Here is a 60,948-nt window from a genome sequence, read left to right as displayed (position 1 = left end):
TGGGTGATATATTTCCAAGGCTACAGGCCCATCCTGGAAAAGCTTACTCGATATGTTCTCTGCCAAAGACATCAGCTAATGACTGCAGTAAAGGAAACAGGCAGTGTCCACATTTGCAGAAGGATATTGTCTTCCTTTTACATCACGGACTGGTATCCTTCTAAAATTAGGGTGCCAAGCTTCCTCCTCCCTTCCCTTTGGCATGTTGGAGGCAGCTCATGGAGAGAGTCTTTGGACATGATTTCCAAACAGGGAGGGAGCAGGAGAGCCCACGAACACCGAAGTGGAGGAAGAAGCACGCTGGCTGCCAAGTTTTGTCGGCGAGGCAGGTAGCAGACAGTCACAGGGAGCAGGGAGGTGGGCATGGGCTGCCCATCAGTTTTGGTCGGGCATAGATCCTGTTGGTTGCCAATCCATGTTCTGATCTAAAACATACATATTTTTGATGATGGGGGTAGTAGTAGTGCTGGGTTAGCGGGGAGGAGTGGGACTGGGTAGGGAGGGTTAATGTCTGACCAAATGAGTCTTGTGTGGCTCTTCCCTTGCCTGTTAGGAGGGACTTTGCAAGGAGCAATTGGTTAAAAATGGACTTCTGAGGAACTTCATAAATGAGGATCTGGTTCTTTATTTATTGATGCTGATGATAGTATCCTACTTTACAACTTAATCCAAGCTTTAGCTTTAGTCTAGTAGTTTGCTGATAACTCTCGAGACATAAAATATTTTTATTCACACATTCATTTGTACACTGGTCATGTAAACTGGAAGGTCAGGGGTTCAAAAGATATTTGTTGCATTCTAACGGTTCTAGTTGCAATGTGGGAGATTAAAACAGAAGTACGATGCGTTCTACAGGATTTATTTGTGAGTGTGAAATTTTGAGTCTAATAACAGAAACTATAACTCACAAAGAGCAGTTTACAGTATAAATAAACATACATATTTAAATGAAAATGTGAATCTAAAAACTAAAAATTCAATTAAAAACTGATCTTATTGTGCTTAGATTATTTGCAGAAGACTGGACGTTGACTTGCACTCAAGGGTGGAGCGGGCTTTGGATAGGAGGAGAAAAGATATGTTCCAAGTGATCAGGGCTTAGGGATACCTGGGTGGCTCAGTTGGCTGAGTGTCTGACTTCTGCTTAGGTCATGATCTCAGGATTCTTGAGTTCGAGCTCTGCACTGGGCTCTCTGCTGTCAGCATAGACCCCACTTTGGATCCTCTGTCTCCCTCTCCCTCAGCCCCTCCCTTGCTCTCACATGTACTCTCTCACTCTCCCTCAAAGATAAACAAATGCTAAAAAAAAAAATGGTCAGGGCTTAATTTTAACCTTTAGAAGAAAATTTATGATGCACATATACCAGATATAATTCAAAGTAAACAATTCTAAAACTGCAAAACACAAAACCTGCATATATGATGAAATTAAAATGGTTTATTCCAGATTTTCTGGTTGTAGAATTCTGGGTAAGTCCATTATAGTTGAATCTCTCTTCTTTGTCTTGCCTGTGTTTTAAATATCTACTTACTTTGTCTATTGGGTCATCCAGCAATTCGGAATTACTTAGCTATAAAAAAGAATAAGAATAAAATAAGGAGAGTTTGTTCTTATTTGTTTATTTGAGTAGGAAGACTTAGATTAGGAGATAGTGGGAGGTAAATTCAATGAATTGGTGTGATTGGAGTTTAGAATCTTTGAATGCTAACTAGAAGAAAATTATCTGACAAATTATGAGAAGCCATTAAAGGTTTTACAGTGTGGTGGTAGATGTACAAAAACAGAGGCTTAGTTTATGATCCTTCAATATTAGTGGAAAGATCAGATAAAGACAGAGCAGAGGATGGGGCCTGTGGGTGGCTCAGCTGGTTTAAGTGTCCAACTTTAGCTCGGGTCATGATTTCATGGTTTGTGGGTTCAAGCCCCATATTGGGCTCTGTGCTGACAGCTCGAAGCCTGGAGCCTGCTTCAGATTCTGGCTCTCTCTCCCTCTCTCTTTCTCTCTGCCTCTCCCCATCTTTCTCTCTCTCTCTCTTTCTCAAAAATAAATAAACATTAAAATAAAAATTTAAAAAAAGAGCACAGGAAGTTGAGACTAGGTGATGAGTGAGTGAGATATTCATACACACACACACACACACACACACACACACACACATCCTTCTTGTAGTTTACTCCACTTTCAGGATTATGTCATCCACAAGTTTCTCCTTTTCCTCTCTCCCTTCTCCCTTCCCTTTTCTTATCCAGAATGTACTATGTAAAGAAAAAATGCATTTGTCCTCACAAACACATCCATAAATAAAATGATTGAATCAGTTAGGATTTCATTTGGCAGTTAATAAAGGGAAACCTAACTAACAACAGCCTAAGCCCTAAGAACATTTATTGTTCACTTAACAAGAACTTTGGACGTAGGCAGTTCCAGGTTTAGTCACTGGCTCAATGATGTCATCAAGGACCTACAGTCTTTCTATTTTTCCGTTTTACTATCTTCACTGAGTGACTTTTAGCCTTCCTGCATGTCACCTCATGGCTGCAAGAGAACTGTCACAACTCTGAATATTATTTCTTCACACCTGTATTCCAAGAAGGAAGGAAGAGACAAGGCACAAAAGACTGGCTACTTCTAAGACCGTCTTTATTTGAGAAGGGAAATCTTTTTTTTTTTTCTTAAATAGTTTATTGTCAAGTTGGTTTCCATATGACGCCCAGTGATCATCCCAACAAGTGCCCTCCTCCATGCCCATCACCCCCCTTCCCCTCTCCCCCACTCCCATTAGCCCTCAGTTTGTTCTCAGCATTCAAGAGTCTCTCACGGTTTGCCTCTCTCCCTCTCCCCCACTATTCCCCCTTTCTTCTCCCCCATGGTCTTCTGCTAAATTCCTCCTAATCCACCTATTTGTGCAAATATACAGTATCTATCGAGAAGGGAAATCTTTTAGTTGACTTTCCTTTGACAAAATCAGATCACACGTCTACTGCATAACAATCGGTGGCAAAGTGGAATAGGATGGCCATGACCAGTTCAGGAAAACCATGATTCATCAGTTGAGATTGGGGTAAATCGATGGCTCTATGGTTACCCAAACAGATCAGAGTTTCATTGTCATGGAGGTTGGGTATGAGGCTTAAGTGATGGGTGGACAATGAACAACAATGTCTGCCATAACTATTAACTTAGAAAAGTAAAAGAAATGATAAAACGTGGTCATATAGTATAACTCAAGGCTGGGCAGAGGTCTATGGAAAGTTTACTAACTCAACAAATATGATTATTGAGCTCCTACTACATGTTAGGCACTTTTTTAGATGCTGGGGATATAGTGGTAAAAAAAATAACCATGTGTGCATATGTGTGTATATGTGTGTGTATGTGTCAGATAATAAATAAACCCAAACATATTACATATAAAGCCAAGTAGCAATGTGTGCATGAAGTTAGGGGAAGTAAAAGGTAGAGAATGATGGGCAGCACGCTCATTTAGATACAGTGTTTGGGGAAGGTGCCTCTGATAGAATGATGACTGAGTAGAGGCCTGAATAAACGTGTCTGGAGGAAGAGTGTTCCAGGTGGAGGGAGCAGCAAACAGAAAGGCTCTGATAAGCCATGTGCTTGGTATGTTTGAGTAACAGCAAGGAGGCTGGTAGTGCTGAACAGAGTGAGCAAGCAGGAGGGCGGTGGCCACAGATGTTGATGAAGTAGCTGGAAGTCAGATCATGCAAGGCCTTGATTTGGTAAGATTATGGTAAGGAGTTTATATTTTATTGTATTTAAGGACATTGGAAGGTTTTGAGCAAAGGAGTAATATGCTGAGGTTTGTGTTTTAAAAAGATATCTTTAGCTATTCTTTGGAAAATAGGTTGTAGGGGGCAGGACAGAAGCAGAGACTATTGCCATAGCCCAGGCAATGGATAATGGTGACTTACAGCAAGATAGTAGTGGGGGAGGTGTGAGGAATATTTGGACTTGGAATTTGATACCCAAGTGGAGCAAACAGTTTGCAAATGGATCAGCTGTGGGGTGTAGGAGAAAGAGAGGCGTCAGGGATGACTCCAAGTTTTTGATTTAAGTGAATGAGAGAATGGAGATGTCTTATTTAGCCAAAACTTTTAATCTAGCCATTCGTAGTTTTGAGAAAGGTTGGGAAAGTGATGATTTGGTTTTCCTACCTTCAATAGCAGAGGTAGCCAAGGCACCAAAGGTAGAGATGGATGCCAAGTGAGCACATCTATGGTGCCTGCAACATATGTTCTTATAAAAAATAGTGCATGCCGTATCACTGACAGTTGACTTTGCATCAGTGCATGTCAGTCATTTTTTCCCTCTCTGTTCTCAGGGCACATCTTTACTTGGACAGTGCCTATTAAGGCTTCCCTAACTTTCATCCTATGTCAACTTTGGGGTTGCTGAGTGTGCATTACCCAATCAATTGATTTCTGGATACTTTCAAGGCTGTTCTTCCCCAAAAGCCAATCAACTATGTAGAAAATTAAGCTCTCTCCTCTTATGTAACCATTCCTTTTTTTTTTTTTTTTCTGCCTGAAATTTTGTTAACACAGATAGCACTGACATTGTCCTTGAGGCCAGTTTAGAAAAATTGGTTTATTTATTTCCACTCCATTGGTGGCAGATGGAGTTAAGTCTGTGATATATTCAGCAGCAAAGTGTGATTCTGGGGACAGTAGTGGATCACTTTAGAATTTCCTATTTCTACTGTGGTTTTCACATTGAAAAGTCTTGGTGTAAAAAGGTAGAAGCAGGTCTACTCTCACCTTCCTAGGGAGGGAACTGTTCAAGCGGGTTCACAACTTATTCTTTAACATTAGCTGATCTTGACCATGTGAGGTGGATTATTTGGCTAAATGAGGAAAGCAGTGCTGCAGGTAGGAAAGAGCATATGTGAAGAGCATATGTGAAGACTCAGAAACAGCATGCAGTACTGGCTTATCTAAGAACCCAAAATAAGTTCAGTGAGGCTATTTGTCAAGTGTGAGTTCTATGTATAGTACCCAGTGGGAATAAGGAAATGAGTGCTGAAATCTACCAGTGGAGGAGCAGGGGGGTGATTGAGAAAGAAATTATAGAAGAAGTGGGGCTTGAACTGAATCTTCATGTATTCATTAATCCAACTGTTGAAAAAAACCCAAACAACCAAGAACACGTGCCAGATGCTGGCAGACTGCTGGTTATAAAAGTGATGACTGGGTGACTCAGTCAGTTACATATCTGCTCTTGACTTTGGCTCTGGTTATGATCTCATGGTTGTGAGACTGAGCCCTGCATCTGGCTCTGTACTGGACATGGAGCCTGTTTAAGATTCTCTCTCTCTCTCCCTCTACCTCTCTCCCCGCTTGTGCTCTCTCTGTTAAAAAAAAAAAGTGATGAGCCAAACAGATATTTGCTGGCGCCTGTTCTCTTGTAGTATATGATCTAGCTCTAGTGGGAAAACACACTAGAAATAATCACATAAGTATATAATACAAGCCAAAGTAAACTCTATGAAGGCGAAGTGTAAGATGGTACAATAGAGAGACCTAATTTAGACTGGGGTGTGTGTGGGTGGTGGTGGTTGAGGAAAGCCTCTTGGAGGGAATGATATTTAAGCTGAGACTAGAAGGATAAATAAGGGTTAGACAGGCAAAGAGGCATGGGAAGTGGTTTGGCAGAGAGAAAAGCACATGTGAACTCCCTGAAGGGGGAGAGTATGATAAGTTTGAGGACTTGAAAGAAGAGCAGTGTGGCTGGAGGAGAATGGGAAACCAGAAAGGATGTGAGACAAAGCAAGAAATGTATAGGGGGCCAGATGTTGTAGAGTCATGGTAAGGATTCTGGATTTTGTCCTAATTTTGATAGGAAGCCACTAAAGAGTTTTGATCAGATTTAACTTCAAGGTATTTTCTGGCCATTATGTGATGAATGGATTGGGGCAGGGGAAGAATAGGAGCGAGATGTTTAAAAGGCTCTGAGAGTAGTCTAGAAGGTTAACGAAGGGGGCTTGGATTGGGCAAATCCTCAGTAGGTGAGGGATTTTAATTTATATTTTCTTCTTTTAAGGTTTTTGATTTTTCACAGGCAATTTTAAAATAGTCTGTGTATAGTTTCCTAAAAAGATTTTATTTTATTTAGGTAATCTCTACACTCAACGTGGGACTCAAACTCACAACTTCAGGATCAAGAGTCTCATGCTCCAACACCTGAGCCCTAACCAGGCACCCCTAAATAGTCTGTGTATAGCTAAAGTGTAAATGGACTTTAAAAAAAAAGTTTATTTATTTATTTTAAAGGAGAGGGAGGAGAGGAGAGGCAGAATGAGAAGGAGAGGGGGAATCACAAGTAGGGTCCGCACTGTCAGCACAGAGCCCAATGTGGGGCTGGAACTCACAAACTGTGAGATCATGACCTGAGCTGAAATCAAGAAACCGACACTTAAGTGACTCAGCCACCTAGGTGTCCCTAAATGGACATTTTGTACAAAAAGCAAAGCAATGGAATTTTTTGGACTAATTCCTTCCTACATTATCATTTATTGAATTTGCGTGTGTGTGTTTGTGTGTGTGTGTGTGTGTATAACATATATTTCTAAGTTACCTGTCCTAACATTTTAGTGTTTATACATTCCCTCCCCCAACAATAAACTAAACAATAAATTCATACAAAAAAGGTTAAAAATCAGTCAGGAGTCTACCAGGAAGCCACACTCAAGGAGGTTGTTAAAGGGAATTTAATAAAGGGAGAATTTACAGAGGGGTGGAGACAGGGTTAGGGGAACCAGCAGGCTGGAACATCTAGAGATTAGGTATTGCAGGAAACCTTTTCTACTGAGGCTTGTGGGTCTCAAGAGCTATTAGGAGAAAGATGTTATTAGAACCTGGTGAGATCTGGTCAGAGTGGCTAAAATTAAAACTCAGGAAACAATAGATGCTGGTGAGGATGTGGAGAAACGGGAACCCTCTTGCAATGTTGGAGGGAATGCAAACTGGTACAACTGCTCTGGAAAGCAGCGTGGAGGTTCCTTAAAAAATTAAAAATGGAACTACCCTACGACCCAGCAATAGTGCTACAAAGAATTTATCCAAAGGATACAGTAGTGCTGATGCATAGGGGCACATATACCCCCATGTTTATAGCAGCACTTTCAACAATAGCCAAGTTATGGAAAGAGCCTAAATGTCCATCAACTGATGAATGGATAAAGAAGATGTGGTTTATCTACACAATGGAATACTACATGGCAATGAGAAAGAATGAAATCCTGCCATTTGCAGCAATGTGGATGGAACTGGAAGGTATTATGCTAAGTGAAATAAGTCAGAGAAAGACAGATACCATGTTTTCATTCATATGTGGATCTTGAGAAACTTAACAGAAGACTATGGTGGAGAGGAAAGAGAAAAAATAGTTACAAACAGAGAGGGATGGAAGCAAACCATAAGAAATTCTTAAATACAGAGAACATAATGAGGATTGATGAAAGGGTAGGGGAGGGAGAAAATGGGTGATGGGCATTGAGGAGGGGACTTGTTGGGATGAGCACTGGGTGTTGTATGTAAGAAATGAACCATGGATATGTACCCCCAAAACCAAGAGCACACTTTACACACTGTACGTTAGCCAACTTGACAATAAATTATATTAAAAAAAGAAGAACCTGATGGGAGTTGTAGCTTCCTGAGAGGCCATCTAATGGGTATTGTGGAGAGAGGTAGAGGAACAGCATGGCAAACAACATCCCTAATTGGGGAGATAAAAATTCCAACCCTTCTCCCCTGTTTCTTATCTCTTTTGGGTGGCTCCCATTGGCCAAATGCAACAAAAAGTCACTTTTGTAAATATTTAGTATTATTATGCTTTTGTACCTTCGCCCATTTGACAGGTGAAAATCATTATCTCATCATTTTAATATGCATTTCTCAGATTAATAGTAATGATTATGTTCATTCTTTGTCCGTTAATCAACATTTCTTAAAAATTCACTGTTCAGCAATTTGCACGTTTTTCTAGTGAGGCATATTATTTTGTTAGAGATCCTTTTGTACGTGAATAACTAACCTTGTTTTCTGTCATACATGTTGTATTTTTCTCCTCTCCTCACAATTTTCTCTTTTTCGCTTGTGGTATTTTCTGTTAGAGAGAAGTTTAAAGTTTTTATTGTCAGTTTCTACATTTTATATTTTGACTTCTTTTAGTTTGTGCTTAAAACACCTGCTGAGTTGATTTGAGATGCCACTGTCATCATATCCTGGTCTTTTTCTGGATGTTAAACTCTGTTCCACTGAGGTGTCTACAATTGCCCAGATTCCAGTTTCAAGTTTACGTTATTGTGCTTTCTTAGTACATTTTATTAGCTTGCTGGACAGGTTTCCCTGCATTGATATTCCTTCTCCATATTGTTTTGTCTTTTGCTTTTGTATGTTCATTCTTGCAGATAAAATTTGAATCATGTCAAACTGAAGAGAAATTCTGTTGGCATTTTGATGGCCATGGTGTTGTCTTGGATTAATTTCTACAGAACTGGCATCTTAACCACTGAATCTTCCTATTCTAGAATCATAAAATGTCTCTCTGGTTTTCTTTTTTTGATTGAACAAATTTTTAAAAATGTTTAAAATTTATTTTGCAAGAGCAAGTAAGCAGGGTAGGTCAGGGAGAGAGAGGAGAGAGAGAATCCCAAGCAAGCTCTGCATTGTCAGCATGAAGCCCAATGCTGGGCTTGAAACTCACGAACCATGAGATCATGACCTGAGCCAAAATTAAGTCAGATGCTTAACCGACTGAGCCACCCAGGCGTCCCTGTGTCTCTAGTATTCTAAGTTCCATCCATGCCCCTCAATAAAGACTTGCATATTTTTTTCATATTGGGTCTGCATATTTAATTTAAAGGTATTCTGGGATATTTTCTTTTTTTATTATTAATAAGTATGAAAATGATTATTTTTCCATGTTTTGTAACAAACTACCTCCTTACTGGAATTTCTTCCACTAGTCTTTCATTTATCTTTATAACTTTTTCTAGAAAACCAGTTCATGTACAAATAATGACATTTCTATCACTTCTTTTCCAGTATTTATATCTCTTATTCAATTTACTTATTTAACTTTATTAGCTAGAAATGTCAGATTAGTTAAAAATGAATAAAAGTAGCAAAAGATGGGCATTCTTGGCTTTATGGGCAACTATTTTACTATTAATACCATTTTGGATATCAGCTTGAGAGACTTTAAAAAACCATTTTATGAAATATGTATAAAATTCTCTTAGAATTAAAAATGCAGAATATTAAAATACATTAAATATTTAAGTTTCAGTTAATTAATATTAGCATTTGTTTTCCAACATTATATAATCTTTGCATTTATTGCATAAATCTCATGCTATTAAAATATTCTAAAACATACTGCTGGAATCAAATTTTTAATATTTTCTTTAGGATTTAGAAAAACAAAGAAGCCCCAAACCCCTAGCTTTATTGAGGTACAACTGATATACCCCAAATTGTACCTACTTAAAGTGTAAAATCTGATGAGTTTTGACATATGTACATAAGTGTGAAGCCATTGCCACAACCAGGCCCAAACACTTCCTCCTGCCCATTTGTAATCTTTCCCTCTCCCTCCCTGACCTTCTCCACACTCCACCCCACACCCTGTCCCCAGGCAATTACTGTTCTGCTTTCTGTCATCAGAGATTAGTTTTCATTTTCTAGAATTTTATGTAAGTAAAATCATATATGAACTCTTTTGGAGGGAGATTGACTTGGAACATTCGTGTACAAGTCTTTGTGTGGACACAGGCTTTAATTTCTCTTGGGTAGGTACCTAATAGTGGAATGAAGAATTGGCTCCTGTGATAGGTATATGTCTTTTTTCAGTTTCAGTATTTTTTTGAACCATTTTAAACACATAATGAAGATTAAAAGATTTTTACAGTGACTGCCTTTATAGCCAGTATAATTTTTATCATTAACATTTTATGTACTTGCTTTATGAGACATTTATCAATGCAATCATCCCTGTCTCCACGTCCCTCTGTCCAATCCATTTTTTAAAAAGTTTAGTTATTTGAGATTGACAGAGACAGTGCAAGTGGGGAAGAGGCAGAGGGAGAGAGAGAGAAAGAGAGAGGCAGAGAGAGAGAGAGAGAGAGAGAGAGAGAATACTAAGCAGGCTTTACACCACCAGCACAGAGCCTGACAGGAGACTTGAACCTACAAACCATGAAATCATGAACTGAGCTGAAACCGAGAGTTGGATGCTTAACGGACTAAGCCACTCAGGCGCCACTCCATTTTTTTTTTTTTTTGGTATGCATTACAAAGTAAATTGCAAACACTAGTACAATTCACCCTAAATATTTCAGTAAGCAAATCATTAGCTAATATTCAATATGTTTGCAGTTTTTCTTGTGATACAGTTTACAAAAAAAGAAATGTACACAAAAATGCATCTTTGCTGAGTTTTGACAAATATATGCATGTGTGCTACTCCAAACATATACCTTTCTATAAAGATATAAAGCATTTCCAACACCCCAGAAAACTGCTAATGATTGTGCTCAGTCAGTACCCACCTCTGCTCCACTCAAAACCAAAACTTTTATACATTGTTGTTAAAAATCTTAAATAGTACAACCACTTTGGAAAAAGTTCTGGCAAAACCTTATGAAAGGAAACATGCATTTACTTTATGATCCAGATATTTAATTTCTAGGCATTACCCAAGAGAAATGAAAATGTGGTCCACAGAAGGGTGCCTGGGTGGCTCAGATGGTTAAGTTCAGACTTTGGCTCAGGTCATGATCTCACGGTTTGTGGGTTTGAGCCCCGCATCGGGCTATGTGCTGACAGCATGGAGTCTGGAGCCTGTTTCAGATTGTGTGTCTTCCTCTCTCTCTGCCCCTCTCTTGCTCATGCTCTTGTCTCTGTCTCTCTCCCCCACCCCCCCCAAAAAAAGAAAAGAAAAGAATATGTGGTTCACAGAAAGACTTGTATAAGAACGTTCATAGCTTTATTCATAATAACCCCAAATTGGAAATAGCCCAGTCCATCCATAAGAGACTAGATAAACAAACTATGGTTTATTCACACAATTGAATACTGCTCAGCAATAAAAAGAAAAACTATTGATACATGCAACAATACAGATAAATTTCAAAGGTATTGTGATAAATGAAAGAAGCTTTAAGCGAAATGATATACATATACTGTGTGATACATATACATAGTTGAAATTCTAGAACAGGCGAAGGAATCTGTGGTGGGAAAACTGAGAAGAGTGTTTAATTCTTAAAAATAAAGAACTAACCTAGTTTTCAAAATGGTGGTACCATTGAACACTTCCTTCGGTGTTGTCAGAGAATTCCAGTTCCTTCACATCCTTGTCAACACTTGGTATGATCAGTCTTTTAAATTTAAGCTATTCTGATAGGTAGTTAGTGGTATTTCCTTGTGGTTTTAATTTGCATTTCCATAATGACTAGTGATGTGGAGCATCTTTTTATGTGCTTATTTGCCATCCATAGATCTTTATTGTGAAGTATCTAAATATGTTGAGTATTTTAGAAAAGTGGGTTCTTTGTTTTCTAATTGTTGAGTTTTGAGAGTTCTTTATATATTCATCATATAAATATATTCTCAGGTACATGCTTTGTAAATATTTTCTTCCTGTCCGTTGCTTATCATTTTTATTTCTTAACAGTGCATTTTACAGAGTAACAGTTTTTAATTTTGATGAAGTCAAATTTATTATTTTTTTTCCTTTTATGGATTGTGGTTTTATTGTCATATTTAAGATATCATTGCCCAATCCAAGGTCACAAATATATCCTATATTTTCTTTTAAAAGTTTTATACTTTTTAGGTTTTACATTTAGGTCTATGATTCACTTTGAGTTAATCTTTGTATATGATGCAAGGTATGGATCAGATGTTGCTGGGTTTTTCTGTATAAGTTATTCAAGTTTCCTAGCCCTCTTTGTTGGAAAGACTACTCTGAAGAATTCTTTTTTACCCCTTTGCACTTATCGAAAATTGGTTGTTAATGTATATATTTTTTTCTAAATTCCCTATTCTGTTCCATGGTCAGTTTATCTATCTGTAAGCCACTACCACACAATCTTGATTATTGTAGCTCTTTAACAAGTCTTGCAATCAGTTAGGGTTAGTTCTCTAACTCTGTTCTTTCTCAGAGTTGTTTGACTTCCAAGTTCTTTGCATTTCTATGTGAATTTTAGAATGAGCTCATTCACTTATTTAAAAAACTGCTGAGATTTTGATTGGGATTGTGTTGAATCTACAGACCACCAATTGGGAAAAATCACCATCTTAAACAATATTGAATTTTAAACTTAGGAACATGATATGTCTCTTCATGTATTTAGTTCTTCCTTAATTTTTCCTCAGTGTTTTGTAGTTCTCAGAGTACAGGCACTCTACATTTTTTGTCAGATTTATCCCTAAAGTATTTACTTTTTTTTGTTGCTATTGTGAATGGTATTATTTTTCAATTTTCAATTTTCATTGTTCATCGCAATATAGAAATGAAGAAATACAATTGATTTTTGGTATTGATCTTGTATCCTGCAATGTTGCTAGACTCACTTACTACTTTTTGGTACCTTTTTTGTAGATTCCATCAGACTTTACATAGACAAACATGCCATCTGTGAGTAATGACGGTTTTACTTCTTCTGTAATAATCCAGATGCTTTTTTTTTTTTTTTTTTAATTTCTAGGAGAGAGAGAGACAGCGTGAGCAGGGGAGGGTCAGAGAGAGAGGGAGTCACAGACTGAAACAGGCTCCAGGCTCTGAGCTGGCAGTCAGCACAGAGCCCGACGTGGGGCTCGAACCCACGAACCGCGAGATCATGACCTGAGCGAAAGTCGGACGCTTAACCGACTAAGCCATCCAGGCGCCCCAATCCAGATGCTTTTTATTTCCTTTTTTTATCTATTGCACTGACTAGAATTTCTAGTACAATGGTGATTAGAAGTGCTAACTGTGTCTTGTCTTGTTCCTGATCTTGGGTGGCAAACATTCAGACTTTCACCACCGAGTTTGATATTAGCTGTACATTTTTCATAGATATTTTTTATTGTGTTGAAAAAGTTCCCTTGTTTTCCAAGTTTGCTGAGAATTAGATGTCAAATGCTTTTCCTTTTCTTTTTTTTTGTTTATAAGTCAAATGCTTTTTCTATGTCTACTGTGATGGTTACATGGCTTTTAGATTTTTAGTTTCTTAACATGGTGAATTACATTAATTGAATTATAAATTAAGATATTTTAAAAATATACTGCTAGATTATAATTCAACGTTTTATTCAGAATTTTAAATCTATGTGCTAGACAACTGTATTTTTTGGATGATTTTTCAGGTTTAGATATTGAAGTTATATCATATATATTGGTAAAATAAATTGGGCAACATTCTTTTTCTATGTTCATCAGGATGTAAATTATGTATTCCTCTTTAAGATTTTCAAGAACCAATATATAAAACCACATGGGACTCTAACTTGGTATCTTTGGGGGGATATTTTTTGACACATTAAAATGTTTTTCCCTATGGTTACAATCCCACTAGATTTATCATCTTTTCATCAAAGACTTTATAATATATCTCTATATATATTTCCAGAAAATTATGTTTAATAGAAATATAAAAATTTTGTGTCTGTGTCCCATTTCTCATTCCTTATGTTGCATGCATTTCTTCTTCTTACCTTGATTAAGCTTTCCTGAGTTAGGGTTTATTGATCTTCAAAAATGAACCATTTCTTAAAATAATTAATACTTTGAATTGATTGATTTATGCTGTGAGCTGCTGCATTGTGTCTTTCCTCATACTTTCCTTTAAATTATTTCTTGGTGCTTTTTACAGTTCCTTGAATAAAGTATATTCGAGTTATTTTGATTTGTTTGTTTAATATAAATACTTGCTTCTTCACATTGTCCTCTGAGTATTTTTCTCCACATGTCTAGCTGGATATGTAGCATTCTATTTATTTCTTAGAGTTTGTAACTGTAATTTTGTATTCTTTTGTGGCTCGAACTATTTAAGACAGTGTTTAATAGTCCCAAATGATTTAGCTTGTGTTTTTTTTCCTTTTACTAATTGTATTGTGCTTAGGAAATGTAGCCTCTATCATCTTTTAGTTTTTGGAATGTGTGGAGATTTTCTTGTCCACTGGGATGTGATACAATTTAAAGTTTATGGGATACAAAGTGTGATATATATTATTACTAAAGATTTCAATTATACTTTTACACATTAGCAATGTTTGCTTTTGTTAACTAGATCTACTAAGAAGAGAGAGGTGTGTTGAAGCCTCCTATTATGGTTGCAATTTTGTACTTTTCTCTGTATTTCCAGCAGTTTTGGCTTTATCTATTTTGATGCTCTGTTACATGCACATGATCACTCATGACTGTATTCTTGGTTGAATTTTCTCTTTTATCTATCTAATACTACCCCTTTAAAAAAGTCTTTTTTCCCCACTGAATTCTATTTTGTATTATATAATGTAGTATGTGTGGGGGGGAGTTTCTCAGTGAACTTAAAATATATTTCAGATAGTTTTAGATGAGTGTGACCAATCAGTGCGGTCTCTTCTGCCACAGTGTCTTCTGGTATGTGCATGGCACCCTTCCCTGCTTTCCAACAGTAATATCAAGTGCTTCCTTTTGCATTTGTTTGATTATCCAGTGGGAACTGGTAAGTGGGTGGTGCTCTAATTCCCATCTCGGACTAGAAGTCCCTGCTTCCAGGACTGACTTCTTTCTGTGAAGCCCATCCTTCTCATGGGTACCTTCCTAAAATGCAGATATGATCCTGTCTGTCCCCAAAGCATTTAGTCATTTGTTGTCCTTCTCTGTGGACAGTGTACTCCTGGCCACTAAGCTCAACAGCACTCAAGTCATCTTGAATATATTGTCCTTTCTTGCTGCCTCCCAGTTTCACAGGCTCCTCTCTGCTGGAGTGACTTTTGGCCTTTTCCTCCTTTCATAAAGGAAGTCATAACTCATCCTCAGCCCAACTTAAATGTATCTGTGAGATGAAAGCTCCTCATTTCCCTCAGGCCTAGTAAGTCTCTTCCTTTTCTATGTTCTCATACTGTGCAGTTTTTGCCTCTGCAGTAGCAGTTAAGAGAGAGGGCTCAGGGATTAGGTTCTTCTTAAACTAGTTATGTGATCCTTGGGGAGTTAACCAAGTCAAAACCCCACTTCATAGGGTTGTGGTAAGGATTAAAGGAGGGTGCATGTAAAGGGTTATACAGTATCTGGCACATAATGGTAAATGTTACCTTCACTTCTTTTGAATTTTAGTCTATCCTCTTATATTTTTAGGCCCTACTGAATCCCTCCATGCTAAAGAGGCTCTGGTCTTATTCACCTTGGCATATTCCAGTGTCTGGCACTGAGCCTTAATAATCATTGGTTAAATGAATGAGTACTCCCCAACATACTACAGTTCTGTGTTTGGGAAGGCAATCTTTCATCACGTAAAACTCCTACTCTCTCCTAATTACAGCTCAGTGAATGTTCACGTCTTGAATAAGCAACAGTTGACATTGGTTTTTTAAAAAAATTGCAGTATACTTTAAGAGATCTGTAGTTTTTCCAGAATTCAGCAGTTTGAATTTAGATTTGCTGTCCTCAAAACAGCTGGGAATGTTTATTTTCCATTTCAAACATGTAATTTATGGTAAAACGCACAATTAAATACTTGGGAAAATGCAACATGGCTTATTTAGTTATTGGCGTGAATACATCCGGCACTTCATAATAATATAGCAACAGTATAGAAAAGAGCTTCTTGATGAAAGGCAGTATTTTGATACAAACTGTAAATAAATATGTAATTTTTCCTATACAAAGATAAACCATTGGAGATTTGGTTTGACTGATTCAAAAACATTTTTTAATGTTTATTTATTTTTGAGAGAGAGAGAGAGAGACAGAGCATGAGCGAGGGAGGGGCAGGAGGCAGGGAGACACAGAATCTGAAGCAGGCTCCAGGCTCTGAGCTGACAGCAGAGGGCCTGACGTGGGGCTCAAAGTCACAAACCATGAGATCATGACCTGAGCTAAAGTCAGACGCTTAACTGACTGAGCCACCAGGCATCCCAGTTTAACTGATTTTTAAAACAGTGGTGATGGGTTTAGGATATGTGGCTTATACTCTTCTATCCATGTTAAAAAATAGTGAAGATAATTGTAATAGAACCATGGCTGCTATGCACCAAACGCCTACCATGATCTGGAGATTGGGCTTATATTTCACATTTGTTAATTTTATCAAAACAGCCTGGCAAGGCACATATTTTCTTTCTGTTTTTTTTTTTCCACATATTTTATTTCTGTTTAACAGATGAAGAAACAGAGGCTGAACAAGTGTATTAGTTTCTTGTGGCTGCTTTAACAAATTACCACAAAGTTGTGGCTTTAAAACAACAGAGATGTATTCTCTCACAGTTCTGGAGGCCTGAACCCTGCAATCAAGATGTCAGTCGGTCTGGTTCCTTTGAAGGCTCCAGGGGAGCACCCATTCCTTGTCTCTTCCAGCTTCTAGTGGCTGTCACATTCTTTGACTCTGGCACCATCGCTCCAATCCCCACACCCATAGCTTTCTCCTGGGCGTGGTATCCACGTTCCTGGTCTCTTTTTTATAAGGATACTTGTGATGGCATTCAGGGTCCACCTGGATAATCAGGATAATCTCCTCATTTCAAGACCCTTAATTAATCAAGACCCTTAATTAACCCTTAATTAATTATATGGCAAAAAGTTTGCCACATAAGGTGTCATTCACAGGTTCCAGGATTAGGATGTGGACATGTGTTAGGAGCCATTATCAGCCAACCACAGTAGAGTTAAATTACCTGACCCAAATTCATAACTAGTAAGTGGCAGTTGCGTGAGCCAAAGCCTGATCTCTTTGACTTCAGAATTTGTACTCTCTGCCGTATCTCACGAAGACAGTGGTCTTGTCAGGAAATGGTGGTGGGCAGGCAGACGGAAGTGTTCAGAAGCAGGAGGGAAGGCAGTGTATTAATCTAACATCTCTCAGTCTCAGTTTCTTTATTTAAAATGGTGCCTCTCCAGAATAAGGTGGGCGACCATTGCTTCAGGGCAGGTGACTGCAGCACAGGAAGAGGGCCGGCCCCTCTGGGGAGATCTTACACGAAGGGTGTCCTCAGTGAAAGAGCCAAGTAGCAGGAAGTTTGGGTGGGACCGTCAGTTTCGGCAGACAGGCAACGTTTAGCATCCTGGAGGACTGGGAGCCACAAGAGAGGCACCTGTGATCACGCTGGGACTAACACTACAACACAAATGATTTTTCTCCCTGATCCCATGTTTTGATCCCTGTGGAGAACAGTTTTGGCCCTAAGGCCAGAAGGACTTCACAGGCCTGAAGAAAAATTCTGTCAGGAACAAAGACACTACAACTGCCTCCCAAGGTCTGGTTTGATTATGAATCAAGCCAGGGACTATGAAACAGAATTTTTCTGCTTCAGTTCAAGAAGGCTACATGTATCCTAAGTGATATTTTATGTCTTGCTTATCATCTTGCTCTGTCTAGCAGGCCGATATTATAAGCACCTACACACTGCGGTTCTTTTTAATGTTTTAAAGTAACCAGTGTCACAGCACCAATGTCACAGCTACCAGATGAACTGTTTAAAAAATCCACATTGTGAAGAAAATGAAAATGTGTCAAATTATATTAAGCACGATGTAGACAGAAATATTTGAATATATGTGCTGCCGAAGCGAGCACTAGACAGAAATATTTGAAATAACACAACTTGAAACGTCACTGCTGTCAATTTCAGATGATGTCGACTTTAAATAATGGAACATTAAAAAGAAAGAGTCTGGAAAAAGGCACATGCGCTGCATATAAAATAATAGTGCCACAAAAACATCCACCTGCACTTCCCTGACAGGAAGTGGGAAGTCCCCATGCAGCACTGAGGGAGAAAAGCAGAGATGAAATGTTTCTTATTACTGTTGCCATTTTGGATCATTCTTTTTCAGGATGATTTTAATGTCTAAACCTAAAGACATTTCAGAAAGTTTGATATAGAGCTTTTACCATCTGAAGGGTTTATCAAAGAGCATATATAAAAACAAAAACTTGGGGAGAATTATAAGCTTTTGGCATTTAAAGCTTTGCATAATAGTTAAAAACCTTTGGATAATTCATAGTCCTATTCCTCCCTCACCCCAACAGTTTATTATTAAAGCTTTAAAATATACTGAAAATTTGAAAGAACTGTATAGTGAACATGCATATACCCACCATTTTGATCAGGGGTCAGCAAACTACAGTCCATGGGGGCAAATCCAGTTGCTTGCTTGTTTCTGTAAATAAAGCTTTATTGGAACACAGTGATGCCCATTAGTCTATGTATTGTTTCCGTATGCTTGCTTTGGCACTACATCATCACTCTTGAGCAGCTACAAGGGAGGTTGCAAAGCCTAAAGCACCTTACTACATGAACCTTTATGGAAAAAGTCTGCCAATCTTTGATTTATTTTATTTTATTTTAATTATAGTTTATTGTCAAGTTAGGTTTCCATATAACACCCGGTGCTCATCGCAACAAGTGCCCTCCTTCATGCCCATCACCCCTTTTCCCCTCTCTCCCACCCCTATCAACCCTCAGTTTGTTCTCAGTATTTAAGTCTCTTATGGTTTGCCTCCTTCCATCTCCTTAACTATATTTTTTCCCCTTCCCCTCCCCTATGGTCCTCTGTTAAGTTTCTCCTATTCCACATATGAGTGAAAACATATGGTATCTGTCTTTCTCTGCCTGACTTATTTCGCTCAGCATAATACCCTTGAGTTCCATCCCCATGTTGCTACAAATGGCTGGATTTCATTCTTTCTCATTGCCATGTAGTATTTCATTGTATAGATAAACCACATCTTCTTGATCCATTTGTCAGTTTATGGACATTTAGGCTGTTTCCATGATTTGGCTATTGTTGAAAGTGCTGCTATGAACATTGGGGTACATGTGCCCCTGTGCATCAGCACTCTTGTATCCTTTGGGTAAATTCCTAGCAGTGCTATTGCTGGGTCATAGGGGAGTTCTATTGTTAACTTTTTGAGGAACCTCCATACTGTTTTCCAGAGCAGCTGTACCAGTTTACATTCCCACCAACAGTGTAAGAGGGTGCTCATTTCTCCACATCCTCACCAGCCTCTAGAGTCTCCTGATTTGTTCATTTTAGCCACTCTGACTGGTGTGAGGTAGTATCTCAGTGTGGTTTTGATCTGCATTTCCCTGATGATGAGGGATTCTGAGCATCGTTTCATGTGTCTGTTGGCTATCTGGATGTCCTCTTTGGAGAAGTTTCTGTTCATGTCTTCTGCCGATTTCTTCACTGGATTATTTGTTTTTTGGGTGTGGAATTTGGTGAGTTCCTTAAAGATTTTAGATACTAGCCCTTTATCTGATATGTCATTTGCAACTATCTTTTCCCATTCCTTCAGTTGCCTATTAGTTTTATTGATTATTTCCTTTGCCATGAAGAAGCTTTTTATCTTGATGAGGTCCCAATAGTTCATTTTTGTTCTTGATTCCCTTGCCTTTGGAGATGTGTCGAATAAGAAATTGCTGCGGCTGAGGTCAAGGAGGTTGTTTCCTGCTTTCTCCTCTAGGATTTTAATGGTTTCCTGTCTCACATTCAGGTCCTTCATCCATTTTGAGTGTTTTTGTGTGTGGTGTAAGAAAGTGGTCTAGTTTCATTCTTCTGCATGTTGCTGTCCAGTTCTCCCAGCACCGTCTGTTAAAGAGGTTGTCTTTTTTCCATTGGATATTCTTTCCTGCTTTGTCAAAGATTAATTGGCCATATATTTGTGGGTCCAATTCTGGGTTCTCTACTATATTCCATTGGTCTGTGTGTCTGTTTTGTTTGGGCTCATGGATCGAGTCCTGTGTTGGATTTCATGCTGAGCACAGAGCTGTTTCAGATTTCTCTCTCTCCATCTGCTCTTACCCCCAGCCACGTTCTTTCTCGCTCAAAAAACCCGAAAGATACTGTTGTTAATTTGCTAATTTATTTGCATTGTATGTATCTATCGATCCGTTATAAACTTACTATTGACAAGAAAAAAAATAGCCACTGGTGATCAGATTCATTTATCAAGTAGTTAAGGATTACTACCAAAAATTCCAAAGGAATAAAGTAATTCATTTTAATTTTTTATTTTTAAGTTTATTTATTTTGAGAGAGAGTGAACATGTGCATGAACAAGGGAGGGGCAGAAAGAGTGGGAGAGAGGATCCTAGGCTGACAGTGCAGAGACTGACCTAGGGCTCTATCTCACAAACTGTGAGATCATGACCTGAGCTGAAATCAAGAGTCAGATGCCCAACTGACTGAGCCACCCAGGCACCACAGGAAAAAAGTAATTTAAAAAGGAAAAAAAAATCACTTAGCTTTGCTATTTGGAATTATATTTACCCTCAGCCATTGGATAAAGTTAGGTAGAATGTTAGATGCAAAATCAGATTAATTGAATTTCTGAATTGTACTTTATTTCTGCTTGAATCATACTGATTTATTTAGGTTTTGATATGTCCAAATCCAGTACTGGGAAGCTTTTATCAAAGCAGTCTTTATATTCTGAGAGACAAGCTTCTTTAATATAGTTGAGTAAAAATGAATTTTTCATTCTGCTATTAGCAGAAATATGTATTTTTGCTTAGTTGTTAATGAAATTGTGTGTAGTTAGGGTTGTTATCATTTGTGCATCAAAGTCTATAAGAATTATTTGTTAAGTCTTTTCTATGCCTTAGACAGAGTTAGAGTTCTACACTTTGTGGGATGTGAAGATGAATCAAAGATTCTGTCTTCAATGAAAACACTAACTCAGAAAGACATCTGCACCTCCATGCTCAGGGCAGTCTTATTTACAATAGCCAAGACATGGAAAGAACCTAAATGTCCTTCAATGGATGAATGGATAAAGAAGTTGTAGAGTATGTATATAATGTAATATTACTCAGCCATAAAAAACAAGGAAACCCTACCATTCGTGACAACATGGATGGACCCAGGAGCACTCTGCTAAGTGAAATAGGTCAGACAGAGAAAAGACAAATAGTGAGGGTGCCTGGGTGGCTCAGTCGGTTAAGCGTACGACTTTGGCTCAGGTCATGATCTCATGGTTCGTGGGTTCGAGCCCTGTGCCAGGCTCTATGCTGAGAGCTCAGAGCCTGGAGCCTACTTTAGATTCTTTGTCTTCCTCTCTTTCTGCCCCTTACCCTACTTGTGCTCTCTCTCTGTCTCTCTCAAAAATAAATAAATATTTAAAAAGTTAAAAAAATACTGTATGATCTCACTTATATGTGGAATCTAAACCTCCCCTGCCAAACCAAAAAACACCAAACTCACAGAAAAAGAGCTCAGACTTGTGGTTGCTAGAGGCAGCGGGGTGAGTGGAGGGGGAACTGGAGGAATGTGATCAAAAGGTACCAACTTCCAGGCAGAAGATAAATAAGTACTAGGGATGTCACATACAACATGACAGCTATTGTGAATACTGCTGGATGATATATAGGAAAGTAGTTAAGAGAGCAGATCCAAAAAGTTCTTTGGAAAAGAGAAGTTTTCTTTATATTATATCTACATGAGATGGTGGATGTTAATTAAACCTATTGTGGCAATCATTTCACAATGTATGTGCGTCAAACCATTATGTGGCACACCTGAAATTTATAGTGATGTATGCCAATTATTTCTCAATAAAGCTGGAAGAAAAAGATTGTTTCTTCTTGGTTGAGTATGGGAGGTGGGATACGGGCACAATTACTATAAGAGCGCAGAGTGTTCGATGTTGTCAGAGTACCTTAAGGGCTGGGGGGAAAAGAGAGAAAGGAAAGATTTGGAAGATGTTTTTCTAGTTAAGGTGGGATCCTGAAGGAAAGAGCATCTGATGTGGACCTTTCTGGACTGACGATATCTGGAAATGTGGAGAAGGAAATGAAGGGTACTCTTTGAAAAGCAAGGTTGGGGATGAGCACTGGGTGTTATATAGAAATCAACTTGACAATAAACTGTTTGTAAAAAAAAAAAAAAAAGAAGAAGAAAGAAAAGCAAGGTTGAGCGATTGTATGAAAACACCAAACTTAATTCAGTTTTTTGGTGGAACACGCAAAGCTTGTGAAATTTAAACACACTTGTGAACCCATACAGGGTTTTCATTATCATTGGCTCCTAATCATTTGCAAGCAAGGGCCAGCTTTTAGTAAAACAAACAATAATCTTATGAAATTGTGGTTTACTAGAGGGTAGTTGCTAATCATTCTCTTCCTGTTGGCAAATTAGTAAGTTAGGTTCCTGGCGATGATACAATTTAAACAATCATTTCCCATGCAGTACATGGGCTTAGATGAATTAATGCAATTTCCCAGTAAAGACATTTCTATGAATATACAAATATATCTTTTTTTTCTTTTTTTTGAGAGAGAGAAAGAGAGAGAAAGTGAGCATCAGTGGGGAGAGGCAGAGGGAGAGAGAGATTCCCAGGCAGGCTCTAAGTCCAGTGCAGAGCCTAACATGGGGCTTGATCCCATAAACCATGAGATTATGACCTGAGCTGAAATCAAGAGTCAGACACTCAACAGACTGAGGCACCCAGGAGCCTCTCTATGAATATATCTTAAGGAAATAATAAAAAATGTGGACAAATACTTACATATGATGATAATCATAGTATTATTCATATAAAACATTGGGAAAATGTCTAATATACAGTATTATTAAATGTTCAATATAGAGTAATTGTTAATTAAATTATAATATTGTGGTAAAATAATATGCAGCCTCTAAAATTTAGTTTGTCTAATGTTTTAAGATAAAACCATATACAAAACAGGTAGCTCATAAAATGTTACCTACAATATGAACCCAGGTTTGGATCACTATTTACTTGTAGCAAAAGAATTTAAACTGAAGAAATGAGCCAAAGTGATTTAGGAAATCAATTTTATGAATTTTGCCAAGATAATGTATGCTTTCCATTTAATAGGAAAATGTATAAAAATATGTTTTCCTGAGTTCTGGTAACATGGCTTACTGAGATACCCCATATTATCTTTTCTTGACCCTAAGTACATATAAATGCAGGACAAACTCTTACAACATAAAGTCTGAATGCTAAGGTTGAGCTCAAGAAAGAGACTTCCCTGGGAGCCAAAACCAAGGAGGGAATGTGAAGCCAGATGTGTAACTTCATGGTCTGATGCCATAGTAGCTCAGGGAAGATGTTGGTCTGGAAATAGACCAAAGGGACTAGTAACTGGGTATTTAATATTTATGTTCTTTTCAGCACAGAAGTGTGGTCTTGGACTCTTATGTGATAGGAAAATGATCTGAGACACCTCCACAGAGCTAAAACACTCAGAGGGCTGCTCCCTTAGTAAAATGGGACTAGAAACAGTTTGCCCACCTATGGAAGTGATTTGAAACATTTCTCTGTCCCTGAAAAATCAGAGACCCAGGCTTGTGACTTGTTTTGGTGGAATTCAAATTTGTATTTGCTCAAGTAGTCCTGGAATCTTCAATCCAAGAAAGAACATAAAAAAGGTAGCAACTCAGTGAAATTTGTAGAAGGAAATACCAAATCTCTCTGCAGCAATGCTTTGGTAACAGGACACATGGGATTTCCAAAGATATCCCTGTTGAAAACATGCTCACAGTCCAATTCCATTAAGGAAGACATTCTCCAGGAGGGAGAGTCAAAGACCAAACAAATAGAAGAACTGGTAACTCACATATTTGAGATTAACAAGCTGAAAGATACTATAAAAAGTACATCTAAAATTATAAAACATATAATAGAAGTAATAAAAGACTAGGACAGAATGAAAAAAAGAAATTTGGATTTGTAAATGGTTCATGGGAACAGTTTACATATTTAAAACTTTATTATCTTTAAAGGTAACAACATAGATGATTTCCTTTATTTTATTTTGTTTTATTTTTACTTTACTTAGCTTTTAAAGTATGTTCTGGGATGCCTGGGTGGCTCAGTCAGTTAAGCATTCAACTCCTGATTTCAGCTCAGGTCATGATCTCACGGTTTGTGAGACTGAGCCCCACATTAGGCTCCACACTAATAGGATTGGGATTCTCTCTCTCTCCCTCTACCCTCCCCCAACACCCCTTTTTAAAATAAACAAACTTAAAAAAAAATAAAGTAGGCTCCATACCCAATGTGGGGATTGAGCTCACAACCCCAAGATCAAAAGTCACATGCTCTACGGACTGAGCCAGTTGGGCGCCCTATTTCCTGGCGTCCAAAGATTACATTCTGGGTCAATTTTCCAGGAGTTGGGGTGGATTTATGCTGTACCATCCATATTCTCTTTCTTTTCCTTTCTTGTCTTTATGTAACCAAGCAAGTGGGAGGACTGGTTGAGACTGAGAGTGAAATGTACGATTGTTAAAAAATGGAGGGTTGCTCTTTGTCCTTGATCCCCTCAGTACCCCCTCCTTTAAAACCAGTTGAACTAAATAGCCTCAAAAATGGTGTGACGCCTTTAACTTATTTATTCAGTACAGCAGTAACTTCAATCAAAATTGTTCATGAACTGATCAGCAACTCTACACACATAAAATTTGCATCACCAAGTCCAGAGATGTGAACTGTGGGCTGGAGCTACATCTAGCCTGCAGATGTGTTTTATCTGGCCAGGGTATTAATAAAATAATTTTTGAGTTAGTGTCTATAGTTTAAAACTGGGGGATTTCATACAAATGCATGGATTTCTGGCTTCATTTGAAACAAGCTGGATTATTTGGCTGTGCTGAGAATGGGTACTTCTGGTTGACAACAATGGGGTCAGAGTGTTGGCCCCTTCTCCAGTTCTATCCAGACCCTTCTATCCCTTACTGAGTCTCCAGCACTGTGGGCCAGCATCAGTGTTATTAATTAACACCCTTGAAGTGTATGGGTTGTGCAGTTTGGATCACCTGCCTCTCTTTATTCTGTCCACAGGGATACTTGGGGTCAGGACAAGTTACGTGATTAGAAGCTGGGGTCAGGCTCCTGTCAGGCTCAGGGAAGCAGCACTGGTGTTGCAGTTTGACAGTCTGACCCATACTGAGTCCTCAAAGATTTAAATGTTTCATTAATTCATTAACTCATTCACTTGAGATACATTCATTGAACAAGTAGGCTGTGCCAGCACAGGGACCAAAAGATGAATGGCCCACTTCAAGAAACTCAGAATTTAGTAGGGAAGATAATATGGGGGATAGAGAGTGGGGGGAGGTTGGTGGTTATCTTTATGTTCTGGGAGCCAGATCCCAGATCATGTGATCTGAGCCTAAATCAAGAGTGGAATGCTTAACTGACTGATCCGCCCAGGCATTCCAGAGCATACTTTAAAAAATAAGTAAAACAAATAAGATAAAATAAATAAAATAAAATAAAAGGAAATCATCTATATTGTTACCTTTAAAGATAATAAAGTTTTATTTGGGTGCAGATAAAAATACAGAGTGCCTGTTATATTTGAATTTTAAAAAATTTTAAATGTTTATTTTTGAGAGAGAGAGAGAGAGAGAAAGAGAGAGAGAGAGACAGAGTGAGAGTTGGGGGAGGGGCAGAGAAAGAGGGAGACACAGAATCCAAAGCAGGCTCCAGGCTCTGAGCTGTCAGCAGAGCCTAACGTAGAGCCTAAACTCATGAACCTTGAGATCATGACCTGGGCTGAAGATGGACACTTAACCGAGTCACACAGGCACCCCTATTTGAATTTCAGATAATGATGGAATACTAAAACTTATTTACTGTTGATCCGAAATTCAGATTTTACTGGGCATTCTTATCTTATCTGGCAACTCTAATTCTGGGGTACCTGGGCCTCTATCTAGTCAGTGACTTGGCTGGAAATCTGTCCATATTTCCCCCCAGGAGGGAAAGCAGGAGGTAGTATCCTATTCCCCTTAGAAATTTCTGTTCACATCAAGCTCATAAATTATGTTTGCCCTACCTGATAAAATCCAAACATAGATGTTGGTCATCTTAAAATCTAACTGCTACCCACAAAATGGTAGTCAATAGATGGAGATCTGTTAATCATCCTGCAGTGTAGAATTGTAGGGGCCACAGCATGAGAACCAGCAGCAGAACACAGGGGACTATTATACTTGCTTTTCCAACAATATACGTCTACCAACACTGGGTGAAATTGTTTTGAGTCAAAGTTAAGGGTATAATCTATTCTGTAAGAGATGCATAATTAAAGCTTAAATACATTAATTCAATTGATTCTAAGGACTGGCAATCTGCAAGGAATGTATTGGTAAGGTGACGCACCTGACATCAAATTTAAATTCTAATATTTATCTGTTTTTGAGACATTTCCTAACTTTACAAAATATCATAGCTACCCAATAATGATAATAGTCATAAAAATACCCATTTCTTATTGAATACTTACTATATTGTAAGCATTGTGGGGAGCATTTCATGTACCTTGTTCCATCTAATCCTTATAACCCTGTGAAATGGGTTCCGTTACTCCTGCCAGAGATGAGAAAACTGAAGCTTGAAGGGGCCAGTACTCAGAACAGGGAGGCCCTTCTGCAGTCACACTGTCCTAAGTGATAGGGTTGGTCTTGAAACAGACTGGGATGTCTTACTCTGCATTCTGGGTCTTCTCTACTTGACTGTATCAGTGATTCATTCAGTCACATTAATGGGAAGACTCATCAGTAAAGCTTAAAGTGAAGTCCTTTGACAGGACTGAAGAGATTAGGTGTTTCTGAGGTTGTTAATACTGGTGGATTCCTTTGTGAGAAATTGCTGGTCTTTTCAGAAGAAATTGGGTAAGAGTACATTGACTACAATATATTAACACTTTTTAAAATGTTTTTATTTATCTATTTATTTATTTATTTTAATGTTTTATTTATCTCTGAAAGTGAGAGACAGTGTGAGCGGGGGAGGGTCAGAGAGAGAGGGAGATACAGAATCTGAAGCAGGCTCCAGGCACTGAGCGAGCTGTCAGCACAGAGCCCGATGCCGGACTCAAACCCACGAATAGTGAGATCATGATCTGAGCTAAAGTTGGACGCTTAACCAACTGAGCCACCCAGGTGCCCCTGTTTTTATTTATTTTTGAAACTGAGAGAGAGAGATGGAGCATGAGTGGGGGAGGAGAAGAGAGAGAGGGAGACACAGAATCCAAAGCAGGCTCCAGGTTCTGAGCTGTTAGCACAGAGCCTGATGCAGGGCTCAAACCGACAAAACCATGAGATCAATATCTGAGTCAAAGTTGGATGCTTAAGTGACTGAGCCACCCAGGTGCCTTGACTACAACACATTTAAAGTCCTCAAAAGGTGCAATTTTTATATTCTCTTATCTAAAAGACCTTATGTTATTATTTTTTTTTCAATTTAACTTTTTAATACAGTTATTTATTATTGAGAGACAGAGCATGAAACAGGGGAGAGGCAGAGAGAGAAGGAGACACAGAATTGGAAGCAGCCTCCAGGTTCTGAGCAAGCTGTCAGTGCAGAGCCCGACCTGGGCCCGAACCCGGGAACTGTGAGATCGTGACCTGAGCTGAAGTTGGACACTCAACTGACTGAGCCACCCAGGTGCCCTGAAAAGACCTGTATGTTAATAAGGCTGTCTAATCTTTAATTCTTTAGCGTCTTAGTTTTAAATAATTGAAAATTTTATTTTAAGAAAACAAGCAAACAAAATGAAGTACTCATTAAGACATTGTGTTCTTTTGATTATGCGATTTCTCTGTGGAGCTTGCCCTCATTTTAAAGTTTCTTTTCTTAGGGCACCTGGGTGGCTCAGTTGGTTAAGCGTCTGACTTCGGCTCAGGTCATGATCTGATGGTTCGTGGGTTTGAGCCCCTCATCAGGCTCTGTGCTGACAGCCAGCTCAGAGCCTGCAGCCTGTTTCAGATTCTGTATCTCCCTCTCTCTCTGACCCTCCCCTGTTCACAGTGTCTCTCTCTCTCTCAGAAATAAATAAAACATAAAAAAAAAGTTTCTTTTCTTGGGTCCTGCATCCTCACAGGGAAGGAAGTGTTCTGCCAGGGAATCTCTTTTCCTTCTTCCCAGTAATGCCAGTTCCCTGCACTTGGACCAGCCTGATGTTTCGTTAGGCTGAACTTCAAGGAATCTCTGAAGGACAAGTGTACAAAGAAGTTAACCCCCTTGGAAAACTTCAGGTATAGTTAATCTTCCAGGAACTATCCCAATGTGAAAAATAACAAAACAAAATCAGACATGCAAAAGAAAGGGGAGGATTTCTCTAAAACACTTAATGGTCATTAATTTTCCCCCCACTGGGTAACACACACACACGTGCGCGCGTGCGCGCGCGCGCACACACACACACACAAACACACACACACACAATTCATACAGTCAACAGTGCCTGTCTCTGTTCCAGGTGCTGGCATTTACCAATGAAACAAAGCCCCAGTGCTTATGAAGATTGCCATGCAATTGGGGCAGACAGAAAAGAAGCAAAATGAATGAGAAAATTATATATAATATTAAGAGGCAGTATGGAGAGAAAGCACAGAATGGAGGGAAGTAGCCACTTTATTAAATAGTGTGCTCAAAAACGAACTACTGGGACCTCATCAAAATAAAAAGCTTCTGCATGGCAAAGGAAACAATCAATAAAACAGGCAACTGATGGAATGGGAAAAGATAGTTGCAAATGACATATCAGATAAAAGGCTAGTATCCAAAATATATAAGGAGCTCCTCAAACTCCACACCCAAAAAACAAATAATCCAGTGAAGAAATGGGCAGAAGACATGAACAGAAACTTCTCCAAAGAGGACATCCAGATGGCCAACAGACACATTAAACGATGCTCAGTGTCCCTCATCATCAGGGAAATACAAATCAAAACCACACTGAGATATCACCTCACGCTGGTCAGATTGGCTAAAATGAACAAATCAGGAGCCTCTAGATGCTGGCGAGGGTGTGGAGAAATGGGCACCCTCTTACACTGCTGGTGGGAATGTAAGCTGGTGCAACCCCTCTGGAAAACAGTATGGAGGTTCCTCAAAAAATTAACAATAAAACTCTCCCAGGATCCAACAGTAGTATTGCTAGGAATTTACCTGAGGGATAAAGGAGTGCTGATGCATAGAGGCACATGTGCCTGAATGTTCATAGCAGCACTCTCAACAATAGCCAAAACATGGAAAGAACCTATGTGTCCAACAACTGATGAATGGATCAAGAAGATGTGGTATATTTATACAATGCAATACTACATGCGAATGAGAAACAATGAAATCTGGCCATGTGTAGCAACATGGATGGACCTTGAGGGTGTTATGCTGAGCAAAATAAGTCAGGCAGAGAAGGACAAATACAATATGTTTGCACGTATAGGAGGATTAGGAGGAAGTTAATGGAGGACGAAGTGGGAGAAGAAGGGGAAAAATAGCTGGGGAGAGGGAGGGAGGCAAACCATGAGAGGCTCTTGAATGCTGAGAACAAACTGAGGGCTGAGGGGCGTGGGGGGAGAGGGGAAGGGGGATGATGGAGGAGGACACTTGTTGGGATGAACACTGGGTGTTATATGTAAACCAACTTGACAATAAACTATAAAAAATTTTAAAAAATAGGGTGCTCAGGGAAGGTCCAAAGGAAATAAGAGAACTAACCATGTGGATATGTGGGATAAGAGTATTTTAGACAGAGGGAACAGCAAGTGCAAAATCTGAGTATAGAATCTACGATGGTTAAAAAGAATCAAGGGGCGCCTGGGTGGCTTAGTCGGTTAAGCGTCCGACTTTCGCTTGGGTCATGATCTCACGGTTCGTGGGTTCGAGCCCTGCATCGGGCTCTGTGCTGACTGCCAGCTCAGAGCCTGGAGCCTATTTCAGAGTCTGTGTCTCCCTCTCTCTCTGACCCTCCCCTGCTCGCGCTGTCTCTCTCTCTCTCTCCTAGAAATAAATAAAAATATTTAAAAAAAAAAGAATCAAATACTACTGAAGTGTTTATAATGAAATGTAATGGACCCTTGTTTCACCCTTTCCTTGGCAGCTATACTGCCCATGGGCAACCATCTTATTACTTTTTAATAGTGTGCTTTTAATTTTGTTGATTATGTCCAGGTCTCTAACTTATATGCTCAAATAATTCCAACTTCATTTCCCAACTTTAAATGCTACCTATTAGCCTCCTGCATCAGATGAGGACTTAGCTCACTCTATTCCCATATTTCTTCCTTGCTCCTCCCAGTATCTGATAGATATATATGATTTTTCAGTCATGACATGAGTTACCATTATGACTGTAATACATATAAGCCTCTAGTTATGGTTTCATTGATTTTGGGAGAGAACAACTGGAAGTAGAAAGTGCAGATAGATCCATGGGGTTGGGCAAAGATCAGAAGTCTGGATATGGGCCCAAAGTCCAGAGTTCTGAAAAAGCACAGAGTACAAAGTTGGTCAAAGTCTAGGTCAGTCTCCATGGACAAAGATGATGAAATGTGAGTAGCACTGGTCAAAGTGCAAACAGCTTAAGAGTGAGAAGTATAAGGGGTGGTGGGTATTCATGGAGACACTAGAGTTTAAGGGCAAGAAATCTGGACTTCTGGGGAAACTGAGGCATTGGGCTTTCTTCCATGAGAGAGAAGTATCCTCTTCATGGCAAAATTCCAGCTCTTTGCTGATGCATTGTGCCACTCATTTGCTTATCTGACCTGAGATCCCACACCTACCTCCTGCACTCTTCTCTAATTCCCAGCACGGCTGCCCCTGTAGAGTGTCTTTCTCCAAGTTTCTTTGCCAATTGCCTCCTGTCTACATTTCACCTGTGGGGAACCTATGACAGAGACTGGAGAAAAAAGAAAGGGAAAATCCAGGGTCCTGCATTCCCCCTTTCTCTGCTTTAGGTGAGTTCTTGAGTATCTAGGTTCTGCCGAGTTGCTCTGGCTTCCGGGTTTTGATAATACGGTGTAGAAACTTTCCAGGGCTCTGAATCTTCTAGGTCATCTCACTGTCCTTTATTCAGCCTCTCAATTGTTCTAGCATCTTTGTGATGGGTTCCCTGTATTAACTTATCTCCAATGAACCATCTGGCATGAGCTCCATTTTCCTGAGAGAAGCCTGATTAATATACACTCTAAACACTGAAAACACTTTCCTACTACTGAATTAAGTCCATTTACTCCTGACTAGTAAATAAAGACAGTACTGGATTTTAGAAAGATTTCATATTATTGTTTCTATTTTTTTTAACCTTAAATTTGATCTTCCTTCCACACATTTCATACATGGCTATTGTCTAGTGTTTCTGAGATACTCCACCAATGGCACCTTAGACAAAATGCTGGACAATTAAATTGCTTTTGGCAGTTGCCAACCCAGATGGTGTATGCCAAATGATAATACATGCACAAAATGTTCTAGAACAGGATGACAATTTAGATGTAAATAAACCATTTGAGCATATGGCATCCACCCAGCTGTTTCTGGAGGTAAAACTGTGGAATCATTGGCTAAAATATAAATCTTAAAATAACTAAAAGTATCAGATAACTGGTGGACTAGACATAAGACAGATATTAGGAAGTTCCAGGTGTGCCCAATGGAAAATTATGGGCTGTTAGGTTATTTTCACTGTAATTCTTGGCAATGTGGAAAAATCAGAGATAAAGTATAGGTCAGTAAACATGAAATAAATACAACCCATTATGAAAAGGTACTTAGTACAGAGCTTAGGATGTAATAGACACTAAACAAACAAGTATGGAATGTTGGAGAAATGTGTTTTTTGAAGGGTTAGGTCTGTATGGACATAGGCAGATCTATGAGCAAAATTTTGAGATTCAAAAAGATTTTGACATAAAGTAATGAGATGCCATTTTACTCTTATTCAAATTGGATAAGGTTTTTAAAATTATGATATCCAATGCTGGAGAGAAAAATAGGATGAGAAGGTAATTAGTACATTTTTGGAAAGTAATTAGACAATATACATCCTAAGTCTTAAGTGTGTTTGACTCAGCATTTCACTGCTAGAAATTTATTCCATGGAAATATTCGTGGACATATGCTCTGATTTATCATCATGGTTCATTCTGGTCTAATTTATGACTGGAAGAAAAAATCTCACCTACTTCTACATCAAAAGACACTTGGTTAAGTAAAGTAAGGTATATCCATACAAAGGTAGATAGTGGGCAATCATAAAAATGATATGTAAAAATAATGGATATATGGAGGGAATGTCTATGATGTATTGATAAGTAAAAAGCAAGTTATAGTTTGATTCCATTAAATATTTATACATAAAAAAGTCACCAAAATGTTAGTAGAGTCAGATTAGGTGACTTTTTTGTTCCCCCAAGTGCTTGTCTCTATTTTTCAAGTGTTCTAGAATAACTTTATTTTGTAAATGGGTAAACACAAAAAATTTTTATAACACGCCTTAATTTCTACTTTTAAAAACTCAGCAACTGATTTTTTGGAAACTGATAATTATGGAAGAGAGGACATGTTTTGTGTTGGTAGTGAACTTTATTAGAGACTTAAAACACAGAGTATTTTATTAGACTGTACGAGGAAACAAAGGGTATGTAAACAAGTGATGTTATTGTGGAATGAGGCCTAAATGTCATTAAATGTATTTTTCATATAATTTTATAGAAAATTTGGAGAACTAGATATGTCAGTCCCATTATTCTCATAGACTATTGTTATTGGCATCTTCCTGAAATGTCTTTTAGTTTTACTTTAACAGCTTGAAAGTTATAATGCAACTTTGTGTTGTGTTTGCTTACTTTGATGCAAGCCTTTCCCCATTGTCATTGGGACCATCACAAGGTAACAAGATAACATATGCAAGGGGACAGCTGCAGGGTATTAATTTAGTGTTGGGATTCTTTTACTGAGCAGTGCTAAATGAAGAGGTAACTTAACACATTCCTCACTGATCTGGAAGAGACCCTCACTTTTGTTTCCACTGACTGCGCAGGATGTGTGAACGAGCTAGAGGTGACCCGCTGAGGAGGTATCTGGTAAACTATGTGCTGTGTGCCTGAGCAGGAGCATGGTGTGTGAGCATCAGAGTGGACATGAGACTCTGCTCATGATGTAGGTTCTATGATGCAAGGAACTTTATCATGACTGACATTCCAGAAGGGATGCTGCTCATTTATTCCTTCTGCCTGGACTGCCTGTTTTCCCTATTTCTGCTGTGAATTCATCCTTTGACATCCAGGTAACTGTCATCACCTTCCTTTCCCTATGCATCTACGAATACACTCTTTGTTATTCATTGTTATGGCTGAGTTGTGTCCCTTTCCCCTCACTCCATATATTGAAACCCTAATTCTTAATACCTTATGTTACTGTACTTGGCAATAGGGCCTTTAAAGTGGTATTTAAGTTACAATAGGTACATTAAAGTGAGCTCTCCTAAGAAGAGAAGATTAGGACACAGATAAGCACAGAGAGACCACGTGAGACCACGTGAGTAAGAAGGAGGCTATCTGCAAGCCAAGGAGAGGGGCCTCAGAAGAAACCAAACCTGTGGACACTTTGATCTTGGACTTCTAGCCTTCAGTATTGTGAGAAGGTAAATCTCTGTTGTTTAAGCCACCCACTGTGTGGCATTTTGTTATGGCAGTCTCAGAAAACAAACACACTCATGGAAGAGGGGACTAAAAACTGGTTCAAGGGAGGCACTGATGCCAGCAGAGTGGTGCCCCCCGTCCCCCAACTTCATTTCTACAACAGAGCATTTGGCCAAGATGACTCATCTGCAAGATCATTTTCAGTGTTGATATTCTAAGTTTCTATGCATTATTTGATAATTCTGGTATTTCTCACTCAGATGAAAGCAGCATTCTTTCAGTAGATTTAGCTTCCCTCTGATCCATTCTCCTTAGGTGGCCAAAGTGTTTCTACAACTATGATCATGTTACATTGGAACACTTTGGTGGCTGCCCATCCCCTTCCATATGAAGCCTAATCATCTCAGCATCACATAGAAGGCCCTTCCCTACTTGGCCCACATCCACGTCCAGACTCCGCTCCCAGCATGGGCTCATCTCAATATGTCCTCTGGCCATGCAAAACTACTCATGGCTCCCAAAGTGCCATAAACTCTCACACTTGATGTGCTTGCACGTGTCACATGCTCTGCCCAGATCATCCTCCCTTCACCACCTTCTTGGCTACTCATTTTTAAATACTGGCCCAGGTACTGTTTTTCCTTGGGAGGCTTCCCTGACCCATCTCCTTTCTCCTCCACCCTAATTCCCTTCTGGGTTAAGCACCCATGGGTCCCCTTAGCTCTGTCAGTGCCTTGATCACAGGCTTAGATAGGGAGACTCTAGTACTCTGTGCACACACTAAGTACTCCTTGAACGCAATTCTGATATTAGGAAGAAGTGGATTATATCAGAGTCTCTAAATTGGAAGGGGTGGGATTATTTGCCAGAAATTTGGCCCAAAATGAAGTCTTTTTTAAAAACATTTTTAATGTTTTATTTATTTCTGAGAGAGAGAGAGAGAGAGACAGTGTGAACAGGGGAGGGTTAGAGAGAGAGGGAGATATAGAATCCGAAACAGGCTCCAGGTTCTGAGCTTAGCTGCATAGAGCCCGACACAGGGCTCGAACCCACGAACCGTGAGATCACGACCTGAGCTGAAGTCAGATGCTTAACTGACTAAGCCACCCAGGTGCCCCCAAAATAAAGTCTTAAGGAGCATATGAGCCTGAGGGCAAAATGCAACAGTGAGCTGGAAAATAAGCAGGCAGCAGAGTTCCTACAAATTTGCCAAACATTTTTTGATGTTAGGGCACAGCTTAGTGCTACGTTGGGATTACCAGCATCAGCAGTTTGAAATGGTCTGACATTACCTCCTTCCTTGGGAAGCTGGGGACCAGGGGCAAAAGAATATATTTGGGAAGGTCAGCCTCCCAGGTGAGGGACTGAGGCTGCTTCAGGAAATGGTTCTTACCCAGAGCTTCATATACTTCAAACCCAACGTTTGCACCAAAACAGGGAGGAGATCTGAGGCAGATATTAGGAGCTGGAACATACAAAGAATGGGGGTAGACCAAACAGGTACAACTCAGGAGACCGGAGTTCAATTTCTGCATTTGTTGCTGGTAGTTTTATGATGCTGGACAATTAATTTAAGCTTTGCAAACCTTTGTTCTCTTTATATAACATAGGGATGCTAGCATCTATCTTGACTACTTCTCAATATCGCATCAAATGGGAACATATCTGTGAATGAGCTTTGTATACTAAGAAACCAAGGCCCAGGAAAGACACTGTTAATGAGGGCTTCCAGCCTGCAGGGGCAGGTGCTGGCCATGGTCTTCTTGGGCCTGCAGGGGCAAGCAGGGAAGGGGCTGCTCTTGGCCGGGGGAGGATGTGGGCAGATTCTGGCCAAGGGCACTGGCAACAAAACTAGCTTTTCTTCCATTTCTGACCCCCACCCCTCAAAAATGACCTAATGGGGCTGGCAAAAATCCACAGGAGGAGAGTTAGTGGTGAGGGGGAAGAGAGAAATTTCTAGAAGATCCAGTGAGGAAGTAAGGGTTCTCCCAAACAGAAAGATAAAAACTGAGAGACAACGAATGAATTAATAAGAAGTACTGAATTCAGCAATGCTATAACACAATCAAGTAGTAAATAGGTAAAGTTCAGGAGGGATTTAGATATTCACAGATGATAAAATTGAAATGAATTATTGAGCAGCTTTGGAAATGTTTAGGGTAAACCACTACGAAGTCACTAGCATAAAAGAGTCCCCTTAAAATAACTTTTTAATGAATGTTTATTCATTTTTGAGAGAGAGAGAGAGTGCAAGCTTGTGAGGGGTAGAGAGAGGGAGACAGAGGATCTGAAGAAGGCTCTGTGCTATCAGCAGAGCTGGATGCAGGCTCGAACTCACAAACCATGAGATCGTGACCTAAGCAGAAATTGGGCACTTAACCAAGGCGTCCAAAATAACTCTTTTTTTAACCTCTCATGAGACTGGGGCTGGATAATTCTGACACCGATTTTCAAAATTTCTGCATTAAGGAATTGAGTGGAGAAATGCTAAAAAATGCTATTTTCTTTGCTAACTGGACTTCCTTGCAGGGCCCACTGCACCTGTAACCACTAGCACCATGTCTGTGTTTTCTGCTATGTGCAAGCTATGAGGACAGGGATAGGTCAGTCTTATTTGCAGCAGTTCCCAAGTCCTGGCATAGCTCCCAGTAAACAGTGATCCTTAATCAGTTTTCAAAGTTGAATGTTGTTTTCTCAAGAGTGGCTCTCATTTTGTCCAGAGAAGCCGTCCCTTTAGGACCCTGACCTGAGCCAATGGAAGCATTCCAGAATTTCACAACAGAGATGTTGGGCCTCTGTAGGGTTTGCCATGAACCACCCACTCTATCCACTTGGGCCAGCCTATCTCTGTCTGCTCCATGTCTGACTCTCATTGTCCTATAGGTTTCTGCTTTCTTTTGACCTGTTTGTGGTTATGGAGCCTCTGTTTTTCTGCTGGTAAGCACAGGTAAATCTCTAAGTCGATGGCCTGTCTCCTTGGAGTCCTTTTTAAGTCATCTGATTTCTCAGGCCTGGCCATTTGCAAATTTCTCCCTTGGGCAGCCCGAGTGGTTTCAGTCCCAAGCCCAGGTTTTGGGATGCTGCCTTCCCTTTGGCTTTGAGGAACAGGGGGCTGGGGCTGGACATTGTCCTGAGGATCCACAAAGGCACCAGGAAATCGAGGAGAGGAGAATGAGCAGAACCCAGGTCAGTTCTGTCTCTCTGCCTAAAGGAGGAGTTGCCTTGAGGACAGTTCATGCTTATTTGATGAGGCAGTGGGGGACTTAGAGGAGAACTGACCCTTGTCCTGGGTTAAGCTCTGCCCTTCCTCCAGCACTGACAAAGCTAAAGCACCACCTTCCCCTCTTACATAGTCATCAGCCCCATCTGTCTGGATTCCTGCAAGAGTTAGAAATTGTGTGAGTCTTTGCTATGACTGTCTCGGCAGGTTGAGAGCAGAGCTTCTTAGTGTCTCCATCCACAGACCCAAGAGGTTGGTGATTGTTGATTCCTACAAGGAGAGCCACATGCGAAAGCTATGCTAGGCTCTGGGCCAACACGCCCCCACAAAAGTCTGCCCTGGCAAAGGGTCTGGGATGGGGCACAGACTTGGGCAGGGCCTCTCTGTGATCTAATTGCTTCAAGGTAGCTGGGCCTGGCCCGTTGCCTACCACTTGGCCTGGAGCAAAGCTGCCCTTCATTTGGTTCCATGAAGGCCTGGCAGAGGCTCTATGGGATGAGCAGGCATGGATGCCGGGGTTTCTGGTGGGAAGGGAGCTTGGCTGCATTTACTCATCCATTCTCACACCAACGCAGGCTCCACTAGCACCCTAAGCAGCCTTGTCTTAGTTTGGGCTGCTCCAACAAATACTGCAGATTGGGTGGCTTAAACAATGAACACTTATTTCTCACAGTTCTGGAGGCTGGGAAGTCCCAGATCAAAGTGCTGGCAGATCTGGTGTCTGGTGAAGGCCTGTTTCCTGGTTTGGAGATGACCATCTTGCTGTGTCTGCAAATGGGGAGCAAGAATCTCTCATGTCTTCTTATGAAGGCACTAATCCCATTCAGGAGGGCTCTACTCTCATGAACTAATTATCATGAGATAATATTATATCATGATATAATAATAATTAGAGAGATAATACTCTCTAATTATCTCCCAAAGGCCCCACCTCCTAATACCATTCACATTAGGGGTTAGGATTTCAACATAGGAATTTGGGGGGACACCAATGTTCACTCCATAACAAGGCCTCAGCTGAAGTCGGGGGCCAGGTTGCTCACCTGGTTTCTTGCAGCCCTACGAAAACTTCATGGCCCTGGACTTCAAAATGCTTTAAGGGATGAACATTCAGGAGGCAAGGATTCAAGAAAGGACAAAGCTTGCATGAGGAACAAGGCAAAGTTGGCTCTGATGACAGTAAAGGAAGATGGGAAATAAGCCTGGAAACATGGCAGTTTGACCACATAGGGTGAAGCTCTAAACAAAACCACAAGGATTGACTGTAACTTTTGCCATAAACATCTGATAGTGTGTGGATGTGTTTGCTCTGGTCCTAAGTTATCTGGAAGATGGTGCAGAGGATCAAATTTATGTTTCTGGAGGAGGTATTTCAAGGAGGCTGGGCTCTCTACTGTTGTGTCAGGAGCAACGACAAATAGCAAGTGCTATATACATCATCTTATCTATTCGGAAAGCAAATAAGCAAAGAGCAGGTAAAAACTCTGGCCAAAGTCACCAAATAATAGAAGAGATAAAAGTGTAGGAGTGGAGGAAAACTGCAGTTATTTGCGGTCTGTCCATTAGCTTGGGATGGCTCAGTACGATGCCAACCAAAGGGCTATTCAGTGGTGTAAGGATGGACACCAGGACCACTGACCAACCACCAGCCCATCTCAATTAGATATTATATTGAAAACCAGGCTAATGGCAATCAATTATAATGGCTTTGCCCAGGTGGTTTCTGCTAACACAAGGAAAACTAAACTATTCCAGTCTGTAGGGATATTCTTTTTTGCACTTTCAGGTTTCATTTGATCTGAAAATCTCTGGGGTTGACAGAGTGGGCAGAAATTGTGCAAAAATTCTGAACAAAATGAAAGTGGAAAAACTACTCTAGACTTGGTTAGTAAGCTAGACCATATACCTAAAAGTTCATTAAAATTGTTACATATCGGGTAAGAGATAATAGAAAGACAAGAAAGTGCCCAAAAGATAAGAAAGACTTTCCAATTTCTATGCTCACAATAATTACCCAGAGTATTTAAAACACCTCAAATATAGGGGCGCCTGGGTGGCTCAGTCAGTTAAGTGTCTGACTTTGGCTTAGTGATCTCGCGGTTCATGAGCTTGAGCCCCGCGTTGGGTTCTGTGTTGACAGCTCGGAGCCTGGAGCCTGCTTGAGATTCCGTGTCTCCCTCTCTCTCTGCTCCTCCCCTCTTGTGTTCTAGCTCTCTCTTTCTCTCAAAAAAAAAACATTAAAAAAAAATAAAAACACAAATATATAAAACAATGAATTATCCTCTGTGAGTTTAGAAAAGACATTATAAGGGGATTTTCCACTTAATCATCCATCTACCCATTTCTTCCCTGCGAACTACAGAAGGAGCTATTTTTTCTTCCATATAATTGTCAATTTTTATTTTTGATTTGCCTGAATGAAAAGCTATGGAATATTAGAATCAGATCACTGGACATAATTCATTCATTAAATGACTGTTTATTGAGTGCTGAAAACGTGCATGGTGGCAGGTATACAATGGGGGTTCAGACGGCCAAAAAGAATTTATATTCTAGTGGACAGTACAGACTAAGAGCAAGTAAAAAGAAAAAAGTTACAAATTATGCTAAATCATGAAAGAGTCAAATAATGGGCTCACACAGAGTAGAATGCAAGAAAACTGACTTTGAGGAGGAGATCAGAAAGGGGACTGAGGTGCAGCAGGATAAAGGTGCCTGCCCGGGGCCACCATATAGTCAGTGGTAGGGCCACAACCCCTGCTTCCTACCTCTGGAATCCTTTGGACTGTGCTGTCTGCTCTCACATAGAATCTGCCTCTGTTCTTTGGCAATCTGTGTAGATACTGGATGATTTCTTGGCTGGCTTTCAAAAGCAGGTGGGAGGCTGTGTAGTGGGGAGAGGCAAGGTTCACTGACTGGAGGTGTGCTACGTGCTGCTACATGTCTCTGAAGATCTCAGAGAGAAGGGGCATGGCAAACTTTTAGAGGTCATTGCCCTGTAGAAGACCAATCATGTAACGTGATTCTTAGCAGTAGAAAATATGTTGAGGGGGAGGCTTGCTGCCTTTTCTCCCATTTCAGTGGGAACTGTCTTTTTGAGGGCTCCCTTCCACTGGCCCTATTCTGCCTGTTTAGGCAGGGCTGCTTGTCAGCTTTTGGATTAAGCGTTAAGTAAAATCATAGTGAATGAGGCCTCTGATTCAAGGAAATTACTAATAGGAATAGAAAAATTGGACTGATAAAGGGAAACGTCATGGCCTGTAACATTTTATTAAAGTAATATGGAAATTATATTTTCTAATACAATAGGCTGGAGTGGTATTTCTCTAGCTATGGGGGTTTCCACTGATGAATATAATGACTTTGCAAACGATAATTTAAAAAATTCAGTGGCTGAGTCCAGCTCTTCTGGAATTGCCAGACCCAGATCTATAGCAAATAAAATTTCACGGATGAAGCAGTGAGGCAAGAATAAGTTCACTGGCTCCAGTTACCACCCTACGAAGTCAGTGGGTCTGCCCTGGCCATTAGAGAGTATGTAACAGTGCCCTCTGCCCAGATTAAATCTCCAGTACTCTGTAGAAAAGGACATAACTGCTATATATAGTACTGTAATAGGACAGTTTCCCCGTTGTGGCCCAGGGACAAGAACACATGCTTATCTGAGACCTCTGATTTCTTAATTCTCTCTGCCATCCTAATGGACACTTCCAGCTGGGCCTGACCACACCGCAATCTGTAAATCATCAGACCACCTAGAATAACTCTTAAGCCATACCACGGCACATTATTTTGGATAATCTACTATTTTAGATGACTTCTTAAGTACTTGAACAACTGAAGGCATGGCTAAAGTTCAAGTGAGATTTCAAAATAATTAGCCACATCTTAAACACAATGCAGTATAAACACAAATTAAAAAAAAAACAAACTCAAAATCCCCAACCCAAAACAATTTAGTATAAGTAGTGACAATTGTTTTCCTAAAGGTAATGGAAATATATGGGATGTGATTTTTTCATTTATTATCATAGGGGCAAATACCTGTGTTTTTCTGGGCCATTGCTTGGCTTGGTCCATCTTGCAGATGCAGAAGCTGAGCTCCAGAGATACTCTTCTTGATGTCCAGTGTTAGCAACAGAGATTTACCTGGTATCTGAGATGCTGTAGTATCAGCTGAACAGAATAAACAGATTGTTAAGAGCCCCAAATGGGAAAAGGTACATTTGGTAGGTTGGATTATTATTCTTGATTTTTCTTTCCCAATTCCCATTTGGCTCCCTGTTATAGAATTGTAAGTCTACACATCTTGCCATTGGCTTTGTTGACAGTGTGGATAGTAGAGTACATCTCCCACTATTGATGTTGGTTTGGGCTATGTGACTTGTTTTGGCCAATGTAATGTTAGCAGACATGACATGACTAGAGTCTATTAATGTGCTTGCATGGTTTGGCTTGACCTCTTATGTCTTATGATCTACTAGGAGAAGAACATGTCCATATCAGTCCTGGTCCCAAAATAAGGAGACATGTAGAGAAAATCTGAACCCAACTTGCAGCCTGTAGCCCACCCCAGCCAAATTGCTGCCTGAAGTAGAGCTGCCCTAGTTAAGCAAGAAAAGGAAATAATTTTTTTTTTAAGGCAGGGTGGGGGGGGGAAGGAGAATGTGTCTGCTATGCAGCATTACTACTTCAACAGCTGATTAATACATTAAACATCTGTGGATCGGGCTACAAATATCAACTGGGGAAATTGCAATCTGGAATTCACTTATTCATCATATGTGAATAAATACTAAACTGGCCCTTTTGGCAAGCACTGTGCTGGGCTTGGGGCATCAAATAGAAAGAGTACATTGTCATGGCTAGAAGGGCGATGACAGTTCAGTAACATAATCAATAACATAACAGACCTAAAAGACAATGCTCAAGAGCAATAGTAGGGCCATGTACAATGGCCTATGGACACACAGTATGCCTGGAGGGATGGAGAGTTGGTGACACAGAGGCTATCATTTGGATCAGGTCTTCAAGGAGGACTTTGTCAGCAAAGGAGAGAAAGGCATTCCAGGCAGTGGGAACAGTGCAGAGGTAGGGCCATTGGAGTGTTCATGAAATACAGAGTAGCTCAGTGTGCTAGAGCATGGAGGGGAGTGGCAGGAGATGAGGCCAGAAAGTTGGATTGGGGATAAGTTGGAAAGGCCCATGACTAAGGAGTGTGGACTTTATTTAGTAGGCTTTAGTCCATGGACATTTTAAGGAAACTCTCTGAGATTTTTAAGCAGTGGGCAACATAATTAAATCCATGCTTTAGAACAATGTTTCTTAAGGTGTGGTTCCAGAACCAGCAATATCAGCATCACCTGGAAATTATTAGAAATGCAAATTCTTGGCCCAGACTTAGTAAATAAAAAACTTTGGGGTGGGCCCAGCAATCTGTGTTCTATAAAGTACTCTAGGTGATTCTGATGCCCACTGAAGTTTGACATTCACTGCTTAGGACAATCAGTCTCTTCTTAGTCATGAGAGTGGGGAAATCATGCTGGGAAGAGTTTCTGAAGAGGCCCAGAAGATTCAGGAGGCTCCCTGCTTGAGGGTAAGGAAAGGTGGAAGATTCTTACCACTTACCTGGCCCCGAGGCAGTCAGATCAAGGTGGCCAGAGCATAGGCAAGAGGAGGCATTCATCTGTTCACTCATTCATTCATTTACTCAAGAAGCCTTTCTTAGCAATGACTATGATCAAGCATCGAACTGGGTCCCTGAGGGAGAATCTGGAAAACATGTTGCTGCCCCTTGGAAAGAACTCATTCCTAGTGGCATCAACCTTGTTCTAACTGGAGCAAGATTCCATATGCTTACTAACCTGTTTCTCTTTTTCTTTAGTGGTTAATGAGCAAAACTGATTAATTTCAAGGTCTCTGATGATTAGGATGATATTGGCTATCAATGATGGACACTTACTATATGCCAGACCCTGTTCTAAGCTCTTGAAGCTATTGAGTCTTCATAAGAGCTTCATGAGGTTGATCCTAAGATTATCCACATTTTGCTGATAAGTGAATCAAGACACACAGAAGATAAACATCCTGCCTAATTTTATACAAACTTGTAAGTACAGGAGTGGCATGTGAGCTCAGGTAGTCACTGTGCTGACGACATCTTCCAACCTGCTGGGCTAGCAAAATATTGAGAATTCCTGAAGAAACTAGGTAAACATACATCGTAAGAGCAGAACTTTGGAGAGTACAAGGAGAAACGAACTTTGTTATTTTCCCTATCACCTGCTTGAACCTGTTCTGTAGAGCCAGTACTAGATATCCCAACTCAACTGACAGCTTTGAAGAACTACCTTTTCCTTTTGTAGGTCGTTTAGAGCTCACAGTAGGCTACACCTCCCAGCACCTTGTCTGGGTGCCTGACACTGCCCCCTGATGTTACCACTCTGTTGGAAGGGCTAGGGCAAAATGAGAGCCGTTGGGGGCGGGGGGGGGGGTGTCTTGGCATCACCAGCTATTAGATATAGAGAAGCTCTCTTGATTCTTAGTTTGAGAGCCTTGAGTTGAGAAGTGGACATGGCCAAACCAAGGATGATTCTGTTGACTCTGTAGCATAGAGGGAGGCCCAGGCATGGGGTCTCCAACATCCTCATCCAGAATGTGAATTACCATTCTCTAGAGTAGAAGCATACCTCATGAAGGAGACTAGCTGTGCTAGACTGATCCGAGGCCCTTCCATTTTTCGAGACTCCTGGGACATCAGAAAATGGTGATTTGTCAAGTGTTTCCATGCTAAGAGGTGACTACTTTAACCTGTAAAATTTCTTTTTTAAGAATAATGACTTCATAGTGCGGTAGGTAAGCATAGGGACTCTGGAGTCCAGGCAGCTTGAGTTCAAATCCTGACCCAATACTTAATTAGCTGTGTGATCTTATGAGCTGTGTGACTTTGGGCATGCTATTTGGTCTTTCTGAACTCAGTTTCTAATCTATAAAAATGGGCATAGTAATACATCCTCATAGGGTATTTCTGACGGTTAAATACAAGCCTCAGAAGAGCTCCTGGACTCTTGGAACAGTATACACTACATGAGTGTCTGTCATTATTGTTATTCATTGGACTCCAAGTAGCGTCATCTGGTAAGAAGCAGCTAATTTCAAGTATTATTTTAAAAATATCATTTTCCTTCACTCCCCCATCAGGGAGTCTTGGTGACTGTGTATATAATTTCTTTTGCAGATAATTTCAAAATTTGAAATTTTAGGCCATTTCTGAACCAAGACCTGGGTCACATGGTCTCTTGACACCTCTTGTGAACTGGGATGCCTGCCCTGCTCCTGCGAGTGGCAGATACTCCACTTAAAACCTGCCACCTGAGGGACCAGTCCCTACCCACACCCAGGGGCAGCCCTTCAGCTTTGGGACTAGGGCTGTGGATGGACATCTATGATGAGAGTTTAGTAACTGACTCCCAGCAAAAGACACAGACGCCTAGGGTGTTGGATTCAGTCAATCTTCCGGCCAAACACAAGGGTGTGGCTCTTTAACCATCAGAGGTTGTTCTCTCCCTGGCTGAAGTTCAAAGTGATTGTGTTGCCAGTTGGCCGGGAGGAAGTTTGACTTTGCTAATAGGCTCCCTGTGCAATGCAAAGAACTCCTGTGGCAGTACTTGCAGTACCCACCAAAGCCTGTGCTAATCTCCATCCCTAAATATAGTTGTGACTGTCACCTTCCAGCTTGAGGGTGGTGAATAGTCACCACCTGTACACTTACAGGACTCTAATGTCACCTAACACCTTTGTGTTGCTGCCCCAGCAAGAAGCTGGTATGTAGGAAGGGTGGCATAAAAGTGGCATGGAAATTGAGTAGTGAGAGCTGGGTCACAGGCAGTGTGTCCTGACCCCTGAGGTCCTTCTAAATGTACCGTGACCGTGAAACTTACCCCACAGTCACAGCTCAAATGCTGGAGCCAATGCCCTGTGTTTTGATGCCTGCTCTTCATTCTGTCAAATCCTGGCCATGTTCCAGTGCTCCTAATTACCTCTTGCCTAGCAGCAGCGAGGTGGCAGTCACAGTGCAGAGGTGGGGGTGGCTGCTCTGTGCTTCCAGGCCTGTGTGGCTGGGAAGCACTGCTGCAAAATCTTCACTACTCTCCACAGCCCCCCCACCCCCCCAGGCAGCAGGCAAAGTAGCACTTTACAAGTGAGAGGAAGACATTTATTGTCAGCTAAACATTCCCAATCAGCCCAATGGCTGTGAGCAGACTTTTGCCAAAGCTTCTGAGATGCTGATGTGCACCATTAGCTGCTAGCCAGCCTGTCATTACCTTACCCCTAAGAGGTGTGGGTGCTTGGCAGGGTTTGGGTGTAGGATGCCCATCGACTGAGTTATTTATAGGGCAATTATTTTCCTGCTTTCTCTTCCTACCTTTTCTTTTTAATATTTATTTTGGGGTTAGTACAAGCAGGGGAGGGGCAGACAGAGGGGGACCGAGGATCCAAAGCAGGCTTTGTACTGACCGGCTGACAGCAGTGAGCCCCGTGTGGGGCTCGAACTCATGAACCATGAGATGATGACCTGAGCTGAAGCTGGATGCTTAACCGACTGAGCCACCAGGTGCCCCACTCTCTTCCCACCTTTTTTTTTTTTTTTTAATTTTTTTAAAATTATTTTTTGTGTTTATTTATTTAAAAATTTTTATTTATTTCTAGGAGAGAGAGAGAGAGAGAGACAGCATGAGCAGGGGAGGGTCAGAGAGAGAGAGAGACACAGAATCTGAAGCAGGCTACAGGCTCTGAGCTAGCTGTCAACACAGAGCCTGACGCGGGGCTCAAACCCATGAACCATGAGATCATGACCTGAACTGAAGTCAGACGCTTAACTGACTGAGCCACCCAGGGGCCTCTCTTCCCACCTTCTTATATGAAGTATAGGTAAAGGTCACTGGCATGTCTGAACATTCTACATTTCTAACATGTTTTGCCTGGAGCAGGCAATGAGTGCTACCCACCACCCGGTAAGGAGAGAAGGGTGGACAGAGGGGTGAATGCGTTCAGCTCCCTGGGACTGCAAGAGGGGTGCTTGGCCCTGAAGGTTTCAAATTTCTACCTGAGAAGGACAATATTTATAGCTTTTATTCTAAATGTTGAGAAAGACCTTTGCTAAAAAAGTTTTTCCTTCCAGCACTATTAATTTGCATACAATGAGGAGAAATCCTTTAAAGGAATGGTTTCCAAACTATGTCTTTTTTAAACTAAAGAAACATTTTTTTTCCCAAGTGAAATCTTACGCCACAGCCTAGGATATAAAACTGGAACGACGACAGGAAATCCTTCCTGGATCTAGAGGCGGCACCATCTCTGTTTCCCCAGCAACCTCAGCAGCGGTCACACAGATTTCCAACACCCTCGGTGCTGCGAAACCTCCGCTTGGTCTGAGTTCTCTACCGTCATCTACTTCATGCCCAAAGTATTTGGTTTCTCAGACTGGCAAGGGGGCCCTTGCAGGCAAGTGAGTGTCATCAGGGGGCCTTTGACGCAGGATCTCTGGGGCTTGGGCATTTTATCCAGCATGATTCAGGCACTGAGAGACGGGTACATGGAGATTCGAGTCCTTTCTCCATCTGACTCAGCGATGGCCAGTGCTTGGCAAAAATAGGTAATTTATTGAATCATTTGTCACTGGAAACATATGAACTGCATTCTGTCTTCATGCTGCCAACCTCCCTGATCTACCTCATGGGTTTTATATTCCCAAGTGGGAAGATGAAATAAATAAGGAAATAGGAAGCAAACAAAAATGAGTATTCCTATGACTGGCAAGGGCTAGAAGAAAATAACACAGGTTAATGGGATGGGGGTAAGGACTGGAAGGTAGTTCTTTAGACTGGGTATGTGAGGATGGCCTCAAAAAGGAGTGACCCATAAGCTGAGACCTGAACGGTGAGCAATTATCCAGCCGGGAGAAAACTTGGGGGAAGAGTATTTGCAGCAGAGGGAAGAGCATATGTGAAGTTCTTGAGAAGGTGCGTGCTTGGCTTGTTTGAAGAGCAGAAAGCTGAGTAATGTGACAGAGACCTTGGTGACTGGGGGCAATAGGGTGGGGGGGCCTTACCAGAGAGTCCAAGGTTGGGTGTTTGGGCTTGAAGATTAATGGGGGTCAGAGGGAGGGTTTTCAGGTTCTCTCCCACTCATGTGTTGCTCCTTTCCTTCAGCATTGCATTTGGATTGCCATTTATATCTAGAAAATGAGCACATTTATCTTTATCTGTTAATAGTGCCTCATAATTAACAACTAAAACCTACAAGTACCCCAAATTGAAAAAATACTGGGGTCTCAAAGGAACCATAAATGCTAGCATTCATGTAACAAATATTAATTTCTTTTAACAGAGGAGTGTTAACTGTAGTCATCATGAACATTACATCCCTAGTACTTATTTATTTTCTAATTGGAAATTTGTACCTTTTGCAGAATTTATGCTCTACCTGTGTGACCTTAGGCAAGTACTTAACATCTCTATTCTTAATTTTTCTCATCTGTAAAAAGGGAATAATAATAGTACTTCCATTATAGCATTGTTCTGACAATAAAGTATTTGTAAGATGCTTAGAATACATGGTAAACATGATATGTATTTGCTGTTTTTGGTTTATATGCAAAGGCACAACTATTTCAGATATTTTTGGGGTACCTATCATGTGCTCAGTACTGTGCTGCATACTGAGTATACGGCAATGAACAAAGCAAGCTCAGTCCCTGCCCGGCACCTGGCTTCCTGCTCCTTACTGCGTAAAACAAGGCATGGAATTGCAAATCACCACCTTTGGCCAAAGCATGTGCAGGGTGGTAGAGAAAGGTGCAGGGGTTTCTTTATTATATTGGGAGCCATCAGGGGCCAACCCAGGTCCCATCCCCTAGAAAGCCTCTAGAGTCTGCAGAGAATATTCTGATATGAAGAAAATTCCCTTAGAAGGACCATATATAGGGTGAGCACAGGCACCTGTTTGGTCCTCAGCCTCCCTGCAGCCATCTAGCTGATATCATTATCACTGAACCCTAGTCTTGAATCTTGAGCCTTACCTCCAGTCCCTGCTCCTGGCTTCTGCTTGAACTGGTATCTTAAATGAATGGTATGCATCTCTTTTTTGGACTTCAAAGATCCACCAGGTATGACCTAAAAGGACAGAATCAAGCAGGAACACTCACCAAGCCAAATTACCTTCCCAAATAAGGACAAGGCTCACTTGTAGGTTCCTATCAAATTATAATTACAAAAAATTAATCACACCAGTTCCTTGATTCATAGTATTGGTGAGGTGAGCCAGAGCAAAGCATCTTTCTAAACTACAATGGTTCTGAAGGGTTAAATGCATTCCATGCTTGGCACAGCTTTCCAGGTGATGTAGACACGTTGGTGCTGGGCCTTCATGACGGGCTCCTTTATACTTCAGCGGCCTTGTCTCTTCTCACTCCTCCCCATGTGTCCTATCACTCCACGCTGCTCCATGTTCTCCGGGTGTGCCCGGGCTCTCTCCCTGCCTTTCTTGCTAACCGTTACCCAGATTTATCCTCCTGGAACACCTACGCAACTCTCAGGACTCACTCGGGCATCACCCCCACCAGGAAGCCTCTCTTCCTCTCTCAACATTATATGGGACCCCTCCTCTGTGACTCCCTGGACTGCACTTCAGTTCCACTGGAGCCCTGAGGCTGTCTCTTTGGGTGCCTCTTTCACAGACTTGGCCTTCTAAGGCCCTGTCTCACTCACCATTTCATCTCTATAGCTTTCTGGGGCTTAATAAATTATTTTAAATGAATAAATGAGTGAAATATCATTATCTCCTGTAGTCCTATTGAAAATCTCTGTAGGTACATTAATATTTATAATTTACTCTGTATCAATTTTGGGATGGGGGAAATACAGTCCTTATACCTATAAAAGGTCTTGGAACACTGAAAAGCTTCTTGTGGGACTTATTTTTTTTCTGTCATATACTTTCCCTATATCAGATCATTGCTGATTTTCCTTCTTCTGCTGCATGATGGAAGGAGTATTTTATGACTACAATTTTTGAGAATGTCTACTAAGGTATATTTCCCTAGTTTTTGCACTGGGGCTTGAACCACAAGTAGTACCAGAAAACTGTTGTAAATTAGGTAAATGTAACATTTATAATAAATCTCAGCTACCTATAAAATAAATCATCAGTACAACACTGGCTGAGAGAGAGAGAGATTTATTCCTCTCTCGTGTAAAAGAAGTCCGGAAGTTGGCTGGCATCTACTGTATATAGTAGTGAGAACCTGGGTGAGGTCTAATGATGGCTAAACCTTCCAGATACCTGTAAGTTAAAAGTAATATTAGGGGCGCCTGGGTGTCTCAGTTGGTTAAGCGTCTGACTTCGGCTCAGGTCATGATCACACGGTTCGTGGGTTCAAGCCCCGCATTGGGCTCTGTGCTGACAGCTAGCTCAGAGCCTGGAGCCTGTTCCAGATTCTGTATCTCCCTCTCTCTCTGACCCTCCCGTGCTCACGCGCACTCTCTCTCTCCCTCTCTCTCTCTCAGAAATAAGTAAAACATTTTTAAAAAAGTAATATTATTAAAGGGCTTTTGTAAAGATCTAAAGTAATAAACCCTGGCCTGACAGACCGTAAATGTTCAACAGATATGAGAAAAAAAAAATCACATCTATTATTTTATTATTAGTGCTAGTTGATTCTGCTATCAGCTCCTTTTTAGGTTTGCTGCTTTTTGGTAGAATTGATGAACTTCAGAGATTAGTATAATTTTCCAGACATAGTTGGAAGGCATTGCTGTACCACCATTTACTGTGAACATTTGTCTCATGCATTCTGAGATGGACCCTGACATAGCAATGTCACATCCTTCTGTCCTCAGAGAGTCCTTTAGGGGCCCTGCTTCTTGCAGAGAAATAAAACTTACAGGGGTCAGAATGGGGTCCTAGTGCCTCAGGGCCATGCTCTCACAACTTACATAAATAGCTACCATCGGTATCCAGGGTGACAGGTTACGTGGTTCTGGAAGAAGGTATCCCTCATTTCTTTTGATTGGAATTTAGTAATTAAAATAAGATGACCTAGTATACAATAATTCATATGGATAATGTTTTTAGACAAAGTATTCAAAGGTAGATTCACTTACTTTATCTTAGTCTGGGCTCTCCAAAAAGACGGGCCTGAGATAGAGGACTTCTAGGCTATTTCTTTACTAGTGATTGTGAGTCCACAAAGCAGGATGGAGAGACAAAGAAGTGAAGCAGGAAGACAGGGAGAGGGACTGTTACAGGGTATAGTAAGGTAGGTTACTGAGTTGGTCACTGCTAATTGTTTGATCCCAAGGGACCATCATGACTGTCCTGTAAAAGTGAAATAAATTCTGTATCCAAATAGTCCACTGGAGAAAAGAACAGAAATTATTTATTCATCGACTCCTGTCTCCCATTGGTTAAAGGTGTGTCCCTTGAGGTAATTGCCCCACATTTCCACACCACACATACATGGTGGGGTTTCAAGGCACACACACCTGTGTGTCCAAAGGAAGCCCCAAGGCAAGGAGCAGAAAGTATGGAGTGCAGGTAAGGCATGTGTTTTGTGCCTGTGTGAAGGTGCTCAGAGGCTACTGTGGTGCTGGTCTATGCAGTAGCTGGAACAATAGTTAGGGGAGGCTGATGGAATGTGAGATGGCACTAAGAAGTATCTTACATGTTTTCATTCATTCAACCAAAAGGTATCGTAGACATGGTATACCCCAGGTAGAGAGAGAAGAAAGAGATGGTAGTTCGGCAGTGACCAAGACAACACGACTCTTACTCTCAGGAAAGTCATGGTTTGGGGGTTGTTGTGAGCCCTAAAGTGAGGTAAGTACTTAACACAAGATCTGTAAAGAACTGCTCAGTTGTCACCGGCTGCTGTTTTTACTTTGTGGCACTGCTTAAAATGGGTAACACATCTGGGCTAGTTCCCAGAGATCTCCGTTGGTGACCAGCTCAAAAGTCAAGACACCAAATGATTCTGTCATTTTTTTTTTAAAGGAATAAAGTGTGCATATTATTTATTATGCTGAAAAATTCTTACTAATGAGCAATCAGTAGAGACACACTTGCTCCTCAATAAAATTTTCCCTTTGATCTGTAACGCTTCTTGAGGATTCTTTCCTAGACCCATGTGTATCATGATGGTTACAAACTTCCCACCTCGGCCACTCCTTCCAGGGCAGTACTTTTACAACTTCATCTGATTGGCGGGGGTGGGAGAGCACAGAATCCTCTGCTCTTAGTAATAAAACAGTGTTGGAAACTGCTGTGAAAACCCAAGTGAAAAACATTGAGCCTTTTCCAACACTCCCAGGACTATACATTTAGGAAGTACACAAGAAATTAAAAGTGAGTCATGCAAAAGCTTACTTTTTGGCTTTAATCCTATGGTGAATTCGGAACATTAACCATACTTAGCATGTGATAAACAAAGTCTCCTAAAGACAATAGCTGATGACTTCTATACAAATTTTAAATTCAACATATTATGTATTTAGGATTGGGAAGCAGCCTTAAACATTTTTAAGCAGCAGAAATATACAAAATGGTTACAAGTGGAAATAACACTGGCAAAGTGCCCTGTGTTTTTAGCCCAGTGCTAACTCATAGACGTCTCAGGTTACTAAGAAAAAACATAAAACAACATTTTCCAAGTTAAGAATTCTGGGTTTGGGGGAGGGCAGGAGACAGAATAATAGCTTACTCTGTGGCTTAAAATACTCAACAGTTCAGAGTCATTACATTTAAAACCAGAAGGATCAAGTACTAAGGTAGTCTGTGTTCTGAAGAGGAAAATGCACAGAAACCAACTCTGGCTGTTTCTTTCCTGAAATCCTTGGCAATTCTCAGCTGAAGACGGTCTCACTTATAAGCTGTTACAGTTACTTCAAACGTGGGTATTTGGTAGTTACAAACAATGTTTTCATTAAATAAATTATGTTATTGTTTTGATAATAAATGATATTTATTAACTGGAATGAGTGATAACTTGTGAAACATTCTCCTTTTTTTTTTTTAAGAGAGAGGGAGAGCATGAGTGGGGAAGGGGAGAGACAGGTGGTGGCAGAGAGAGAGGGAGGGAGAGAGAATGTCAAGCAGGCTCCATGCTCAGCAAGGAGCCTGATGTGGGGCTGCATTCCACAACCCTGTTCTGAGCTGAAATCAAGAGTTGGATGCTCAACAGACTGTGTCACCCTGGTGCCTAAATTTTCCCATTTTTTTAATGTTTATTTTTGAGAGAGAAAGAGAGAGAGAGAGAGAGAGAGAGCGAGCGCATGAGCAGGGGAGAGGCAGAGAGAAAGGGAGACACAGAACCTGAAGCTGGCTCTAGGCTTTGAGCTGTCAGCACAGAGCCCGATGTGGGGCTTGAACTCATTAACTGCAAGATCATGACCTGAGCCAACGTTGGATGCTTAACTGACTAATCCATCCAGGAGCCTTCCCCCTGCCCCGTTTTCCCATTTTTAAACATAAGGGTCTGTCTGTATCCTAACACAAATATCCCACCCCAAAGCAGGCACCTTTGGAGGGGTGAGGGGTCTATGGGCAATCCACAAGTCTGCAACCCACGGGTCTAACAGGCCTGTAAGCAGGAAGCATGGACTATGCTGAAGGGACTGAAGTACGGCTGTTAGTGGAGCTAGCTGTAGTAAACTTTCCACCCTAACTTATAAGCACAAATGTGCCGTTTTCCTTGATATTCTAATCTCATAGGAGGCTTTTTATTAGCACATTGTTCCTTTGAACATATGGTGCACACCATATTGGCAAATTGCAGGAAGGGATGAAGAAGCATGTACTCGTTTTCCATCGTTTTTCTGGAATCCAGGCTGATCCGGCATAAAACTGCAGGTGAACCCAACTTTCCTTGTCTGCAGAGAGACTTCTCCCATGGACCATACACCACCAGACACTGTAAGGCTCGTGTAGCAATTGTGCTGCCTCCATCTTCCTGGCCCTGGCTGCAGTTCTGGTCTAGGAGGCCAAGACAGCCTCTGGGCCAGACTGGTTACTACAATGGTATTAACTCCCTGAAAAAGAGTGGTAACTCTTCAGCTCTGGCCCCCCCCCCTCAGGGGAAGGAGCTACTTGTGGAGAATCAGTCCCCTCAGATCACATTTTTATCTTAGAGCTTTCCCCTTGTCCACTTTGATCTTCTTTAGGACCTCGTCTAGATGCTGGCCTCCTTGGCTGTGAAAGAAATGTTCTGATTTGGGTAAGCATATTCACAGTTACCTATGCACTTTTAGTGTCTGTCTCTGTGCTCAGCTTTAACCGATGGTGCCAGGCCCTCATGATGTCTCTGTGAAGTAGGTTGACTAGCGGTAGATTAGAGGGTAATGGAGGAATAAGGGTCTTCTTCCAGTTTTAGGCTGCTGTTGCACTGCGCGTTCTCCTACGGACAAGAGCTTGGTTTTCCTCCATGGATCTTTGTCTTGTCCCCTTCAATGAGGTTCTTGATAAAGCTGAGATGCTTGACTCCCTCAAGCTCACTGTCTCTCTCATTCCACCAACATGAGTTTGAATTTGAGGGTCACCTATTCTCCTCCCGACTTCTCTGTGGAGTTCCACTCCTGGCCTGTTGTGTTCTGCATCGTCTGAAAAGAGGTGATGAGAAGAAAATTCTTCGGGCTTCTGGCTCAAGATTGCTCTTTTAAAAGTTTCCTCCCACTTCTTGGGACGTGTGGGTGGCTCCGTTGATGAGCAACTGACTCTTGATTTAGGGTCAGGTCATGATCTCAGGGTTGTGGGATCCAGCCCTGTGTCAGGCTCTGTGCTGAGGATGGAGCCTGCTTGGGATTCTCCCTCCCCTTTCTCTGCCCCTACCCACTCCCTCCCTCTCAAAATAAATAAACGTAAGAAAAAACCCAAAAGTTTCCTCCCACTTCCTGCCACTCAAAGGCACTCTTGATTCCATCATTATAATATATATATTCTATATTCTCTCTCTCTCTATATTCTAGTATATGTACATATTCACTATTAGAAATGCAGTAAGTCAGATGTTTCACCCTAGATAAATGAATTTCCAAATTCCTAGATTGCTAAAATGAGGACAAAAAGAACAGCCAGACAGGTACAAAAGCCCTCCAAAAAGAGTTGAATTTTAGGGAACTGGCTTTAAGTGGTGTGGCCTCATTCTCCAAGAATGCCTTACAGAAGGATGTGAACACAGCTGACCCTTGCATTTTCCCTGAATGATTGAACCTTGCTGGGATAAGGGTGTAAGGAGTTGGAGTTCAGAGCTTCTGCTGACTTTGTAAAACCAGAATTGTGCCCCCTTCCCCACTCTCTGTACAGCCGAGACTTCATCCAAGGGGACTCATCCAGCAAAGGACATGGTTTATGGAGCCACCCAGACTGGGGTTCAAATCCTGAGGTCATCATCTCCTAGCAATGTGATCTTAGACAAGTCACTTCTTTTAAATATCCTTATGTATATTTGGGGGTTGTGAGCATTAAGGGAGGTAAGTACTTAATATAAGCCCTGTTAAAGTAAGTGCTTCTGTGGGATGGTCTCCATTTCCCAGATCACCTCATGGTATAAGATCATGGCTATAATTTCAGCCTTCTGGTTTTTCATTCCAGGCAGTAAGAAAAAAGACAATAAAAGGGTAAAGCCGGTTCATTTATAAAGTAAGTTCCTGGAATGTCTTGCAAGAATTTATGTTTATATCTCATTGACCGAAAAGTAGTTTCGTGGATTCAAATTTCTGCAAGGGAAAAATGTAGTATTTACTCTGGATAGCCATGTGTCTAGCTAAAATTGCCATTACTATGGAAGAGGGGGAGAATGAACATTCAAGGCCAATTATCAATCTGTGGCCCAGAGAGACATTTTAGGCACAGCTAGAGAGGGAAGAGTCTTGGGACTCTGATTAAGCTTGATGGCACAGGAGGAAATAACCATTAAAAGTGGTTGATGCTGATAATATCAAAGGCAAATCCAAGTAATCAAGAAAATATGATCTGGAAGTGCTCTGTCTAATGAGGTAGCCACTAGCCATATGGGCCTTAGGCTCTCTTATCATTTCCCCCCTGAACAATTTTGACCCTTAAATCTTTAAGGTTGCTGAAGGTGGAAAGTCTCATCTTCTGTAGTTTCCTCCTGCTGAGTAGGGGTGTAGAGATGTCCTTACCTATGGGTCAACATTTTTAATTCCACTCTACCTTCCCCAAATGACCAAAGGCAGAGACAGCTGATTCCAACATGGGCAACATTGTTGTACAGATCTTCTTGAACAGGAAGGATCATCTGTTGGCTTGAAATTATTGCAGTGATGGAGTCCAGTGTCTGGCAGTGCTACCAGCAAGAAGATTTTTAGAGGTCAGGCTTGAAGCATCCTTTGATGGAGTGGGAACACGCATCAGGAATCAGATGGGTCTTTCCGGCTTGTAATTCACATGTCTGTAGCAATCCTTTTGAATGCCCCACTGTAAGAAGGAATTGTTAGTATAAACTGGAGAAAGGAGAATGAAAAACAAAGGTACAACCATCAATTTTGTTTGAAGAGAAGTTTGAGGTCTTCTATAGGTTTACAGGAAATAAGAAGGCACATAAGTTTGATCACTGGTCTCCTGTCAAGGTGGTAGAGGTTTTATCCTAGATATAGGAGTCCATGAAGAGTGCCCCTGTAACTTTATTGCAGTGGGAGTACATAACTTGACCTGGTAGGGGCCCTTCCATTTTTGAGTTAAATCCCCTGCTGTATGATGACTTTCATTAAACCAGGTCTCTTGGGTTATTATGGGGTGGGTTTCTAGTAACTGTCAGATCAGGTTTAGAGAGGATATGGTTTGCATATTGACTTAGAGATTTAGGAGTGAACCTGGCCTCAAGTGAATAATAAAGGCTATAGTGCTTTTAGGCTATAGTGAGAAAGGCTTTTTATATACAAAGAAGATGGTCTATACATGAAATATTGTGACGATTTTTCTGAAATTTACCTCAAGTTGGGTAGCTTAGGCAAACAAACATTTAAAGATAATCAGAATGATTTCGAGGGTCTTTATTAAGAAGGGATGCTGTATTTTGTCAAATGCTTTTTCTGCATCTATTGACAGGATATGATTTTTATCTTTTCTTTTGTTGATGTGAAGTACCTCATTGATTGATTTGCGAATATTGAACCAGCCCTGTAACCCAGGAATGAATCCCACTTGATCTTGGTGGATAATTCTTTTTATGTGCTGTTGAATTAGATTTGCAAGGATCTTGTTGAGGATTTTTGCATCTTTATTCATCAAGGATATTGGCCTGCAGTTCTCCTTTTTTGCTGGGTCTCTGTCTGGCTTGGGAATCAGAGTGATGCTGGCTTCATAAAATGAGTCTAGAAGTTTTTCTTTGATTTCTAGGTTTTGGAATAGCTTGAGAAGAATGGGTATTAATTCTGTTTTAAATGTCTGGTACAATTCCCCAGGGAAGCCACCTGGCCCAGGGCTCTTATTTGTTGGGAGATTTTTGATAACTGATTCGATTTCCTCACTTGTTATGGGTCTGTTCAGGTTTTCTATCTCTTCTGGTGTGAATTTTGGTAGTGAGTGTGTGTTTAGGAATTTGTCCATATCTTCTAAGTTGTCCAGTTTCTTGGCATATAGTTTTTCATAGTATTCCTTGATAATTGCTCATGTTTCTGAGAGGTTCCTCAAAAAATTAACAATAGAACTCCCCTATGACCCAGCAATAGCACTGCTAGGAATTTACCCAAGGGATACAGGAGTGCTGATGCATAGGGGCACATGGACCCCAATGTTCATAGCAGCACTCTCCACAATAGCCAAATCATGGAAAGAGCCTAAGTGTCCATCAACGGACGAATGGATCAAGATGTGGTTTATCTATACCATGGAATACACATGGCAATGAGAAACAATGAAATCTGGCCATGTGTAGCAACACGGATGGAACTTGAGGGTGTTATGCCGAGTGAAATAAGTCAGGCAGAGAAGGTCAGCTACCATATGTTTGTACGTATAGGAGGATTAGGAGGAACTTAACAGAGGACCGTGGGGGAGAAAAAGGGGAGAAATAGTGGGGGACAGGGACGGAGGCAAACCATGAGAGACTCTTGAATGCTGAGAACAAACTGAGGACTGATGGGTGTGGGGGGGAGGAGGCGTGATGGGCATGGAGGAGGGCACTTGTTGGGATGAGCACTGGTTGTTGTTGGAAACCAACTTGACAATAAATTATTTTTAAAAAAAGTTTAAAAAATAAAGATAATGAGAACTAGAATTTAGTATCTGTAAACGTATATTATTGAGGCATAGTTTTTCTCTTTAGAATCATCCCTATTGTTGAGATAACCAAATCAAGACTAATTTGTTTGTAAAATAATTAGGCCAAGTTAAAATTGTACTTACATAAGTTCATTAAGAACAGTGATTGGTTATATAGACCTGTTAGAATTTGCTTTGCTGGAAACTTTTATAAGGAATCTATAGATTGTATGTTTAGCAGACAGAAGCAGCTCTCCAGGCCAGAAGCCAACCCAAGTACTTGCTATTAGGCATGCCTGAAATACCTGATTTGGGTGAATTCCTCTTCATGAGGTCCCCAAGATGTCCTGAGGTTCCTGTACCTTCCAGGAAGTGACATTCCTTACTCACCTGGTAAGGCTGTTGGGAACTTGACAAGGTATCAGGCCAACATTTCCAAGGGGCTTTATAGCTCCATGTTTCATAAAGTCAACTTTAGTTCCTTAGAGCTGAATGGTGATATGGGAGTCTATGCATGTTGCTCTCAAATATGACATTCCAGTCAAAACCTTGGTAAGATAACCAGGATTTCTAATGCTGTCCTGTTAGGAGAAGATTCTTACTGAACTTGTACAAGTAACTCTAATTTCCATGAAAGAAAGAATACGGAGGGGTTTTTGAATTTCAGAAGGTTTAGGTAGAGAGAAAGTTAAAAATTTCAGGTTGTTTACAAATGAATACTTTATCACTTTTTTTGTATATCATAGATAACTTAAGAGAATGTTTTCTTGATCTGAAAGAGCAAGCATTAGGGAACCAGCAATACTTTAAAACAAAGGTCACAAAAAATAATTTTCCTCAGTTCATTTGGTCCCAAGATTGTAATTCCTGTTCAGTTTGAATGCACCTTTTTAGTTCTGAAAATTCTTTAAAAAAATTTTTTTTAACGTTTTATTTATTTCTAGGAGAGAGAGAGAGAGACAGGGTGAGCAGGGGAGGGTCAGAGAGAGAGGGAGTCACAGACTGAAACAGGCTCCAGGCTCTGAGCTGGCAGTCAGCACAGAGCCTGATGCGGGGCTCGAACCCACCAACCGCGAGATCATGACCTAAGCGAAAGTCGGACGCTTAACCAACTAAGCCACCCAGGCGCCCCTAGTTCTGAAAATTCTTACCCGTTTTAGTTTTAGGATTTTAAAGATGTTAAATAACCTGTATTTGTCATAAAGGTTCTTTTTATAGATCTCCTTGAAGATGAAACATGCTTTGTAAGAGCATGAGAATTATAAATGACAAAACCTCAGAAATGGACATGGTTAACAATCTGATAAGAGTTCATTATGATGAGTTGACAAGGTAATCCAGTTATTTCTGTGATACATAATACTTCAATCATCAGAATATCAAGTGACGACCTTATACCAAAACATGAAAACTTTAGGAATTGCATACGTATTTGAACAGTTATACCATTTACCCATACGATACAACCTAAGGTTTACCATTGTTTGACAGTGCTTTTCCAAGTAACTTAGCCCATCAAACAAAAAGGTCTAAATGGTCAAGAAGACTTGACTTACACTTCAAGTCTTGGGAAGCTTGTTAAAACCTTAGAAAGCTATAAAGTGCATCCTAAATAGGTTTATAGATCATTACATAAGTTAAAACTAACTTAAGATGGAAATAAGAGATTCCAAAGGCAAATATGTGGGTTATATAGTTAGCAAAGTGAAGCTCCTTGAACACTGATAAGTTTTAACTAAGTAATCGAAGACCTGAAAAAGACAAAACATAAGCTTTGGTTTTACGAGCAGACAAAAGAACTTTGTTTACATTTTTCTTATCAAGAGCAGAACAACAATCCAAGAAAAATTTCGTATTTTGAACAGAGAGAAAAGCAGAATTTTAACCTTATACCAGTATACTTTTAAAATTCATACATTTGAACTTTAGTCCCTCTAGACCACACACAAAATTCCTTTCCAAAGATTTCCCTTCATAAACGTTCTATAACTTTCCATTGCCATCAGATTTTGTCCCAAGCCATTTCTCTCCAAATAACCACCTCATTTAGGACAAAATTACTTTCTTTTACCTTTTGCAAAAATGTATTTCCATTTCTTACATCTTTCTTACACATCTCCTATTTTTTAAACAAAGAGTTATTTTTCTTATTTCCATCAGTCTTAACTACATTTAGCAGAATTTTAACTCTTAGAAACCTTAGTCTCCAGTGAAAACCAAGTAGTAAACAATTGTGAATTGTTACACCAGAATTTTTGGATAGCAAATTTATGAATTAATAAAGCACAGCATATTTTTCCAACAGATCCAAATATCCTTAGTTTCTCTACAATAAGAAGTCAGAGGTACAAACCTACGTTCAGTAATTAATGCTTTAGCACTCTCTTCGATTTGGAAAAGACCTAGATGTCCAACGAATTCAATCCCATTCATCATGCATGTGAAACTTTAAAGTTTTAAATTACCAATGACTGAAAGTTATCTTAACAATTACCCATGAAAACTTTGAGACAGAACTAACCATTATTTTAAGTCATCTTTTTGCCGACAAATTGGAACAGAGAGAACATCAGCTTATTTGACCTTCAGCAAACCTAGATAGAATAAAGTTTTTTTCTTTAATGTTGATTAACAGGTCTCTCTCAAACCAACAAACTTAAATAGCTTAAACATCAAATATGTTCCACCTGCATCACTTAAAAGTCAATCGATTTGTTCCCCATTATTAGTTTTTACCTGCAACACCAGTGGGGAATCTGAAGTGGGTGGTCCAAGGAGGTGCTCTTCACTCCTTGACAGCAAGGGTGGGAGGAGGTGCGGGAGACGCCAAGGATGGTAGAGAAGCTAGTTCTGTGGGCTGCACCCAAGGTGCTACAGAAACAGGAGGCAGGGAGGGGAAGGCAAAAGAGGCGAAGTGCCAGAAGGCAGAGAACCAGTTCCTGATTCTAAACCTTGTCAGCTGGGATGGGGAAGGGGGACACCTTGGTGGCTCAGTTGGTTAAGTGTCAACTCTTGGTTTCAGCTGGGGACTCCGTGCTGACAGTGGGGAGCCTGCTTGGTATTTTCTCTCCCTCTCTTTCCTTTCTCCCACTCATTCTCCATCTCAGAAATAAATTTTTTTGTTTTATTTATTTCTGAGAGAGTGAGAGCGGGCACGACAGCGTGAGCATGGGAAGGTCAGAGAGAGAGGGAGATACAGAATCTGAAACAGGCTCCAGGCTCTGAGCTAGCTGTTAGCACAGAGCCTGATGTGAGGCTCGAACCCACGAACCATGAGATCGTGACCTAAGCCAAAGTCGGATGCTTAACCAACTGAGACACCCAGGCACCCCATAAATAAATAAATTAGTTAAACAAAACAAAACAAATCACCTTGTCAGCTCGAACAGAGGAGCAGACACCATGTTTGCTTTTTTTTTTTTTTAATGTTTATTTTTGAGAGAGAGACAAAGCAGGGGAGGGGCAGAGAGAGAAGGAGACATAGAATCTGAAGCTGGCTCCAGACTCTAAGCTGCTGTTGCAGGATTCTCGTACAGAGTCATGACACTGAGGCCTTTCTTTCCAGGAAGCAACTTTATTCGTGCCAACACCGCTCACTTGGGTTTGTACCCAAAGAACTAGGTGGCCCACATCACGTGGCATAGTTTTTTTTAATACATTTTCTATTTCTTTGACTCCCATATATGGTAACACACATAAACATGCAGTCTGATTAAGTTGTCTCAGTTTATAAGGCCATGGGGGATGTAGCCACTTGGGTGCATATCTAGGTGACCCTGAAGTCTTCTCTTTTTTTTTCATTTTCTTTTTCTCTCCTTAGGGAGAGGTTCTTACCACACT

General features: G+C 40.6%; 1 long non-coding RNA gene across 1 annotated transcript; it reads right to left on the bottom strand.

The window, feature by feature from the left end:
- Positions 1 to 1,485: 1,485 nt before the first annotated feature.
- LOC120230552 lies at positions 1,486 to 47,984 on the bottom strand. Its single transcript, XR_005528074.1, has 4 exons — positions 47,915 to 47,984; positions 46,946 to 47,071; positions 40,879 to 41,010; positions 1,486 to 1,571 (listed from the first exon to the last, which is right to left on the bottom strand). It is a non-coding gene; the product is annotated as an uncharacterized LOC120230552 (long non-coding RNA).
- Between the last annotated feature and the right edge of the window lie 12,964 nt (positions 47,985 to 60,948).

Source organism: Hyaena hyaena, unplaced genomic scaffold, assembly GCF_003009895.1.
Source record: "Hyaena hyaena isolate Hyena2069 unplaced genomic scaffold, ASM300989v1 scaffold_44, whole genome shotgun sequence".
Classification (NCBI taxonomy): domain Eukaryota; kingdom Metazoa; phylum Chordata; class Mammalia; order Carnivora; family Hyaenidae; genus Hyaena; species Hyaena hyaena.
This window is presented reverse-complemented; position numbering and strand designations above follow the sequence as displayed.